This window comes from Gorilla gorilla, chromosome 9, assembly GCF_029281585.2.
Source record: "Gorilla gorilla gorilla isolate KB3781 chromosome 9, NHGRI_mGorGor1-v2.1_pri, whole genome shotgun sequence".
Taxonomy (NCBI): Eukaryota; Metazoa; Chordata; class Mammalia; order Primates; family Hominidae; genus Gorilla; species Gorilla gorilla.
Genome location: NC_073233.2, coordinates 119,065,053 through 119,130,941, shown reverse-complemented (window position 1 = coordinate 119,130,941; position 65,889 = coordinate 119,065,053). Strand labels below are relative to the sequence as shown.

Sequence of the window (65,889 nt, the reverse complement as noted above, 5' to 3'; positions counted from 1 at the left end):
CTACGAGCAAAGGAACACGGGCTGCTTGTAGAGGCTGGAAAGAGCAAGGACACAGTCTCTCCTGGAGCCTCCAGAGGGAACACAGCCCAGCTGACACCTTGATTTTAGCCCAGTGAGACCCAAGCTGGGCTCTAACCTACAAAACCGTAAGATACACATTCGTGTTGTAAATGTAAAAGCCTTTAAGTCTGTGGTAATTCGTTACGGCAGCAATTGAAAACTCTACATCATGTTATCAACTTTAAGGACCTTTGCCAATCTAAAAGTAATAAATGCTCTCAGTGTAGTTTCACTTTGCATTTTTCCTATTAGGAGTGAGTTCAAACATCTTTTCATACATTTATATCCTCTCCTGTGATCTCTTTACTTTTATACTGGGTTGACTGGTTTCTGTCTTATCAAATTCTAGGAGTATGTTATAAATTAAGGCTCTGTAATAGGAGTTGCAAATAACTCCCCCTAGTTTGCCATTTATCTTTTGATGTTGCTTATGTCTAATATTTGTAGTTTTTTATTTTGTACAGAAGTTTTTATTTTTACTTAGCTGAATATATCAGTCTTTTTTCCAGGGCTTCTATTTATGGGGTCGAAGTAAGTAAAGTCTTTTTCATGCCAGGTTTATAAAGGAATTCTCCTTTGTTTTCCTTTAGTATTTTTATTATTATTCTAAAAAATATTTAACTCTTACATCCAATTGGAACCCAGAAAACAAAACTATTTTTTGAATACTTTATGTTTCTCACACTGATTGAGATGTCGCTTATATCATAATCCAAATTCACACATATATTTCAGTGTATGTCTTGACTTTGTCTTCTGTTCCATTAGTCTATTTATGGACCAAAATGACATCACTGAACCACTGAGATTTAGTATTTTAATATTTGGTAGGGCTAGTCACTCCTCTTCATTATTCTCTCCCAGAGTTTTCCTAGCTATTCCAATAATTTATTTAATTATTCATATGAACTTTAGAATTAAACTGTCTAGTCAAAAAAAAAAAAAGGAAGGAAAAAGAAGGATAGAGAAGAGAAATAAAGAGAAAACAACTCTTCTGGTATATTTATTAATTGGGTACATGTTATATTTGCAAATTAGTGATTTTTAATATGTTCCAGTATTATTTTGTATCTTTTCATAGTTTTAAAATTTTATTTATATGTTTTACACATCTTATCAATTATAGTGATTTTGCCTATTTTGTTTATATTAAAAATTGAGTCTTTTCTTCTATTATACTCTCGCTCATTGTTTGTGTATATGAAAGTGGTTGATTTCTGTATATTAGTTTGTCACTCCTTTATGGTATGGAATATCTTATTGTTTCTAGTAGTTTTACAGTAATTTATGTTGTGTTTTCAAAATATACATTATACCATCTGAGGATATTATTGGTGATTATATAGCCATAGAAAATTATGCTTTTAATCTGGATTTTCAGATTCATTTGTGTAGAGTTGAACAAAGTAGCCTATTATGATTCTTTTAATTTCTTATTTATGTGTTGGGGTGTCTCACTTATTTCTCCTTCCTTCCTTCCTTTTTTTTTTTGGATGGAGTCTCACTCTGTCTCTCTCAGGCTGGAGTGCAGTGGCGTGATCTCTGCTCACTGCACCCTCTGCCTCCTGGGTTCAAGCGATTCTCCTATCTCAGCCTCCTGAGTAGCTGGGATTACAGGTGTACGCCACCACACCTGGCTAATTTTGTATTTTTAGTAGAGATGGGGTTTCACCAAGTTGGCCAGGCTGGTCTCAAACTCCTGACCTCAGGTGATCCACTTGCCTTGGCCTCCCAAAGTGCTGGGATTATAGGCATGAGCCACTGTGCCTGGCCACTTATTTCTTCTTATGTATGTTGTGCTTTCTTTTTAAAACTAGATTAGCTAATAGTTCATTTTTTTAAATACAGCTTTTGTATTTATTAGTGTTATTTTCTAATTCATTAATCTGTGCTTTATTAATCCTTCACTTCTACTTCCTTTTGGTTTATTTTGTTGCTCCTTTCCTAAATTTCCATATTTGTTTCCTAACTTCCCTAAACCACTGTTTAATTTGTTCGTTTTTATCCCTCTCAGCGTACCAAACTACCATCCTAAAAGTTGTAACTTACAAACCACTTATCAAATTCAATATTTTTTCCTCCATCTGCCTCATCAGTTCTGTTTGTTTCTGATATAGTTGGACCTTGTTGAGAATTCTTTTTATCTCCCAGGACACTGCACACTCCTGGTTTTTTAGCTTTGCAGATATGTCTTCTTCCTTCTTCTTTCCCTGAAGCTTCTTCCCCTACAATTAAGGCGTGTGAGTTTTCTAATGTTCCGCCAGCCCCTTGCTCTATGTTCTCTTTCTTGGCGACCTCTTTCCTCTTCATGTCTCTTTCCCTACAGACTACTTTTAAATCCATATCTTATACAAGAAACAACTTTACCTTCTCAGCTTCAGATATACATTTTGAGCTGCTTCTAGAAAGCTGTATCTGAGTCTGCTAGGAATTTAAACTTAATGTTTGGAACTGAACTCTTCACCCTCCCACCCTCACCCAACCTCAGATCACGCTCTGACTTCCATATCTCAGTTAGTAGCATCACCATTTTTTGAGTGTATAAACCTTGAAAACTCTGAGTTATGCTTTATTTCCCCCTTTCATTTCCAGCATTCCACAGCTGTGGGTCTTGCCTTCATCGTGGGTTTCTCTTCAGGCCCCTTCTCTGAACCTACGACCTGAATCCAGTCTGTGCTGTGTCCTCCTTGACTTCCGGTAGTTTTCTGTTAGTTTTCCCGTGCTCAACATCTCCATTTTAGTCCATCTCAATTAATGTTAGAGCTCTGATCATTTCCTCCCCAACTAGAAATCTCAGATGACTGCCCCTGGCCCACCAGTGAAGAACTGGTTCCTCACCTGTCATCCAAGTCCTCCACAATGAGGCTCTAACTTCCCTCAAAGCTGTATTCTCCTTATGCCTTATTCTGTTATCCTCATTTCTTCCTCAATTTTTTTGGTAAAATTATTATTTATTTATTAGATTTCCAACTTTTATTTTAAATTCTGGGGTACACATGCAGGGTGTGCAGGTTTGTTAGATGGGTAAACGTATGCCATGGTGGTTTGCTGCACAGCTCGTCCCATCACCTAGGTATCGAGCCCAGCATCCATTAGCTATTATTTATGATGCTCTCCCTCCTCCCACTCCCTCCGACAGGCCCCAGTGTGTGTTGTTCCCACCATGTGTCCATGCCTTCTCATCATTCTGCTCCCACTTATAAGTGAGAACATGTGGTATTTGGTTTTCTGTTCCTGCTTTAGTTTGTTGAAGATAATGGCTTCCAGCTCCATCCATGTTCCTGCAAAGGACATGATCTTGTTCATTTTTATGGCTGCATAGTATTCCATGGTGTATATGTACCACATTTTCTTTTTTTGTGTGTGCAGTTTTTTGAATACCTTCATTGAGGTATAGTTGACATACAATTAATTGCACACTTAAAGTGTACAATTTGCTAAGTTTTGACATATACCCATGAAAGCATCAGTATAATAAAGATAACAACCATATCTGTGTGCAGTGGCTCACGCCTGTAATCCAAGAAACTCAAGAGGCAGAGGCAGGAGCATTGTTTAAGGCCATGAGTTTGAGATCAGCCTAGGCAACATAGTGAGACCCCATTTCTACAAAAAATAAAAACCAATTAGCCAGATATGGTGGCATGTGCCTGTAGTCCCAGCTACTTGGGAGGCTGAGGCAGGAGGATTCCCTGAGCCTAGGAGTTTGCTGCAGTGAACCATGATTGCACCACTGCACACCAGACTAGGTGATAGAGTGAGATCCTGACTCAAAGAAAAAATGAAGGCCAGGCACAGTGGCTCATGCCTGCAATCCCAGCACCTTGGAAGGCCAAGGTGGGCGGACCATGAGGCCAAGAGATCGAGACCATCCTGGTCAACACGGTGAAACCAATGTACCACATTTTCTTTATCCAATTTATCATTGATGGACATTTAGGAGCATTTCTATATATATTTTAATCCTCAAACTTTGGTTCATACTGTTTTCTCCACTGGTAACATTTTCTTCTGTTCTTTACTAAAATTTTATTTATCCTTCAAATCTTATCTTATACACATGTCCTCTGTGAAGACTTTCCTGTTGTCCCTGAACTGAAGGTGGTTCCTTCCTCATTTGATCCCTGCAGATCTCTCTATTGTATTTGTTTTTCTTCTCTGAACTATACTTATTCCTTTACTTGCTTTGTGTTCCCATTAGATCTTGAGTTCTGAGAAGGCTGAACTACCTATCTCCTGTAAAATGTGACCCAGAACCTTTTAAATAGTAAGTGCTCAAATATTTACTGAACATAGGAAAATTCTCTAAAAAGTGGTGAGGAAATAAAATGGAAGAGTCACTGAATGACTGAGTCCAGAAAAATAGCTTGATATTTTTCTGAACTGTAACATGAGAGATAAATAAACTTTATTTTGAAGACACTGTAACTCAAGGCCTGTTACAGCAGTTTAGCCTTTCAAGCAAATACAATTGGAAACACGACTATGTTAAGTATGTTATGACATAAATACATCACTAATATAGACATAGGAAGGCTCATTCATTCATTGATCCCTGGGGATGATCAGTTCTGTATGATAAATAAATAAAGACCCAAGGGAGATCCCTTTAGCCTACATAAGTTTAGGGAGCTCTTCAATGGCCTGAGCTTTTGCAATAAGGAGAAACAGCAGTCTGGCAGCTGTGGCAGGAATCTGAGATCAAGTGGAGAGGCTCCTGACACGACTCTGACCAGCAAAACCATCTGACCGCTAGTGAGACTGAGCCCTGAGCTCAGCTTAGAACAAAAGGTGAAGTCACACTTCACTCAAGGATAGAGTCAACATTAAAAAGTGAAAATAAAGGTGAGTCAAAATAGAAAAGAGAGAACGGGGCAGGGGAGCCTGAAACTTTAGGGAGCTGAGTTACAGAGGCTAAAGGAAAGGTGAAGGAGTGAGTTGCAGTGTCAGTCCTGATATGCCCGAAGGGCAAGTCCTTGATGGTCAAATAGAAGAAATGCCATCCTCTGCCTTGGTCTGAATACTGAGGGGTTGCTGGGGCTGGGGTGCCTGGAGAGCAGATGTAACAAAGCCCAGGGGCAGAGAGAAACATCTAGAGTATCATTCTTAGAAAACATAACAGAATATCGATGCCTGCAGGGTCAAGGGTTCCATCACACCTTGCACGCTGCTAACCTGAACAGACTTGGGACCAAATCTGTACAGACTGACCATCATTCAACCTGGCATAAATTGACACTAAACTTGGCCACTTCCTGAATCTGATTTTGTCTGTTTTCCACCTCTCCTGTCTGATCCTTTGAATGCTTGAAATTTCCCCATCTCCCCAGGTTTCTAGAGGTGGAGTGAGGGAGCCCAATCAGCTGCCTAGTTTCCTGAGGTTGGACCCTGGCACAAACCCTTCTTATCAACCATCCTGAATTGACTTCACCAGTTGACAGCCTCATCTGCACCTGACATCAATGTATGATCATTGCTCAGAGTTTTAGAAGCTGTATTTAAACCTCTTCCCTCAGACTGAATCTCCTATCTGCCCTCCTTTCCCTAACTCTCCTTATTCACATGCCTAATCTAGACTACAGTTCTTTTGGGGGTCTTGAAATCCATTGACCTGACCTACTAACCTCCCTCACATAAAAGTTCTTGACCCTGGCCGGGCGCGGTGGCTCACGCCTGTAATCTCAGCACTTTGAAAGGCTGAGGTGGGCGGATCACCTGAGGTCGGGAGTTCGAGACCCCTGGCCAACATGGCGAAACCCCGTCTCTACTAAAAATACAAACATTGGTCAGATGTGGTGGCACGCGCCTATAGTCCCAGCTACTCGGGAAGCTGAGGCAGGAGAATCGCTTGAACCCGGGAGGCGGAGGTTGCAGTGAGCCCAGATAGGGCCATTGCACTCCACCCTCGGCAACAAGAGCGAAACTCCGTCTCAAAACAAAACAAACAAAAACAAAAAAACCCGAACAACAACATAATAGTTCTTGACCAGGCTGGCATAAAAAGGACATCTTTTAATGATGCGTAGCTGTAGGCTAGAGGGGAATGCAGAAAGGAGGCTTTGAGCATGAGTAGTTTTTGCTTTCGATTCCCTTTTCCTGCCTTGGGCGATCACGATTTCTCCCCTTGCCTCCTTTCACCAGGGACATTCATTTGGAAGTATTTTCAGTTTAAGCCACTAGGTGGTGCCTCAACCCTATCCGCAGCTCGCCAAAAGGGCTTGCCCCGGCAGCTGGGCAAGAGCGAGGATTTTTTTGGGAACTGCAGTGACCTGGAAGGAATGTACTCTTTTCTTCCTGAAAATCGCGGACATCAACCTGAAATGCTCCTTCCATGACTGGTTGCAGAGAAGGAATCCATTTCCCGACCTTCCCTGCCTATCCCTCCAATTCTTTCCCCTACCCTTTGCTGTGGATCACTACATAGCATGTACTAATTGGCACATAGAGGAGGTGCCTCTTTCTCTGAGTGGTCTGGGCATGCAGAACTCTCTAGTTTACCACAGGTGGGAAAGCCATGTGGTTAAGGGCACAGGCTCTGAATCTATAGGGCCAGGTTTGAATCCCGGCTCCACTTACAAATGATGTAAACATGGGCGAGTCACATAGCTTCTCTGTGCCTCAGTTTCCTCATCTGAGAAATGGGGAGAAAGACATTGGCCTGTCTCAGGATTGTTCCATTGTCGTGATGTAGCTGTTATTTATTAGCCCTAGATTTATTTGATCCAGTTAGACACTAGATGAAACCAAGCAAACTTTCGTCCTTGGTAGGCTCCATTTGCCATCTTGCTGGCCCTCACGATAAAATACGAGTCCACATCTTTTCTAGTCTTCTAAGAAGGATCCTTGGTATGCCTCCTCCTTCCAGGACTGAGAGAACGCTACTTCTCCTTCTGACCACAAAACTGACACAAGATTGGTAATCTGCTCCCCTGGCCTTGAATTTCTTTCTGTGGGAGGCAGAACCCCTACACTGTAACTCCAGCGTTCTAACTCAAAGTTGGCTGCCCCGCCCCCTACATCCTGCCCACAATCAGCTTGCTCTTGGCACTCCCTTCCCTTGTAACCATTGTGCATCTAACTTGGCACTTTTGTTCTGGTTTACATTTCTGGGTACTCTGATATAAAACCTTGGAAATCAGTTTGGTATAAAAACATTTATTCAGTGATTCTTATAGCCAGGTACTGTGCCAATATGCTTTGTATCTGCTGGGCATTGTCACTGGAGTGCGTATCTTCCCTCCCAGCAGTCTAGGGGTGGGAACTGGCTCTCCTGTCTGTCTCCACATTGCAAACAGTAGGGACTGCAAAGTCATTGGTTCACTGGCCAACTATTGGATGCACAGAGCTGTGAAGGGAGAGAACAGAGTCAGCCCCCTGGATACAGTAGTCCTCTATTCTTTATTAAGTTTAAAATGAAATTCCCATCTTCTTAGGGGCTTACTCTGAAAATCACTAAGGGAGTAACCTCTACTCTATTGATAACAACTCTTGGCCTCTCCGACTTCTCTGAACTGTTTGTGCTTTATGTCCTTCCAATTTGTCCTCCAGTTAGTGGCTTCTTGACTGACTGTTGGGGGTAAGTGAGGACTGGATAATGGGGAAAATAAAATCTTCCATGAGCTGAGGATTTTTGAGATGATCCCCCTCAGGTGTCAGGGTCTTGAAGCCTTGGGAGCCGTTCCCTGCCACTAAACAGCTGTTTGATTTCCTCAGCTGGAGAACTAGCCCTTTCTTCCTGACCGGCTCACACAGGAGCTGAATCTTTTGGTTAGGAGAGGATTTCTGTGTCTACACACGAAAGATATACATAGTCTCACTCATCCCTGACAAACAGATTTGTGCCTTGGATTCTGCGGTGAAAATATTTTGTTTTTTTTTTTTCTTTTATTAAAGCTTGCACATTTTTTGTTGAAGGCTGCTGAAGAATGTTGAGTGGTCCTTCTCCTGATATCCCTAAATGGGCACTAGGGCCATAGCTGGAAACAAGAGGTGTGAACTGTCTTCCATTGTAAGGAGGCCCACCAAGCCCTGGAGGTCCCTGGAAGACACTCCCACCCAGACTGGTTAGGAGGTAATGAGTAGCTCCTTCTACCATTTACCATTAGCCACTTGTATCCCTCTCGCAAGTCTACATAAGAAAACTAGGAAGGGGGTGCTATGGTTTGAATCTGTGTGTTCCCCCCAAATTCATTATGATGGAACCTAAGACCCAATGTGATAGTATCAAGAGGTGGGGCCTCTCAGAGGTGATTAGGCCACGAGGGCTCCACTCTCGGAAATGAGATTAGTGCCCTCGTGAAAGGGTTCAAGGGAACTAACTCAGCCCTTTTTGCCCTTCTGCCTTATGCCATATGAGGACACACTGCCCCTTCTGCCATGTGAAGATGGAGTAAGAAGTCCCTCACCAGACACCAAATGCTGGTGCCTTGATTTTGGACTTCCCAGCCTCCAGAACTGTAAGAAATAAATTTCTTTGTAAATTACCTAGTCTAAGTCTAAGATAGTTTGTTACAGCAGCAGGAATAAACTAAGATGGGGGTGTGTGAAGAAGGAGGAATGGGGAAGAAAGCCATGAGTGTGAGGCATTTGTGTTGACAAATTATTTCTTCTCTTCCCCCTGAGGTGAAAGTTATATCCCCATCCTCTCACCCCCAGCAAGCCCAGTGAGGCGAGGCTCCAAGAAAATTACTTGTAGAAATTAGAGGTGCCTTGGAAAGGGAGGCTGACATCTTGGTCCCCAGTTGGATTACTTGCTGATCTGCTCTGGGCCCCACTAAGCAGGAGAAAGAGAACTGAGAGATGGCAGGGCAGGGTGGGGGTGTGACCAAGGCAAGTATGAACATGTCACCCATGGGCCTGGAGGTCACAGGGGAAGGTAGCTTGAGCCACTTAAGATAGCTTCTGGCTGGGTGCGGTGGCTCACACCTGTAATCCTAGCATTTTGGGAGGCCAAGGTGGGCGGATCTCAAAGTCAGGAGTTCGAGACTAGCCTGACCAGCATGGTGAAACCCCGTCTCTACTAAAAACACAAAAGATTAGCCAGGCATGGTGGCATGCACCTGTAGTCCCAGCTATTCAGGAGGATGAGGCAGGAGAATTGCTTGAGCCCAGCAGGTGGAGGCTGCAGTGAGCCGAGGTCATGCCACTGCACTCCAGCCTGGGCAACAGAGTGAGACTCCATCTCAAAAAAAAAAAAAAAAAAAAAAAAGAGCTTCCAGATAAGAAGGGGACTCTGGCAATGAGTTGTCATGGTGCTGTCACAAGTACCCCTAGAGGTGGAAGCTATGGGGAGCCGAGAGGTAGGACCAGAGACAAGTCTCCTGGGTCAGGGAAGTGTGCTATGCTGGGGCCTGGGAGCCCTGAGGAGAACTCTCACATGGGCTCCTTGAAAGAGCAGGGATTTGAACACCAAAACAATGAAGGTGTTTAGAGCTAGTCCATGCTTCCCTGAGAAGCAGAGTAACCTATGGGGAGAGGAACCATAGCAGTCAGTTATAACAGACACCTCCTTCCAGCCCTCTGCCTCCTTCTTGCTGACCAACTGAAGAAACCAGGCCTTGAAGAGTGGGTGGAGGAAGCACCTCCGAGCCTTTATGCCCAAGTCTTAGCTTAAACAAACCGTACTCATAGGAGGAGAGGACATGATGTGTTAATCAAGTTTGAGATTAAAGTTTTAATTGGAGTAGTTTTTTTCCCCCAAGTGACCAAAACAAAAATGACTTTATAATCACATATAATAAAAGGTCAGTAGGCAGAGCAGTTCTTGGACTGGTCAATTAATGTATTCAGTAATGTCACTGGGGAATAAGGTCCTTTCCAATTCCGTTGGCTGATTCTTACTCTTGCTACCTCAAGGTCCCCAGGTGGCAACCACAGTTCCAGCTGTCATATACAAACAACAACCTCCAAGTCATAACAAACCACTCCAAACTTAGTAGAGTAAAACAAACACCATCTTACTTTGCTCACAGATTCTGTGGTTCACAAATTTGGACAAGGCCCAGTGTGGATGTGGGCAGCCTACCTCTGCTTCACAATATCTGAGGCCTTGATTTCTCTTCCACACTGCTTTTTAAAAATGTAATTACATATTTTTAATCAACCAATAATAATTCTACATATTCATGAAGTACATATTGATGTTTCAATATACATAATGTGATCAGATCAAGGTAATCAGCATGTTCACCTTAAACATTTACTATTTGTTTGTGTTGGGAATATTGAATTTCCTCCTTCTAGCTCTTTGAAACTCTACTTTATTAACTATAGTTATCCTACAGTGGTGTAGAAAGCTAGAACTGATTCCTCCTATCTAGCTGTAATTCTGTATCGTTTAAAAAAATCTCTCCTATCTCTTCCTTCCTCCTACCCTTCCCAGCCTCTAGTATCCTCTGTTCTACTTTTTACTTCTAGGAGATAAGCTTTTTTCTGCTTTCACATGAGTGAGAACATGAGGTATTTAACTTTCTGTTTCTGGCTTACTTCACTTAACATAATGTCCTGTAATTCCATCCATGTTGCCCCAAATGACAGGATTTCATTGTCTTCTAATGCCGAATAATATTCTATGGTGTACATATATTACATTTTCTTTGTCCACACATCTGTTGTTGGACACCAAGCTTGGTTCCATATCTCGACTACTGTGAATAGGGCTGCAATAAGCATGGGGGTGCAGATGTCTCTCCAATATAATGATTTCTTTTCCTTTGGATAAATTCCCAGCAGTGCGATTGTGAGACCATATGGTAGTTCTATTTGTAGTTAGGAACCTCCATCCTGTTCTGCATAGTGGCTGTACTAGTTGGCATTCCCACCAACAGTATATAAAAATTCCCCTTTCTCTGCATCCTCATCAGCATTTGTTACTTTTCATCTTTTTGATAATAGCGATAACTGTGGTTTTGCTCTGCATTTTCCTGATGATTAGTGATGCTGAACATTTTTTTCATATATTTTCTAGCTATTTGTATATCTTCTTTTGAGAAATGTCTCTTCAGATCCATCTATTAATTGGATTTTTTTTTTTTTGCTAAGAAGATATTTCAGTTCTTCATAGATTCTGGAGATTAATCCCCTTTTGGATAAGGAATTTGCAAATATTTTCTCCCATTTTGTAGGTTGTCTTTTAACTGTATTGATTATTTCCTTTGCTGTGCAGAGCTTTTTAGTTTGCTATAATCCCATTTGTTTATTTTTGCTTTTGTTATCTTTGCTTTTGAGGTCTTATTCATAAAATCTTTTCTCAGATGAAAGTCTTGAAGCATTTCTGCTATGTTTTCTTCTAGTAATTTTATTGTTTCAGGTCTTACATTTAGGTCTTTGATCCATTTGGAGTTGATTTTTGTAAAGGGTGACATGTGGGGAGTCTAGTTTTATTCTTTTGGATATGGATATCCAGTTTTCCCAGCATCATTTATTGAAAAGACTATCTTCTCCCCAATGAGTGTTCTTGGCACCTTTGTCAAAAATCATTTGGCTTCAGATATGTGGATTACTTTCTGGGTTCTCTGTTCTGTTCTATCAGTCTATGTGCCTGTTTTTATGTCAGCACCATGCTGTTTTGGTTACTACAGCTTTGTAGTATGTTTTGATGTCTGGAAGTGTGATAACTCTGGCTTTGTTCTTTTTGCTCAGGGTTGCTTTGGCTATTTGGGGTTTTTGTGATTCCATATAAGTGTTAGGATTTTATTTCTATTTCTGTGAAAAACGTCATTGGTATTTTTATAGGGATTGCATTGAGTTTCTAGATTGCTTAGGGTAGTATTGTCATTTTAACAATATTAATTCTTCTGTCCCATGGGCATGGGATGTCTTTTTATTTGTTTGTACCCTCTTCAATTTCTTTCAGTAGTGTTTTGAAGTTTTCCTTGTAAAGGTCTTTTACCTCCTTGGTTAAATTTATTCCTAGGTATTATTTTTGTAGCTATTATAAATGGGATTGCCTTCTTGATTTCTTTTTCACCTAGTTAATTTGTTCATGTACAGAAGTGCTACTAATTTTTGTGTATCAATTTTGTATTCAGCAACTTTACTGAATTCGTTTAGCAGTTCTAAGAGTTCTTTGGTCAAATATTTAGGTTTTTCTGTCTATAAAATTATGTCACCTGCAAACAATGGCAATTTGACTTTCTCCTGTCTAATTTGGATGCTCTTTATTTGTTTCTCTTGCCTAATTGTTCTGACTAGAACTTCCAGTCCTACGTTGAATGAGTGGTGAGAGTGGTCATCCTTGTTCTAGTTTTTAGAGAAAAGGCTTTCAGCTTTTCCCCTTTCAGTAAGATGTTAGCTGTGGTGGACTGACTTTTAATAATAGAAAATAAAGGACAAAGTTTTGAAATCTGCCTAGGATGCAATTAAGGATGCAAAGGGCAGATTTGATTGAGCTTCAGTGAAGGAGTAATTAAATTAGAGAAAAATGAAACTGCTTTGTGTTCATACACCATTGAGTTGAGACAGAACAATACACTGGTTACAAGCCTTTGGAACATGATTTGTTCCAAAAGGGACACTTACATCCTTAAAAGAAAAGTTTATCGTATAAAAGTAATTATAACTGATAACTGTAATTCATATAAAAATATCCTATAAAAGTAATTATAACTGATAATTACTTTTACATGATAAACTTTTCTTTTAAGGATGTTAAGTGTCCCTTTGAACATGTTCAAATTGTGCCATTTTCTGTTTTCAAACCATTTTGCCTTCAAAGAACACAACGTGGGAGGTGAACAAGGAGAGTAAAGGCAAAAGTAATTATCAGTTATAATTATAATTATATTTTATCAGTTTTATATTTATATTTATAATTATAATTATAACTGATAATTACTTTGATCAGTAAGAAGTTGTAGAAGTTTCTGGATGAAAACATAGATTTTTCCTAATACCTTAATCAGGTGCTATCTTAATCAGGAGCAAATAATAAAAATCACTTGGTGTTGGGTCTTTATAGATTTTTATGCACTTTGAAATGAGTTAGAGATGAAGATGTAGGATTATTGATTGCCTTCTTAGAGTAAACTCAAAGTCTACCAAGAATCCACAAAATCATGTCTATTGAAACCTTCTCAGACCAGACGTAGGTATTGGAACATCTATGGAGCTATTCTAGAATTTATTTCCATCTTGACTGATTTGGTTTACATATTCGACCTAGAGGAGCTCCAATTCATTCTTTTGGATCTGATGAATTCCTATAGAGCTTTAGTACCTTTTCCTCTCCCAATCAGGAAAAATGTAACTAGCTGTTGTGGATTACCACCTTGTGGATGGCACCAGGCATGGTTTCCCTTGCCTGATGATTACTTTCCTTGCCTGGTCACTGGCCACCAACTGTGGTCTTAACTCTACCTAAGATTCCCTTTTCTACTGTCCCTGACCATGGTCTCAACATAGCCTCACATGAAATTCTCTTGTTTGGCCATGATCCTGCCTCTGTTTATTAATCTCTGTGTCTAGCTTGGTTAAACATGTTCAAATTGTGTCACTTTTTGTTTTCAAACCATTTTGCCTTTAAAGAACACAACATCGGAGGTGAACAAGGAGAGCAGTTTTTGCGAAGAGGAGAAGACACAGATTGGAAAGCATTTATGGTGCAGCTATAGGTCAAAGTGTGTCCTGAATTGGTGGGTTCTTGGTCTCACTGACTTCAAGAATGAAGCCGCGGACCCTCGCGGTGAGTGTTACAGCTCTTAAGGTGGCGCGTCTGAAGTTTGTTCCTTCTGATGTTCGGATGTGTTCAGAGTTTCTTCCTTCTGGTGGGTTCGTGGTCTGGCTGGCTCCAGGAGTGAAGCTGCAGACCTTGGTGGTGAGTGTTACAGCTCTTAAGGCAGCTCGTCTGGAGTTGTTCGTTCCTCCCAGTGGGCTCGTGGTCTCGCTGGCTTCAGGAGTGAAGCTGCAGACTTTCGCGGTGAGTGTTACAGCTCACAAAAGCAGCGTGGACCCAAAGAGTGAGCAGTAGCAAGATTTATTGCAAAGAGCGAAAGAACAAAGCTTCCACAGTGTGGAAGGAGACCCGAGCGGGTTGCCACTGCTGGCTCGGGCAGCCTGCTTTTATTCTCTTATCTGGCACCACCCACATCCTGCTGATTAGTAGAGCGGAGTGGTCTGTTTTGACAGGGCGCTGATTGGTGCGTTTACAATCCCTGAGCTAGACACAAAGGTTCTCCACGTCCCCACCGGATTAGCTAGATAGAGAGTGTCCACACAAAGGTTCTCCAAGGCCCCACCAGAGTAGCTAGATACAGAGTGTCGATTGGTGCATTCACAAACCCTGAGCTAGACACAGGGTGCTGATTGGTGTGTTTACAAACCTTGAGCTAGATACAGAGTGCCGATTGGTGTATATACAATCCCTGAGCTAGACATAAAGGTTCTCCAAGGCCCCACCAGACTCAGGAGCCCAGCTGGCTTCACCCAGTGGATCCCGCACCAGGGCTGCAGGTGGAGCTGCCTGCCAGTTCCGTGATATGCGCTCGCACTCCTCAGCCCTTGGGTGATCGATGGGACTGGGCGCCGTGGAGCAGGGGGCGGCGCTGGTCGGGGAGGCTCGGGCTGCACAGGAGCCCACGGAGCGGGGGGAGGCTCAGGCATGGCGGGCTGCAGTCCCCAGGCCTGCCCCGCGGGAAGGCAGCTAAGGCCCGGCGAGAAATCGAGTGCAGCGCCGGTGGGCTGGCACTGCTGAGGGACCCAGTACACCCTCCGCAGCCGCTGGCCCGGGTGCTAAGTCCCTCATTGCCCCGGGGCCGGCAGGGCCGGCCGGCTGCTCCGAGTACGGGGCCCGCCAAGCCCACGCCCACCCGGAACTCCAGATGGCCCGCAAGCGCCACGCGCAGCCCCGGTTGCCGATCGCGCCTCTCCCTCCACACCTCCCTGCAAGCTGAGGGAGCCGGCTCCGGCCTTGGCCAGCCCAGAAAGGGGCGCCCACAGTGCAGTGGTGGGCTGAAGGGCTCCTCAAGTGCCGCCAAAGTGGGAGCCCAGGCAGAGGAGGCGCCGAGACCGAGCGAGGGCTGTGAGGACTGCCAGCACGCTGTCACCTCTCAAAAGTATTCATCTGTGAGTTTTCCAAGTTTAGCATATCTTTCTTTCTCTGCTTTCATGGGTGCCCTGGGGGCTGTCTTCCCCTCCCCAAACTGTACGGAAGCAGAAACATACTTAAGAGCCCCTGGCCTAACAGGAGAAAAGAAAACTGATGCATGCCTATATTTAGCTAGAGTTTTCCATCCCCAAAGGCAGGTAAGCCTGGAGCTAGTGAATAGGGAAGAAAAAGAGGAGGTAGAGAAACAATGCAGATGGGAGTGTTCGCAATGAGGAGGGAAAAAACCTAGGCTTGGTGAGGACTGGGGATGGAGCAAGTGGTTGGTCCTTAGTACCCACCAATCCATCCATTTTCCAGGCACAGCCTGTTGTCCTACAGTGCTGGATCCCTGTAAGGCCCTACATAGAAGATGAGAAACTTGACACACTTGTGTAAGGAAGGAGCTATGAAAGCAAAACTGCATCGCTGGCCAAGGAAGAACGATTCAGAAGCGTTCAGAAACAAAAGATTTTTCTTTAAACCAGGGAAGCCATGGGTATACTCCCATTGTTACATATTTAGTGAACACAGCTGATTTTCTAGCTTGTGGGTGAAAATGATGCATTTCACCTGAATTTTAAGCTCTGTTGCTGCCAATTTTAGAGGCGCTTATCTTCCAATTGATAATATTATTTTTACAGATTCAGATAAATTATAAGGTAAAAAACAATATTTGACCTGGATGATGTATTATGATGTATATTTGGGTGTTCAGTTTGCTCTGGATGCAAGATTTGGCATTCCATTGATTTAATATTCAGGGTTGGCTAGTCTGAATCTGTGGCTGATGATAAACCAAGCCAGCTTTGCAGGTGGTTACTAGTGACTTAGCTGAAAACCCAGCAGTCCAAGTTCTGGCTCCAAAGTATGTGTTTCTAACCTCAGATTCATGCTTGATTGCTTTTGTAGAATTAAGTATAAAGAGATACATCATCAAATCAACTACCAGGATTTCTTGAGTCAATTTTAGGATAGAATTATGTTTCTATACCTGTGTGTTTGTGTGTGTGTATGTGTGTATGCACTGCAAAAATGTAGAAGATGTGACTATAACACTAGAGGAGGTTATAATCTAGTTAGGGAGGTAACATAAAAAGTTATAGGTTTATCTTTAGCATTGTCTAATGACTAAGCTATCTCACAAGTATTTCTTGGTCCCTGAATATGTGCTTATATACATACATAACAGGACATTAACTCAGGAAAGAACGAGATCATGTCTTTTGTGGGAAAATGAATGGAGCTGGAGGCCATCATCCTTAGCAAACTAATGCAGGAAGAGAAAACCAAATACTGCATGCTGTCACTTATAAGTGGGAGCTAAATGAGAACTTATGAATACAAAGAAGGGAAAAACTTGAGGGGTCTACTTGAGAGTGGAGGGTGGAAGGAGGGAGAGGAGAAGAAAAGATAACTATTGGGTACTGGGTTTAATACCCGGGTGATGAAATAACGTGTACAACAAACCTCATGACATGAGTTTACCTATGTAACAAACCTTCACCTGTACTCCTGAGCCTAAAGTAACAGTTAAAAAGCAATAACAATAAAAAAAGCCCAGGGCATTAAAGTTCAAGTTTCAACTAAGGTAATAGATATGGTTTGCCAAAATGAGATGTGGGAAAAAAAAAATACATGATTTTCTAAAGCAATGGTTATGAAGAGTTCCATGGCTGGGTGTGGCAGCTCATGCCTGTAATCCCAGCACTTTGGGAGACAAAGGTGAGAACCTGGGAGTTCAAGACCAGCCTGGGCAACATGGCAAAACCCAGCCTCTAGAAAAAATACAAAAATTTGCCGAGTGTGGTGGCATGCATCTGTAGTCCCAACTACTTGAGAGGCTGAGGTGGGAAGTTTGCTTGAGCCCGGGAGGCAGAGGTTGCAGTGAGCCAAAATAGCGCCACTGCACTCCAGCCCGGATGACAGAACATGACCCTGTCTCGAAAAAAAAAAAAAAAAAGAATGGTTCCACGATTCTTGGATCACCTAAATCAGATCAAGTGCAAAGTATGAGGATTAGATTTTGTGCACAGGATTTCACTAGAAAAAGCTGAGCTTTGACCCTAGAGTAAGAGAGAGAAAAAGAGAGAGAGAGTGTGTGTGTTAATGCACCTGCTTCCTCCCTCCCAGCCTAATTGGAGGGGAGGGGAGGGGGAGGAGAGGGGCTTCAGGTGATTAAAAGTGCACACTGTGTGTTCCTTGCAGGTAGAGAACACCTCAGATATCTAAGGCTGCTATGGCAGCAAAGAGAGAGTAGAGAGTCTGGTATTGTGTGTTTCTCTGGACTTTCAGCTGTTGGTGCTGATGGGGTAGAGTTGTTTATGTCCTGCCTTAGGGAACAGCCTGGCAGGACATAAACTGCCAAGAGCCAGAGCTGAGGGGATATGGAGAAAAATACCTACTTTTTGGGACCTTGGTCGGAGCCCCACAAGCAGCCTCCAAAGAGCCCATGGAAACACCTTCAGCTTTAAGCATGTTGGACCCAGAGAGCCTGATGCCAACTAACAGTCGTTTCCAGTTACCAGCCAAGCAGGAACTTCCAGTACTTTCGGCTCCCTTTCTACTTCGGCCTTCCTGGCCCAAAGCTGGTAGTGGGTGGGGAGGATACCAGCAGAGAAAGAGAGAAAGCGCTCACTAGATCCCTTTCCCTGATGTCATTACAGCCTTTAGTAAACATGGGGAAAGAAGCAAGTTCCGGCTGGGCGCGGTGGCTCACGCCTGTAATCGCAGCACTTTGGGAGGCTGAGGCGGGTGGATCACGAGGTCAGGAGATCAAGACCATCCTGTCTAACACGGTGAAACCCCGTCTCTACTAAAAATACAAAAAAATTAGCCAGGTGTGGTGGCGGGCGCCTGTAGTCCCAGCTACTCGGGAGGGTGAGGCAGGAGAATGGTGTGAACCCGGGAGGCGGAGCTTGCAGTGAGCCGAGATGGCACCACTGCACTCCAGCTGGGCGACAGAGCCAGACTCGTCTCAAAAAAAAAAAAAAAAAAAAAGAAGCAAGTTCATTTTTGAGGCAGTGGAGTATAGTGGGTGGGAACACAGATTCAGCAATCAGACGGGTTCATATCCCAGCTCTGGCAGCTGTGAGGAGGTAATTGTTTTCTCCATGATTTGGTTTCCTCCCCTATAAAGTGGGAGTAGTAATAGTATGCACATCATTAGGTTTGTAGTTTTCTAGGTACAATTTATTTTTTATAAGTTTTAGATTTACAGAAAAATTATGAAGATGGTACAGAGAATTCCCACATATCCCACACCAGTTTCCTTAACACTTGACTATACTTTGGTACATTTGTTACAGTTAATGAGCCCATATTGATAGATTATTATTAACTAAAATTTACACTTAATTCAGATTTCATTTGTATATACCAAAGGTTCATTTCTGGTTCTAGGATCCTACACAAGATACCATATTACCTTTAGCTGTCATGCTCCCTTAGGCTCTTCTTAGCTGTGATAGTTTTTTAGACTTTCCTTGTTTTTGATGACCTTAACGGTCTTGAGAAATACTGGTTGGGTATCTTGTAGAGTGTCTCTCGAGGGGGATTTTTCTGATGTTTTTCTCAGGATGAGACTGGGGTCATAGTTTTTTTGGGAGAAAGACCACAGAGGTAAAGTACCATTATCGTCACATCATATCAAGGGTATTTAAAATCAAGGGCGATTTATCTTTGTTAATATTAATCTTGATCACTTAGCTAAGGTATTATTCAGATTTCTCCACTGTGAAGCTAGTGTATCCTCCCTTTCCATACTGTACTCTTTGGAAGGAAGTCACTATGTGTAGCCCACCTTTAAGGAAGGGGGAGAGTACAGTACTTTTGGAAGGAAGTCACTATGTCCACCCTTGAGGGTGGAGTATCTACATAAATTATTTGGAATCCTTCCTAGAGATTTGCCTCTTCTCTGCCATTTACTTATTTATTCAATCATTTATATCAGTATGGATTAATGGATATTTATTTAATACTTTGGATTATAATCCAATACTACTTTATTTTCTTACTCAGATTGTTCCAGCTTTGACCACTGACAGTTCTTTCAGTGACTCCCACTTACTTGTTTGTTCTTGGTACCTCTGTTGAAAATGAGTTCACTGTAGGTGTGTGGATTTTTTTCTGGGTTCTCTATTCTGTTCCATTGGTCTATGTGTCTGTTTTATGGCAGTACTGTGCTGTTTTGTTTACTATAGCTCTGTAGTGTAATTTGAATTCAGGTAATGTGATTCTTCCAGTTTGATTCTTTTTGCTTAGGATAGCTTTGGCCAATCTGGGCCTTTTGTGGTTCCACATAAATTTTAGGATTTTTTTTCTATTTCTGTGAAGAACGTCATTGGTATTTTGATAGGGATTGCATTGAATCTGTAGATTGTTTTGCTAGGAGACTTTTTATTATGACTTTTATCTCATTACTTGTTATTAGTCTGTTCAGGTTTTGGATTTTCTCTGGGTTTAATCTTGATAGCATGTATGTATATACAAATTTGTCTATTTCTTCTAGCCTTTCCAATTTATTGGCATATAGTTGGTCATAGTAGCCACTAATAATCCTTTGAATGTCTGTGGTATATCTTGTAATGTCTCCTTTTTCATTTCTGATTTTATTTATTTGGATCTTCTCTCTCTTTTTCTTAGCTTAGCTTGGTGAAAGATTTGTCAATTTTGTTTAACTTTTCAAAAAAGCAATTTTTCTTTGTTTCATTGATATTTTGTATTGTTTTTTCTTTCATTTCAATTTCATTTATTTCTGCTCTGATCATTATTTTGTTTTTCTTCTACTAATTTGGGTTCGGTTTGCTCTTGCTTTTCTAATTCTTCAAGATGCGTTGTTAAATTGTTTATTTGAAGCTTTTCCTCTTTTTTGATGTAGGCACTTATAGCTATCAACCTCCCTCTGAGTCCTTTGATATGCCTCATAGATTTAGCTATGTTGTGTTTCTGTTATTATTTGTCTCAAGAAATTTTTAATTTTCTTATTAATTTATTCATTAACCTACCATTCAGGAGCATACTGTTTAATATCCAGGTATTTATATAAGAAGAGACAAAGACGGTCACTATATAATAATGAAGGGATCAATTCAGCAAGAGGATCTAACAATTTTAACTGTGCAACATGTGCACCCAGCACTGGGCCATCCAGATAGATAAAGGAAATATTATTAGAGCTAGAGAGAGATAGGTCCCCCTCTCTCTTGGTATAGTTTCCAAAATTCTTCTTGTTTTTAAATTCTAGCTTTATTCCATTGTGGTCAGAGAAGATGCTTGATATTATTTCAATTTTTTTGCATACTTTAATACTTGTTTTGTGACCTAATATGTGGTCTATCCTTGAGAATGATCCATATGCTGAGGAAAAGACTATGTATTCTGCAGTTCTTGGATGAAATATTCTGTAAATATCTATTAGATTCATTAGGTCTGTAGTGCAGATTAAGTCTGATGTTTCTTTGTTGATTTTCTGTCTGGAAGATCTGTCCAATGGTGAAGGTGGGGTGTTGAACTCTCTAGCTATTATTGTATTGGGGCCTATCTCTCCCTAGCTCTAATAATAATTCCTTTATCTATCTGGATGGCCCAGTGCTGGGTGCACATGTTGCACAATTAAAATTGTTAGATCCTCTTGCTGAATTGACCCTTTTATTATTATATAGTGACCTTCTTTGTCTCTTCTTAGAGTTTTTGTCTTGATATCTATTTTGTCTGATATGACTCTTGCTCTTTTTTGGTTTCCATTGGCGTGGGATATCTTTTCTTATCCCTTTATTTTCAGTCTGAGTGTCTTTATAGATGAAGTGTGTTTCTTGTAGGCAATAGGTCAGTGGGTCTTGTTTTTTCATTCATTCAGCCAGTCTATCTCTTTTGATTGGAGAGTTTAGTCCATTTACATTCCATGTTATTATTGATAAGTAAGAACTTGCTCCTGCCATCTTCTGGTTGTTTTGTGGTCTTCTCTTCCTTCGTTCTTTTATTCTTGTCTTTCTCTAGTAAAGATTATTTTCTCTTTTGTAATGATTTAGTTTCTTTTTGCGTTTTGTGTATCCATTTTATGTTTTTTGGTTTAAGGTTACCATGAGGCTTGCAAATACTATCTTATAACCCATTGTTTTAACCCGATAACAAATTAACACTATTTGCATAAACAAACAAGCAAAAAGAAAAGTAATAAAAAACTCAACTTAGTCTCCATGCTTTTTAACTTTTTGTTGTTTCTATTTATATCTTATTGTACTGACTATGTTTTGAAAAGTTGTTGTAGCTATTATTTTTGACTGGTTCATCATTTAGCCTTTCTACTTAGGGTAACAGTAGTTTACACACCACAGTTACAGTGTTATAATATTCTGTGTTTCTCTGTGTATTTACTATTAACGGTGAGTTTCGCACTTTCACGTGATTATTTATTGCCCATTAATGTCTTTTTCTTTCTGACTTAAGTACTCCCTTTAACATTTCTTGTAGGATGGCCCTGTTTTTGTCTGGGAAAGTCTTTATTTCTCCTTAATGTTTCAAGGATATTTTCACTGAATATACTACTCTAGGGTAAAAGTTTTTTTCCTTCAGCACTTTACATATATCATGCCACTCTCTTCTGGCCTGTGACGTTTTTACTAAAAAGTCTGCTGCCAGACATTTTGGAGCTCCTTTGTATGTTATTTGTTTCTTTTCTCTTGCTGCTTTTTGGATCATTTCTTTATCCTTGACCTTTGAGGATTTGATTATTAAATGCCTTGAGGTAGTCTTCTTTGGGTTAAATCTGCTTGGTGTTCTATAACCTTCCTGTACTTGGACATTAATATCTTTCTCTAGGTTTGGGAAATTTCCTGATATTATCCCCTTGAATTAACTTTTTTTTTTTTTTTTTTTTTGAGATGTAGTCTTGCTCTGTCACCCAGGCTGGAGTGCAGTGGTGTGATCTCAGCTCACTGCAATCTCTGCCTCTCAGGTTCAAGCAATTCTCCTGCCTCAGCCTCCCGATTAGCTGGGACTACAGGCGTGTGCCACCATGCCTGGCTAATTTTTTGTATTTTTAGTAGACGGGGTTTCATCGTGTTAGCCAGGATGGTCTCGATCTCCTGACCTCATGATCTGCCCTCCTTGGCCTCTCAAAGCACTGGGATTACAGGCATGAGCCACCGTACCTGGCCTGAATTAACTTTATACCCCTATGTCTTTCTCTACATTCTCTTTAAGGTCAATAACCCTTAGATATGCCCTTTTGAGGCTATTTTCTGTATCCTGTAGGCATGCTTTATTGTTTTTTATTCTTTTTTCTTTCGTCTTCTCTGACTGTATTTTCAAATAGCCTGTCTTCATGCTCACTAATTCTTTCTTCTGCTTGATCTATTCTGCTATTAAGGGAATCTGATGCATTCTTTGGTATGCCATTTTCAGCTCCAGAATGTCTGCTTGAATCTTTTAAATTGTTTCAGTCTCTTTGTACATTTATTTGATAGAATTCTGAATTACTTCTCTGTTTTATCTTGAATTTCTTTGAGTTTCCTCAACACTGCTATTTTGAATTCTCTGTCTGAAAAGCCACATATCTCTGGTTCTCCAGGATTTGTCCCTGGTGCCTTGTTTAGTTCATTTGGTGAGGTCATGTTTTCCTGGATGGTGTTGATGCTAGCAGATGTTCTTTGGTGTCTGGGCATTGAAGAGTTAGGTATTTATTGTAGTCTTCACTGTCTGGGCTTATTTGTAGTTGCCCTTCTTGGGAAGGCTTTCCAGATATTTGAAAGAACTTGAGTGTTGCGATCTAAGTTGTTTCTGCTTTAGGAGACACCCCAAGCCCAGTAACACTGTGGTTCTTGCAAAGTCGTAGAGGTACCACCTTGATGGTTTTGGACAAGATCCAGGAGAATTCTCTAGATTACCAGGCAGATACTCTTGTTCTCTCCCCTTACTTTCTCCCAAACATAGAGTCTCTCTGTTCTGAGCCACCTAAAGCTGGGGGTGGAGTGACACAAGCACCACTGTGGCCATCACCACCATTACTGTGCTGGGACCTGAAGCCAGCACAGTGCTGGGTCTTGCCCAAGGACTGCTATAACCACTCCCTGGCTACGGCCTATGTTTGCTCAAGGCGCTGGGACTCTACCATCAGCAAATGGCAAAGCTAACGAGGCCTATGTCCTTCCCTTCAGGGTGGCAAGGTCCCCCAGGCCCCAGATGGGTCCAGAAGTGCCATCTGGGAGTAAGGGACTAGAGTCAAGAACCTTAGACGTCTACCTGTTATTCCATTGTATTGTGGATGAGCTGGCACCCAAACCACAAGAAGCAGTCCTTCCCCCTTCCCTCTCCTTTCCAAAGACAGAGGAGACTCACCCCATAGCCATCACCACCCCTGGCCACAAGGAATACTGCCAGACTGCCATGGATATTTCCTTAAGGCTCAAGTTCTCTTGAGTCAGCTTGTAGTGAATGCTGCCTGACCTGGGGCTTACCATTTACGGCAGTGGACTCCCATCTGGCCCAGGCAGGTCCAGAAATGCCATCCAAGAGTCAAATCCTGAAATTGTAGACCCCAGGAGCCCACTTGGTGCTCTACCCCTGTGTGATGGTGCTGGTATCTGAAGCCAGCAAGTCTCAGAGGCTCACCAAGGCCCTTAATGTAGTACCTGGCTATCATGGCTGGTTATTCAGGGCCCAAAGGCTGTTTCGTTAGCAGGTGATGAATGCTGGCAGGTCTGGATTTTTTCCTTCAAGTCAGCAGGTTCCTTTCTGGCCCAGGGTGTGGTCTGGGAGCTAGGGCCTGAAAGGGGGTACCTCACTTGACTGGTGCCCTACCCTGCTGTGGCTGAGCTGGTATCCAAGATGCAAGACAAAGTCTCCCCAGTCTTCCCTCTCCTCTCTTCAAGCTATAGAGAGAGGTCTCTTTTGAAGCCATGAGCTCTATAGCCTGGGTTAGGGGAGGGGTGATGCCAGTGTTAGGGGAGATAGCTCTCTTGGCTGCCCCAGCTGGTATCTCAGTACGTTGTAGGCCCCCACCCCATCCACTGTCTCTGGGCCTAGTTTAGCCCTAGGACTCTAAGAATTGCAGTCCTTATGTCCTAAACTTCTGTTCAAGTTTACTTAGAGACTGAGAGCACTTTGGCCTTTGGTGGCAAAGTTTGTGGGCACTCAAGTTTGGACCACTGGAATTGGTAATTCCCCTCTGGCTAGGGCTGGTGTAAATGCTCCCTCTGTGGGTGGGCATCAGCTAAATTTGGTCTGGGTTTCCTTTCTGCTCTAAAAGGATAGCACTGAGTCCAATGCCCCACAGTTGCTGTGCTCTCCCTCCCCCAGTGCCAAGAGATACTCTCGGCACCACATGGCTGCCACTGCTGCTACATGGTAGTGTCAGAGATTCAGGATTGTTTTTTCTTTTCTTTTTTCTTTTTGAGACAGGTTCTTACTCTGACACCCAGGCTGGAGTGCAGTGGTGCAGTCCTGGCTCACTATAACCTCCGCCCCCTAGACTCAAGTGATCCTCCCTCCTCAGCCTCCTGAGTAGCTGGGACCACAGGCACACATTACCACCTGGGGCTATTTTTTAACTTTTATTTTTAGTAGAGATGGGGATTTTGCCATGTTGCCCAGGATGTTGAACTCCTGAGCTTAAATGATCCGCCCACCTTGGCCTCCCATAGTGCTGTGATTACAGGTGTGAGCCACCGCGCCAGGCTCAGTGTTGTTTTTTCTGTCTCTACAGTCCCTCTTTCAGTGCTATGAAGTTAAAACCAGGTACTATGAGTGCTCCCTGCTTTTCGGTTCTTATGAAGGTGTTTTCTTCTGTGCGGATAGTTGATAATTTGGTTTCCTAGGGGTGGGGGCTGGTGATCTGTGGAGCTTTCTCTGCCGCCATCTTGCTCCACCTCCACAAGTCGAGATTCTGATAGCTCAGTTCTTGTTGTCACTGAATACTATTCCATTGTATGAATGCTTCATGGTTGTTTTTTCATTCACCTATTGAAGGAGATCTTGATTGCTTCCAATTTTTGGCAATTATAAATAAAGCTGCTATAAACATTTGTGTTTAGGTTTTTGTGTGGACATAGTTTCAACTCAATTGGGTAAATACTTAGGAGTGCATAAAACTATATTTGGCTTGTAAAAAACTGTCAAATTCTCTTTTATTGTGGCTGTACCATTTTGCATTCCCAACAACAATGAATGAGAGTTCTCACTGTTCCCCCTTCTCACTAACAACTGGTATTGTGATTTTTAAAAAAAATTTAGCCATTCTGATAGGTATGTAGTGATATTTGAAATTCTCTAATGACAAATGATGTTGAGCATCTTTTTGTGTTCTATTTGCTGTTTGTGTATCTTCTTCAGTGAGTTATATGTTTAGATCTTTGGCCCATTATTTAAGTAGGTTGTTTTCTTATTGATGAATTTTAAGAGCTCTTTGTGTGTAAGTTCTTTATTAGGATGTATTTTGCAAAGATTTGTCTAGTCTTTGGCTGTCTTTTCATTCTCTAACAGTGTCTTTTGCAAAGTAGAAATTATGAATCTTAAGAAAGTACAACTTATGATCTATTTTTTTCTTTCATGGATTTTGCTTTTGATGAATCTAAAAACTCATTGCCAAACCCAAGGTCACCTAAATTTTCTCCTATGCTTTCTTCTAAAAGTTCAATAGTTTTATATTTTACATTTATGTTTGCGATCCCTTTTGAGTTAATTTTTGTAAAAGGTATAAGGTCTGAGCCTAGGTTGACTTTTTTGGATATGGGCATCTAATTGTTCCAGCACCATTTGTTGAAAAGACTATCCTTTTTTCATTGAATAGCCTTTATTTCTATTTCAAAGATCAGTTGTCTGTGTTTGTGTAAGTCTATTTTGGGGTCCTCTATTCTGATATAATCTGCTGCGATCCATGTTTCTATTCTTTCACCGATAGCATGCTGTCTTGATTATTGTAGCTTTTAAGGTTGTTTTTAAGGTTAGATACCCAATATAGTACCTTCCCTTAGTAAGGACCACATGAGTGTAAGGAATTATTAGTGGAGTGAAGATTGAAATGTTGATTAATATTTTGGCCTGTTTTTGAAATGAGACTGAATTTTGTTCTTAAGTGACCGTGGCAATTCTATTACCTTAAAGTGAATACAAAACTTATGAGACCTGCTAAGTTTTCATCTGGTGCAGGGGCAAAACTTAATTCATTGAATAGTTTTAAAGGGCATTGGGAGACAAAAATAAAGTTGAATTTTAATGAAATCCCACCCAATGGGCTTGTTAAACATATGTGCTACATATATAAATATGTTGGAACTCATATAACATTTAAACAGTTATTTCATGGATTTGGGTTAACATGAGTCAAATCATGTTCCTTCAAACATTATAATTACATCTTTCAAGCAAGCCCTTGATATGCATCATAAAACATAACAGTTAAATCATAGGGGTTAGTTCTATTTTCTTGTAGCAAATTTAGAAAGGAATTATATTTCCTCTTCTTAGTATTGTAGTGATATAACCCAGATAAAATGTAAGTAGTTCCAAATATTGTTTATGTCTTATTTTAAAAATATTATAAACTGTAGGTTGCCTTAATGATGTTACAGTCTGTTAATTACCAGCCATTTCTCAGTGTTTGTAGAATTTCCTACAGACTGTGTGTCTAACACTACATCAGTTATGCTTTGTGTTGTATAACAATTATTACTTAAGGAGTTTTCTATCTCTTATCTAATTTTATGTCTCAGATAAAATTATGATGTGCATCCTCCAATGCACTTTTGTTGCAGTTAGAGGATGTCATCATTGGAATTCTTGTGAGGTACTTGTGTAAACTCCACTGTTGCCTATAGCTTGTTTTGTCCTGTGGGAAAAATGTCAGACATTAAGAATTTACCAACAACATTGAAGTGGCTCATTAATAAGCATTCGCCTGGTAGACTGTTGATTATTTCATATCTTTTCCATTTAGAAAAAGAAAGATATTGTTGGAATTTGCCTAGTTGTGGAGGTAAACCTGTTTAGGTGAAGTGACTAGTTAACCTAGATCGGGGCAGCTAACTTTTTCTATAAGTATTTTAGTCTTCATGAGCCATACAATCTTTGTCTCAACCACTCAACCCTAATATTGTAGGATAAAAGCAATGTTAGATAATATGTAAACGATTGAAATGAGCTTTGAAAAAAACTTGTATTTGCACAAACTGCCAGCATTTGGCCTGCAGGCTGTTCTTTGCTGACAACTGGCTTACAGAGCATAACAATCTTTTTTAAACTTTTTGCTGGTTTGGAAATAAGTGGTATTAAATAAATGCTGGTAGGCCACTCATAAAATCCAGCATGGAGTGGTAATTGCAATGAGTGCTTTTGCTATCAGTCTGTCAGGAGTCTTTTAATAAAATTTCCCAAGTACTAGAATTTGATCTAAAAATTTTCAAGAATAAAAAAGCAGTGGTGTCTAATGCCATCTTATCCATCTAGAAGAGGAATCAAAAGAAGGGCAAATTCTATAATGGTACAGATGAGCCACTAGAATTGATTCACCTCTGAGTTGCAGACAGTGGTGCCAATCTCAGCAATGGCTTACTTGGAGCCTCTAGCAATTGGATTACTCTGTGACATTTCAGAGGAGCAAGAAATAGACATACATGCAGAGCTTAGGAAATGGTTATTGTACCCAAGTTTACACACTTCTCTCATAGGAAAGACTTGGGCCTGTCAGTCACAGTGTATGTATTATTACTTTAAAATAGATTTCCTAGTCCAGGATGGATTGGAAACAGCAAACTAGACAGGAGAAATAGAAAAGCTGTTGCTGCAAACTGACAGCATGAGACTAAAGAAGGACATGGACTTAAAAAGACACAACAATTAAACACCTGCAACTCTAAAGTCATTTACTGCTGGGACAAACAGTCCTTATGTACAGATTATAGCTATTGATTTTGGTGAAGGTAATTATGAAGTATGGGCTAGATCAATCTGAAACATCATGGAAATAAAGGGATATTGGCAAATATGTATTTGTGAATAGATGTTACTTAAGCTCAGTGAAATTGACTGAAGTAATAGCTTGGATATGAAAGAGTGCAATTTTCCCAAGAAACATCTATTGTTTAGCAGCCGAGAGTATGAAGGGAACTACTACTACATATATTTCCTGGAGACAAAGGTAAGGGTTCTTTGGAATGATGATACAAATGACATTAGCAGCCTAATTGATCTTGACCTAAGGTCAACACAAAAACTTTAATCATATTCTATCTATTGCTTAAAAAAGATAGAAAAATATCCAAGTGTGTAATAGCTTTCCAAAGATGATTCCAATCCAAGTGGCTATAATTATTTTAAAAAAAGATGTTTTGGCACTTAAAGGTGTAAAATTATTTGTAACACATCATTTCACAATGACATTGAATAAATAAAGCATTACTCTCCTTAAGTAAGGCCAGGTGTAGAAACAAATTACTTTTTTTGCTGAACATTTTAGGAATTTTTACTTGCATAAGATTATTTCCCTATAGTACAAAGTGTAATTGTAGTGGATATTTGACTATTATTTGGTAATTGTGATCAATATTAAAGATTTAAGAATAATTTATTCTTCACATGAATGATTTTAATGCAGATTTTAATTTTAGATGTTTAATACCAATAAAATTAATTGAATAACTGCCAAATTTCTTTTTCCTATGTATATGACATTTTTACTTCTAGGACATATTTGAAATTCTTACATTATCCAAGGTTTCCAACCTTGTTACCAAGGAGAATTGGCTGAACATTTTTTTCTTTTTAAAAAAACATTTACCTGTTACTCAGGTTCAGTTCTTTTGCCTTCTTTGTTTCCTGTTTCTTTCTCTCTTTTTTAATGTAGTAAATAAGATGTAATATTAAATAGATACAGAGGAAGCCCCATTTGTACCTGTTCCAAGCCCCACTACTCCCTTATTTACTCCAGAGATAACCGTTATCCAACTTCATGTTTTTATTGTTTTTAATTGTATTTAAATTGTATCTACTATTTTAGTGTATGAATAAGTCACAATTAATTCTCCATTCACCTGTTGATGGACATTTGGGTTGCTTTGCATGAATATACAATTCTGAAATCACCTTTGCAATGTTGGTTTCTTTGTACATGTGGTCAGGTATCTAGAAGCGACATTTCTGGCTATGTTTATCTTTAACCTGGCTTTTACTGCAAAATTGCTCTCTACTGTGGCTGTACCAAGGTACAGTTCCATCAGTGTGTGAGAATTGTTGTGCATCCACATCTTCAATAAACTTGACATTGTCAGGCTTATAATTTTAACAAGTTTGCAAATCTGATCAGCATTGGAGCTGATGAGGTTTTGTTTTAATTTGCATTTGCTTGATTACTAGTCACATTGAGCTTTTTGCCATATATTTTTGCTTCTCTCATGTGGTTGTTGAAGTCACAGAGAATGATAATGAGTTGGAACACTGAAAGTTTCTGTGGCTAGGGTCAAATTGTTCAAAAAAATGAGGGAAGTGATTACAGGTTGATTAGCTGTCAGCAGTGAGTAGAGAGAGAAGGTGGCAAGCACCTCTCAAGATCAAGAACATGTGAAGGCTGTTTGTGGCATGGGAGTGTCATGGGAGACCCAGAAGACCCCTACTAAAGTATGTGGGGCTGCTTCCAGGGGGCTGAGAGGGAAGAGGATCAGAGTGTGTCTACAAGAGAGAGCCAGGTTTTAACTTAAGGCACAAGAACAAGTAGATTACACAGAACAGTTTGTAAGTTGCAGATTGGGAAGTCCAAGGGCCCATTTGAAGGATTTGTGAGGGAAGGGAATAGATCAGAATTAGGTATATAGGGAGTAGTACAGAGAAGGTGTAGTGTGAGGCTGATGGGATTGGTCCTGACACCTCTCTGATGATGCCGTTGTAGGGGGATGATCCTCCCTTGAAGTATGACAGCTCCCAGGGAGAGGGATTAGGCTTATTGCTCTTACTCATTTTCGGGTCCTCAAAAATCTAATGTGGTATCTTCATCTGAGCCAATAGTTTTCTATGTTCCAGTCCTCTAGGAGGCCTGGCTGTCTGCAACAGCAGAGCCTAGAACCAGGAGCACTTGATAACCCCTGTTGTCAGAGTAGGGTACACACAAAACATTCAGAATTTAGGACTAAAATTCACTAAGGAACTCCTCTAAAAAGTATTTTAAAAATGTCTCTGTTTTGGCTGCATCACGCTGAGTCATGTTCTCTTTGGCTTAGGCATTATCAAATACTTCATAAGGAAATATTTTTATTATTTAAACATGGCATTCCATTGGGATTATATTCTATGCAAATATAAGTTCTGAGGGTGTTTACCTTCATGTACTGCTAAAAGTGTGTTTCCTTACTTTATGCACATGTATCTAAAATTAAACTGATATTTTTTGGAATATTTGTTACAGAAAGTACTCTTGATGCTTATATAAACCACCACATTTTATGCCTTTTACTAAAATTTGGTGTTCATGAAAGAACAAGTTTTGTTCTGTTGTGCAGCATGAAATATATAACAACAAAGGTGGTGGCTTCAAAAAATACTGAAATAATAAGTTATCTAAATTAATAGAGTTTCATAATTCTTTTGGAAATTATTGATGACTTCTCAAATTTACCAAAGAGTTGGTGATGAGCTAAGACAAAGGAATTAAGGCTGGAACTTATTTGATTCAGTGCCCCAAGTCTTATCAGATGACATAAAGGCACATCCTGCTCCTGGCTTTTGCCTATTGCCATGTGGCTTTGTGTCTTCATTGAGTCTTTGGTGAAGATAAGACATTTCTGGTAACTACGTCTATTTAAATACTTAAAGGTGTATTTAAGTATTTATTTGAATATTCAAAAATTTGGTTTAACAAGAAACTATTTTAAGTAGAAATTAGAGCACCGTCCATTCAAGTACAGGTCTTACTCTGGTTTATATTCAATTCTGCCTATTCATTTTCCTGTATTTTCACCATGCAGCTGGTTTTTCAGTTCATAGCATTTCCAAGAAATGAAATTTTCCACTGAAGTCAGCATGTACACAGTTCACATCACCTTCAAGTCAAGTCAGTTAGTATTCAAGCCCTGGTGAGTTAACCAGAGACAAGGTAGCATGTTTCCAAAAGACACCAACTTGCTAACATTGGTTCATTCAGCAAACACTCAGTGAATGCCTACTGTGTACCAGCACTGTAGAAATGCTGGGGATGCAGGAAACAAAACTCTCACGAATGCCTGGCTTCAAGTTTGTGTTCTGCACTGATATGTCTGAGCAGAGGACCTGCTCCCTGGTCTTCTCGTAGTGTCAGAGTGCTTCCAGTTGTCTTCATTAGTGACAAGCCTAAGACCAAGTAACGAGACATACCTTCCCTTTATTTTCCCAGAGAGCTTTTGTCTTTTAAGAGATCCGTAAAGAGGGCCAGACACGGTGGCTCACGCCTGTAATCCCAGCACTTTGGGAGGCTGAGGCTGGAGGATCACTTGAGGTCAGGAATTCGAGGCCAGCCTGGCCAACACGGCAAAACCTGTCTCTACTAAAAATAGAAAAATTAACTGATGTGGTGGCATGCGCCTGTAATCCCAGCTACTTGGGAGGCTGAGGCAGGAGAATCACTTGAATCCAGGAGGTGGAGTTTGCAGTGAGCTGAGATCGCGCCACTGCACTCCAGCCTGGGCAACAGAGCCAGACTCTGTCTCAAAATAAAAAAAGAGATCCCTAATGAGCTAAGCAAAGCCTAGTTGACAGTTTCCAATGTTGTGGTGAATATGCCTGATACAGAAGACAGACAGGCTTAATCATTAGCAACAATCTCTGCCTCCTCAAGACCTGCCTCACCTTATGAGAACTTGCCTGCTGCCATTTCTCTCTGCCAGATCCATGTCCCTCAATGGCCCACCTCAGTTTCCCAGTCCCTTCATCATGCGTCATCCAGGCATGTCACTCCTAATCTCTACTTCAACATGTGCCTCGAAGGAGTGTGGAACTTTAATAAAGGAGTACCCAACCCAGTTCCTGCCCTCTAAGACCTTAGAGTTTTGCTGAAGATTTAAGGTGTTTGAGATTTTATTATGAAGAAATGTGTCTGATTTAGAAAAATGTCAGCAATGATAACATTATTAAAATACATATATATGAACATAATACATATATAAATATATACATATTTTTTCTTCCAAGTGACTATATTTGGTTAGATCCATAAGCTCTAAATAATGCTTTAAAAATCAGTTGTGTTTTTCTTAGTCAGTTTGGGCTGCTGTAACAAATTACCATAGACCGAGTGGTTTAAACAGTTATGTTTTCACAGTTCTGGAGCCTGGGAAACCTAAGATCAAGGTGTCAGCATGATTGGGTTTTGGTGAGAGCCTGATTCCTGGTTTACAGATGACCATCTTCTGTTTGTGTCCTCACATGGGCAGAAAGAAGAGCAGAGAGAGAAAGCTTTGGTATATTTCCTTATAAGGCCACTAATTTCATGCATGAGGGATCCAACCTCATGATCTAATCACCTCCCAAAGTCCCCACCTACTAATACCATCACATTAGGAATTAGGATCTCAATGTATGAATTTTGGGAAGGAGGAACAAACATTCAATTCATAACAATATTGTGACTAGGAATACAATGTATTATAAAACCTAAGCAAATTACTAAATTTCTATATGTTTAACATACAAAACAGTGGATGGTATGAGGCAGGACATAATCAGGTAGCATAAAGAATACCATAGGGTTATGGTAAAGGTGACATTTGTGTGGGCTCCAGTATTGGGGAAAGACTCCACAGATGTTTTGAGACCTAAGTTTGGCCTTGAGTGAGGGGTAAGATTTGGAGTGTAGGAAAGAGAGTGGCAGGACTGTATTGAAGCTGAAAGTGTACACTGATGACCTGGTTTGTTCTGCCTTGCTCCATTTTGGTGAGAGAGAGAGGGATTCTTTTGCATTTTAATTTCTAACAAGGACCTTCAGGCCTGGTTTGGGTGTGGGAAGACTGGTGTTTACTTCCCCTGGCAAGTAAGCAGAACTGGGGAGCTCTGGGTTTTCTGCAGCAGAGGATCGGGTGAGAGGAAAGATGTCTTATGGAGAGGAGACACTGAGCACTAACAGACTGGCTGGTTATGGGGCATGGAAATCATTGGTTGGAGTGAGTTAGCTTCCTGTCAGCTCTTAAGAAATGATGACAGGCATTGTTTTACAGGTAGAGCCATGATTAGAAGAAGGTAAGGGAAATTCATTCCAAAAATGAAGAGGAAAAAAAACCCAGATCAAGAAGCATATTCCTTGTCTTAGGGCTAGGGTTGAGGAGCTGGTGGTTGTCAGTTTTTGTAATCTAGGGATTTGTGTTTTAGTATTCATATGGGGTTAGACAATGAGTGTTTGGCCTAAATGAGGAGGGAGGATTAGTTAGACCTGAGACACCTGAATAAAAGCAAGACCTTTGAAGGGCCATACTGTCAGTAAAAGGACGAATTAGGAAAATAGTCCATAGGTACAGAGAGGCAACAAGAGAGACTAGACTGCCTGTCATGAGTGGAAAAATTTCCTGAGAATTTTTAATGACAAGCCTGTGCTTCCTGTTGACTTGGGGTTTGAATTTGTGCCATCAGCTAAGAAATTAACATAAAAATTTGTCCTGAGCCAGTAATACCATGGCAACGGGAGGGTACCATGGAGGGGCAAGTGCTTAAAGTAGTTTGCACCGAATTCTCATAAATAAGACCATACTGAAGATGAACTCACAATCCAAATATAGGTAAAAGCATGTCAAATTCACAATTTCTTTTGTCTTAGAATTTTGACAGGTCCCCCAAGGCTGAGAACATCCTGTGTTATAGCGCCTATGAAGAACAGGTGAAACTTGTAAAGCTGAGGTTTGAAGTGCCCTCCGAGTATGCAAAGGGAGGCTTCGATGTTGATAAGTAGGAATTCTAGAGTGACAGAGTTGTAGATGAGCTAAGTGTTTCCTCCCCTTCAGTCAACCAAATGGGGCTGGGGATAGGGTTGAAATATGTAACCACTCGGAGCATTTTCTCATATCATCTGTAATTTGGGAGATATAGGAATGTCCTAATTTATGCCTGGTATCTGATTTATGCTTGGAAACATAGAATGTCAAGAGGCTGGTCAGATGCTCTGAGGCAGAGGGAAAATAGTAGTTACAATGGGAGAAGCTACATTTACACAGAATGGGGGTAAAGGTGAATGTTCTTGTGGGCCAGGTGTTGATCATGGGGTGGGGAGAATCTGAGAAAGGGTTTTGCCTCGAAGAATGGAGTCATTCCAGCAGGAAAATTTTGAATATAGAATCCAGACACCAAGGGTCTGTGGTTCTCTCGAGTGGCCCCTAGAGAAGGGTTGCTCAGAGCAGCAAAATACAGATGTAAGTTGTCAGAAGTGGAAACTCTGAGAAACCCAGAGGGCATTTCAGGAGAGAAAGAAAAGGCACATTCCACCATCTGCCACAGCTGGAAGGCACCGATGCCGTATCACCGTTGCGCCAGTCAAGTAGGCCTCCTTACCAAACCTTTGGACCCTAGGTTCACAGAACTGGGTGACTTACAATCTTTGGCCCGTGACAGAGACATCATTAGTCTGTGCATGGACTAGTTGTGTATTTATTTTTAATGATGTACTAGGAATCATGAAACCACGACTTTAAGCGAAAGCTAGGACCCTGGTAGCACTCTAAGTCTAAAGGTGTCTAAGTCTAAGTCATCCTCTGGCTCCCGCAACTGAAAGCAGTTAACATTCTGAATCCTGTGTTCAGCATTCCCTTGCTTTCTTTTTCTCTAGGAAAAGTTTATTGAGTTATAAGAAATGTACACGAAAGTGCACAAATCTTAAGTATATAGCTCAATAAAATTGAAGTTGTTCTCTAAAAACTCTAATAAACTAGATAAAATTCTGGCAAGGTTTATTCTGATGGCAAAGACAGAGCAAATAATAATAGGAATAAAAAGGGAACAAAGCTATAGATGCAGTGGGTATTTTCAAAAAGAACATCCATGAACAACTTTGTGACAACAAGTTTAAAATATGAAATAGACTATTATCTAGAAAAATAAAATTTAAAAAACGGACTTAGGAAGAAACAGAAAATCTGAATAGATCTAAAACTACCAGAAAAATTGAGGCTGGTCACAGTGGCTCATGTCTGTAATCCCAGCACTGTGGGAGGCTGAGGTGGGAGGAACACTTGAGGTCAGGAATTCGAGGCCAACCTGGCCAACATGGCGAAACCTTGTCTCTACTAAAAATAGAAAAATTAACTGGTAGGGTGGCATGTGCCTGTAATCCCAGCTACTTGGGAGGCTGAGGCAAGAGAATCATTTGAACCCAGGAGACAGAGTTTGCAGTGAGCTGAGATCGCGCCACTGCACTCCAGCCTGGGCAACAGAGCGAGGCTCTGTCTCAAACAAAAAGCAAAAAACAAAAAACAAAAAACAAAAAAAAAAACAAAAAAACAAAAACAAACACCACCAAAAAAACCTAAAAAAATTGAATCAGGAGGTAAGAATTTAATATCAGCTCCTCCAGACAAATAAACACAAACAAGAAGCTTATGATGTAGTCTGAATTTTTGTATCCCTCCAAAATTCTTATGTTGAAACCTAATTTCAAAGGTGATGTTGTTAAGAGGTGGGGCCTTTGGAGGTGATTAGGTCATGAAGGCTCCACTCTCATGAATGGGATTAGTGCCCTTATAAAAGTCATTGAGGGAGCCTATTTGCCTCTCCAACCCTTCCTCCATGTGAAGATACATCATCTTTGAAGCAGAGAGTGAGCCCTCACACTGAACCTGCCAGTGCCTTGATCTTGGACCTTCCAACCTCTAGAACGATCAGAAACCAATTTCTGTTGTTTATTAATTACACAGTTTAAGCCATTTTGTTACAGCAGCCTAAATGGACTAAGACAACCCACCAGACTCAGGGGATTTTACAGGTGACTGCTAGCAAACACAGAACATAGAATACTATTGTTATACACATTTTTTCTGTGATGCTGATTGTCCAAGTTGGAAATTACCTTGCTTTGTGGATAAGATTGAGCCGTTGCTGCGTGAACTTAGACATGGCCTACTTAATTAAGTTCTCAACCCTTCAAAAATAATATTGTGGGGTCTTAGAGATATGTAACGGAATTTTTGACTTCTTAAACATTTTCATAAACAAGTAGTTGAGCCACAGTTTTAGTTGGTAAAAATAAGTACTGGCTACTTCAGAGGAACATTTCTTTTTTCTTTTATTGTTTTTGGTTTGAAAAGAGCAAGTGTTCCAGATAAATGTGTCCTTTGTTAACCAACTTCACTAATCAATTCATACCACTGGTTTCAGAGCAAAATATTTACAAACTGCATAGAAATTACCAGAATCAGTCATGTGGCCTAATTGTGTCATATTAGCCCCCTTCCTTGGTAGTTACAGTGCTTCAAGAGACACAATTCAGTCTAACTTATATATAAGTCTACATTTTAATGAGCCCTGTTATAGCAGGATTCTACTGTGTTTTCTTCCGAATTTAGATCTTGCCTAATTAGTATTTCATTTTGTGGCATTTCCTTACTATCCGACTTCACAGCTGATTAATTCTGACCTGATTAATTAATTAGTGGTTGTGGATTGGTAACTTTGTTTATGGGTCATTGCTCTGACAGATATTTTTTAATGTCTTGTAAGAGCTAACATGCAAAGAGTTGCCTATTTTGGCTAAGATAGTCTTGGTACTATAATTATTCATTCAGTCAGTCATTCAGACGTCTGTTCATTCATCAGGCATTTATTTTTGTCTGCTGTGTATCAGGCACTGTTAGGTGCTGGAGACACAAAGCCTTGGCCTAGAATACCTTTCAGTCTAGAGGGAGATGTAAACATGCTCCTAGATTTATTACAGCAGACCAGGATAAACGCTATTGCAGAGATGAGAAGAAAGGGTCAGTGCTGTGCAGAGGAGGGAGGAATTAATTCTGCTTCACTGGGGAGGTGAGTTTTGAGCTATATTTTGAAGGATGATAAAGAAGGAGGGTTGAACAGTGGAACTAACAAATGCAAAAAAATGAATTTCTTAAATTATCTAGAAATTGGTTATAACTTCAGTATGGTAGGAGTAGAGTGTACAAAGAGGAGTTTTGGGAGATGAAGTTAGAAAGGTATTTTGAGGACCGTATTAGTTAAATATTGCTGTGTAACAAATTACCTCAAAACCTAGTGGCTTAAGAACAATGAATTATTTCACAGTTTTGGTGGGTCAGGAATTTGGGAGCAGCTTAGCAGAGGAATTTTGGTTTGGAGTCTCTCATGAGGTTGCAGTTAAGATACTAGCTGGGGCTGCAGTCACCTTAAGGTGTCAATGGGGCTGGAGGATCTGCTTCAAAGGTGGCTCACTCACATGCCTGGCAAGTTTATTGCTGTTTTGTTGGCAGAAGACCTCAGCTACTCATCTCATGGATCATTCCAGAAGGCTGCTCAGGAGTCCTCATAACAGGGCAGCTGGCTTCCTCCAAAGTGAGTGATCCTATGGCATGTAAGGCAGAAGTCTTGTCTTTTATGACTTGGCTTTGGAAGCCACACACTTTCATGTCTACACTATCCTATTGGTTATACAGGTCAGCCCTACAATATAGGAATACCAGGAGGCAAGAATCATTTGGGGGTCATTGTGGAAACCTGCTACCACAGGAGCATATTGTGAAGTGCCCTGTGTGTAAGGCTCAGGAGTTTGGATTTGCAAAAGCATTCATGAGGAAGCCAGTGGAGTTTGTTATTTAAAATAACATTTATGAAAGCAATATATGTGCAGTGTAGACAGTTTGAAAACTATACAAAAGTACAAAGAAAAAAAATACCCATAATCTTACCATGCGGAGAAGATCACCATTAACATTTTAATTTATTTTCTTTCAGTTTTCCCCCGCTTATAGGGCTTTTGTACTTTTTCACTTTGTACTACAATGCAAGCAGTTTTTAAGTAACTAAAAAAGCGTGGCTTTTTTTTGTTGTTGTTTTTATTTTTTTGAGACAGAGTCTTGCTCTGTCGCCCAGGCTGGAGTGCAGTGGTGCGAGATCAATCTCGGCTTACTGCAACCTATGCCTCCCAGGTTCAAGTGATTCTCCTGCCTCAGCCTCCCGAGTAGCTGGGACTACAAGAGCACACCACCATGCCCAGCGAATTTTTGTGTTTTTAGTAGAGATGGGGTTTCACCATGTTGGCCAAGATGGTCTTGAACTCCTGACCTCATGATCCACCCACCTTGGCCTCCCAAAGTGCTGAGATTACAGGCGTGAGCCACTGAGCCTGGCCCAACAATGACGCTTTTTAAACAGAGTAGTTTGAGCTAAACTGGGGTCTTGAGAAACTTGTGACAATGACTAGTGAAAAGTCTCAGAGATAATGGCAAGGAAATGGTAATAGAGTTAGCGATAAAAGTGTTGGAAGAAATTTCTGAGCTGCAATTAATAAAATTAGGTGACCAATGAGATGTTCAGAGTATGGAAGGGAGTTATTCAGGATAACCGTAATATTTCTGGAGCACCAACAAGATTTGTAGTTGGCAGTATGGGAACATGAAGGGCAGCTTGTGGCCTGTGTTTGAAATGTGTTGTTGAAGGTGCCTGCTGGACATAGGAGCACTCTACATGTGTCCCATAGTTAGAGAAGAAGGCAGTGAAGTGGAAGAAATGGAAGATACAAGAGAGGAAGAGATGATAAGTGAGGTGTTAGAGGAGGCACGAAGGAAGGGGATCCAGGGCACATGGTACAGGGCTAGCCTTGGAGAGCAGAAGGGAGAAAGCTCCAACATTACTGAGTATCTGCCATGTGCCAGGCACTGAGGATACATTTTTTAATTTAATTCTTATGAATAAATATACGGTGGTAAGGTGCTATTAGCCTCATGTAATTGGTGTGGAAATTAGGCTCAGAATGGTTAAATGTCTTCTTAGGATCACTCAGTGAGTAAGTAACAGACCTGTATTTCCAAAATTCTGATCCAGCTCTTCTTGGAGAGTATAATAAGGAGTCTAACTCCATTTGTGATTGTTGATAGTTTTTTTTTTTTTTTTGGACAGGGCCACACTGTGTCGCCCAGCCTGGAGTACAGTGGCACAATCACGGCTCACTGCAGCCTTGACTCCTCAAGCTCAAGTGATTCTCCTACTTCAGTCCCCTGAGTAGCTGGGACTATAGGTATGTGCCACCACACCTGGTTAATTAAAAAAAAAAAATTGTAGAGACAAGGTCTTGCCATGTTTCCTAGGCTGATCTCGAACTCCTGGGCTCAAGTGATCCTCCTGCCTTGGCCTCCCAAAATGCTGGGATTGTAGGCATGAGCCCCTGCACCTGGCCTGCTGACAGCTTTTAAGCCTGATCACCCTTTCATCCCATTCTGCTCCACATCTGGGCAAGCTGGTTAGAAAGTGTGGGTGCTGCCTTCTTTGGTGCTGATGGGAAGTTAAAACCACATAAGCCCCAGCCAGTTCAGGAGAGCCCTCACCCCACGCTCAGCCCCTAATCACAATAGAAGCCAAGCCTATCTCCTTTCTCTGCCCTCTCAAGCCAGTTTCAGACGTTGGAAGCTGGACCTGCTCTGCCCAGAAAGCCTCATTATGTGAGTAATCAATCTTTTCATACTCTTGGTGCATGCGTGTCAGCCTCATTCTCAATATTTAAACCAAATTTTGGGTAGAAGCTTCTTCTGTGGGGCAACCACAACAGTTGACCCTGTGAGCAGGCTGTCTAGGAGATGACCACTACCACCAGAGGTCTTCCTTCTCTTCTTGCAGAAGAGAGCCATGCCATTTCTTCCTCTGAGACACAAACTGAAGAGGGAAAGATGGACATAGTAATGCACACATTTAAAGATGTAATGGTGCAAGAGACAGGGTTGTTGGAGAGAAAGAGGAGAGTGGTGTTCTGCTGTGGTGGTGAGGCTTGTGTACTTGCTGGGGGAGAGGCCAAAGAGAATGCACTCAGAAGGAATTAGAAGACTGCTGGGTGACACTGTGGGTCACCCGCACAGTCATGGTGGCTCTAATTTGCATGAATTAAGTAGTTTTTTATCTAGCAGTGGACTGCATCTTGGGAAAAATCTGCATATAATTTTGGGATATTCATAAACCTGCTGAACTCCAACTAGGGGATCAAGAACTCAGGGTTAACAGTTTCTCTGACTGAGTGGTCTCAATGAAGATGGACAGGCTTGGTTGGAAGAAGATGATGGTGGAAGTAGGTGATTACAATTAAGGCATGGGGCTTTAAAGTTTGCAGACACAGGGGCCATCTCCAGGTATGGTCATTTCTTCTGAGTCACTTCTTTTTGGCTGCTCCCCCAGCAAGTGTATAAACCTCACCATCCTCCCAAAGCCCACCAGACCACCACACTCCTCTTTCCCTCCAATAACCCTGTCTCCTGCACTACTAACTCCTTATGTTTGTGTATTAATGTGCCCATCTTTCCCTCTGCAGCTCAGAGGAGGAAATATTGTGTCTCTCCCTTGCAGGAAGAGAAGGAAGTACCCAGCATCCCAGGAGTCAAGTGTTAGCTGACCCAATTATTCACATGTTGAAGACAGGCAATGGCAAAAATTGGAATGGAAAAAAATAAAAGAGACCCAAATCCTCTATGACAGCCAGGAGGTAATGATGGAGCAGTGGTGAGAACCACTGAATGCCACAGGCCTCAAAGGAAGAAAAAAGAGCTTTTGAATGAGGCAAACTGCTGCATGGATAAGAGGCAGTCTGGCCGCATGAGAAGGTTAATCCTTGAGCATCCTTCTCTTGGGATTTTCTCTGGGAAAATCCCAGTTTCACTTCCAGAAAGGTGTATTAGTTTCTTTGGGCTGCTATAACAAAGTACCACAAACTCAGTGGCTTAAAACAAGAGAAATGTGTTCTTTCCCAGTTCTGGAAACTGAAAGTTTGAGATTAAGTGTTGGCAGAGCCATGTTTGCTCTGAAGGCTCTAGGGAAGAACCCTTCCTTTTCATGTCCTGGCTTCTGGTGATGTCGGCAATCCTTGCATTCCTTGACTTGTAGCTATATTGCTCCAGTCTCTGCCTCCATTCTCTTCCCTGTGTCCCCTCTGTGTCTTCAAATCTCTCTCTCCTTGAAAGGACACTAGCCATTGGATTTAAGGCCGTCCTAGTTAAGAATGACCTCATCTCAACTTGATTACATCTGCAAAGGCCCTATTTCAAAATTCAGTTACATTCAAATAGACTGGGGTGAGGATGTCAAAATATCTTTTTGGGGGACACAATTCAACCTACAGCAGAAAGGAGTAGAAGCAACATCGTGTGATCAGGCTGAAGGAGAGATGAATTATTTATAATCGAGTGAGGACTTCATAGAATTAAACAGAAAGGATTAGACATGGGTTATCAAGAGATGACTGTCAAAAGGCAGGAAGCTTGGAAGAGATAGTTGTAGCACTGATGCTTATAAAGCAGAGATCTGAAAGTTGAAGGTCCCAGGGAAAAGCCAGATGATGTCAATGAGTGAAGCATCTGCATGGGGTGTGTAGTGAAATCTGAAAGCAGCCACTGCTCAGCTCCAGCTGGTTGCTGTCACAAGAGAATAGACCCCATGTTGTCAGATTTTTCAAAAATAAGCAGTACACTCAGATTATGTGGCATCTCCTGAATTTAAAATGATGACAGATAGTTACACATGTTGATGAAGTGTAGAGACTACAAACCCTGATGCTGGCTGGATTTGTACCATGGATGGTCAAGGATCACATAGCTAGGAGAGGCAGGGTATACAGGACAGGCAGGATATACAGGACAGGCAGGCAGGATAAAAATGGAATGCACAGCTCAGTGTTCTCATTGGCATGCCACTGCTCTCCCTGGTCATATGGAAAGCTGTTAGGATGCAGAGTCTAAGCCCTGGTGGTTTCTGCTGAGCAGGCTGCCAGAAACAGATGGTTTTCTTTTTGTTAGAGATAATCACGACTTCTCCCTCTAAAGAGCTTACTGTCCATTTGAGTGGAGAAAACTGCTGTACTTGAGATGGGAGATTTCTTGTGCAAATCACCTGTGTAGCCAGAGCTTCTCAGGTTGAGTAGGATTTAGGCATGCAAAGGAGGTGGCCTCACTCAGTGTCCTCCAAGAAGGGAAAACAGCATGGAGACAAGCAGGGAGATGGTGTGTGCAGGAAGAGTAAAGAGCCCACCTTGAATGTAGGATGTCAGGAGATCATGGGAAGGTCTCCCAGTGTTGTCTGTTCTTCTTCTCCCCCTCCAGGTTCACTCTCTCCCTTGCTCTGGGTCTCAGGATGCTGGCGTCTAGGGACTGAACCCACCAGGCTCCCTTGCCCTTTGACGTCTGCTTTAGTTAAGCTAATGGGAGGTACCAGCAAGAGATAAGAGGGCTGGAGGGAACTGATCAGGGTATTTATTTCCCAAGCACCCTTTTTGTTGGGCTGTGGGTTGGCAGCAGGGGTCACTGGGCAGCCCTTTTCTTCAGCTGTAGATCTTACTGGATTTCTATAAATGCTTGTTGTTCTTGCCTTGTCAGGCCCAGGGGTGGTGGCAGCTCCCTGCCATTTGCCAGCTGCTGGGTGCTTCACCATCCCTGAGTCACCTCAATCCCACGCTCTTCTTTGTGAATTGTCCCTTCATTAAACTCTCCTCAAGTATTCTGTTTGAGTGTGCCATGTATTTCCTGCTGAAGCGTTGAATTATGTGTACAGAATAAATATAAATGTAAACAAACAAACAGGTATACCTTGAAGATATTGCAGGTTTGGTTCCTGACCACTATAATAAAGTGAATGTTGCAATAAAGTGAGTCATGTTATTTTTTTGGTTTCCCAGTGCAGATTAAAGTTATATCTATACTATATTTTAGTCTATTAAGTGTGCAATAGCATTTTATTGTAAACAATGTACATACATTAATTTAAAATACTTTATTGCTAAAATATGCTACCTATCATCCAAGCCTTTAGTGAGTCATCATCTTTTTGCTGTTGGAGGGTCTTGCCTCTGTGTCGATAGCTACTGACTGATCAGAATGATGTTTGCTGAAGGTGGGAGTGATTGTGGCAATTTCTTAAAATAAGACAACAATGACATTTGCCATATCAATGGACTCTTCCTTTAAAAAAATTTCTCTATAGCATGCAATGCTGTTTGATAGCATTTTACCTACAGTAGAACTTACAAAATTTTTCAAAATTGGAGTCAGTCCTCTCAAACACTGTTGCTGCTTTATCAACTAAGCTTACGTAATATTCTAAATCCTTTGTTGTCATTTCAACAATGTTCACAGCATCTTCACCAAGATTAGATCCTATCTCAAGAAACCACTTTCTTCGCTTGTCCATAAGAAGCATCTGTTTATATTTCATCATGAAATTGCAGCAATCCAGTCACATCTTCAGGCTTCACTTCTAAGTCTAGCTCTCTTGGTAATTCTACCAAATGTCAAGTTACTTCCTCCACTAAAGTCTTGAATCTCTCATGTCATCCTTGAGGGTTGGAATCAACTTCTTCCAAACTCCTGTTAATGTTGATATTTTGACCACCTGCCATGAATCATTAATGTTCTTAATGGCATCTAGGATGGTAAATCCTTTCTTCTTAATTTCCTCAAAAACTCTAGAAGGTTTTCAATTTACTTTACCCAGATCCATCAGAGGAATCACTGTCTATGGCAGCTATAGCCTTTTGAAATGTATTTCCTAAATAATAAGATTGAAAGTTAAAATTACTCCTATTCACGGGCTACAGAATGAAAGTTCTCTTAGCAGGTATGAAAACAACATCAATCTCCTTGTACATCCCCATCAGAGCTCTTGGGTGACTAGGTGAATTGTCAAAGAGCAGTAATATTTTGAAAGGGCTACTTTTTTTTTTGAGCAGTAGGTCTCAAGAGCAGGCTTAAAATTTTCAGTAAACCATGCAGTAAACAGATGTGCTGTCGTATGTTTCATTATAGAGCACAGGCAGAGTAAATTTAGCATAATTCTTAAGCACCTTAGGATTTTCAGGATGGTCAATGAGAATTAGCTTCAACTTAAAATCACCAGCTGCATTAGCCCCTAACAAGAGAGTCAGCCTGTCCTTTGAAACTTTGAAGGCAGGCATTGATTTTTCCTCTCTGGTTATGAAAGTCCTAGATAGCATCTTTTTCCAGTATAAGGTTATTTTGCCTACATTATAAATCTGTTTTTTAGTGTAAACACCTTCATTAATGATCTTAGCTAGATCTTCTGGATAACTTGCTACATTAGCACTTGCTGCTTCACCTTGCACTTTTATGTTATGGAAATGGCTTCCTTCCTTAAATCTCATGAACCAGCCTCTTGTATGTTCAAACTTTTCCTCTGTGACTTCCTTGCCTTTCTCAGCCTTCATATAATTGATGAGAGTTAGGACCTTGCTCTGAGTTAGGCTTTGGCTTAAGAGAATGTTGTGGTTAGTTGGTCTTCTATCCAAACCACTAAATCTTCCACCATATCAATAATATAGCAGTTTCACCTTCTTATTTTATTTTATTTTATTTATTTTTTTGTTCACTGGAGTAGCACTTTTAATTTCCTCAAAAACTTTTCCTTTCCATTAACAACTTGGCTGGTGCCAGAGGCCTAGCTTTCGACAAGTCTTCCTCACTAAGCTTAATCACATGTAGCTTTTGATTTAAAGTGTGACTCTTCCTTTTGTGTGAACACTTAGAGGCCGTTGTAGGACTATTCACTGGCCCAATTTCAATGCTATTATATCTCAGGGAATAGGAAGGCCAGAGGAGAGGGAGAGACACGGGAGAATGATTGGTCTGGAGAGTGGTCCAAACATACAGATTTATTAAGTTTTCCATTTTGTATGGGTACAATTCATGGCATCGCAAAACAATTACACTAGTAACATCAAAGATCACTCATCACAGATCACCATAATAGATACAAGAATAATGAAACAGTTAGAAATATTGTGAGAGTTGCCAAAACATGGCACAGAGACAGGAAGTAAACACGTGCTGTTGGAAAAATTGCAGTGATAGATTTGCTCTACGTAGGGTTGACACGAACCTTCAATTTATAAAAAATGCAATATCTGGCTGGTGTGGTGGCACACGCCTGTAATCCCAGCAATTTGGGAGGCCGAGGTGGGCAGATCACCTGAGGTCAGGAGTTCGAGACCAGCCTGGTCAACATGGTGAAACCCTGTCTGTACTAAAAAAAAAAAAAAAGCAAAAATTTAGCCAGGCATGGTAGTGTGAACCTGCAGTCCTAGCTAATCAGGAGACTGAGACATGAGAATCGCTTGAACCCGGGAGGCAGAGGTTGCAGTGAGCCGAGATCAAGCCACTGCACTCCAGCTTGGGCAACAAGATCGAAACTCCATCTAAAAATAAATAAATAAATAAAGGCAATATCTGTGAAGTGCAAAACAGCACAGCAAAGCACAATAAAATGCATATCTAATATATGCAGGTATACATACATACGTAGGCATACCTACAGGCATATAGACAGTATGATTATATTAGGCATTGTAACAATCACGAACATCTTTGAGGAGCTTCCAAATAGTTTCTTTGGGAATCCTGAAAGGTGGGATTTTGGGATCCCTCCCATCTGATGCCAAAGAATCCCACCTGATTCTTTTTGCCGTCACCCTAAGTAATGGGAAAATCTCCCAGAATTCTGCCCCTTGGTCTGTGCCTTTGCTTTTCATGTCCCCGGCTGTGTGCCACAGGGGTCTTCTTGTGGTAGGTCACTCACACTCAGCCACTTAGAATGCAAAAACAAACTCTAGGAAGATACCAGGATAAAAGAATATAAAGGTACAAAGCATAATTTGGCAAAATTGACATCAGTGAATACAGCACTCACATCTCTAACCGTGTGTGCGATTTTACATCTGATTCACCTTTATTATGTTCACCAGTATGAAAACCAGGGCTATTTTCTGCCCCATTTTCATCTCCAAGGAATTAAAGTCTTTCCCTTAAATTTATCTCTGGTTCCAAATAAAATCTGTGGTTTCAACGGCCCTCTGAGCATTCACACCCCCTGCTTCCTGGAATTTCTTCCTGGTCAGAGAGTTTCTGTTCAATTAGGGCTATTACCTTGGTGCCCATACAGCAACCAGAGCCTTCTTGGTTCTCCCTGTGTTGCCCTCTAGCCCTCTAGTTCTTTCTCTCTGTCTCAGTCCTTTCTTCTTCTTCTTCTTTTTTTTTTTTTTATTTTTTTTTATTTTTTTGCTTTCTGACTTCATTTCCGCCAGAGCTCAAGATTTTCTCTTCAAATCACAATGTATTTTCTTCTCTTTTTCTTGCAGATTCTAAAAATGGTTTTCTTTTCTTTTTCAGCATAGACCTGCCTGGTCAGAACCAGCCTCCAAATCAGTGTGACTATGCCCAGCATATCCAGGAGTTATGGGGCATTTCTAAGTCTCATTCCTTCCTTAATTCAAAGAGAGGCATATAAATGAGAAGATCTGCAACCTAAATTGCATTTTCATGACTTTGACCTCAGTCAGCTTGGCTCTTCTTAAATTATAAAAGAAAACTGCAAGTTGTAAGTGGGAATTGTTTAAGTCTATAAGTAAGTGTGACATGACTTCCATAAAGTCAATTATCTTCCTTGGGCCTCAATTTCCCCATTCATGAAATGGAGAGAAATAGAGAAGTGTTTTTTAGCAATGTACATTCTTATCGAACAAGATCTTATATGTAAAATAGTTCTGTTTTTCAGTTCACATTTTTAACATTTACATATTGTAAAGTCAGTCACTGAAAATAATTCTGTTTTAATAAACAGACAAATTTAAATTGGGGGAGGTGGAAGTGGAGAATGAGTGATGGATGGAGGCTCAGAGAAGCCTCATTGCTAGCAAATTTAAATTGAGGACTGACAGAGCATCTAACACTTCTCACCAAATCCTGGAGTTCTGAGAACACAGCTTGCCAACCACTGGGCTGGCTGATTTCTGAGACCTTGCTACCTAGAGTGTGTTAGGCGCATGGCAGTAACTGCTTCACCTGGGGGCTTACTAGAAATGCAGAATCTCAGGCTCACCCCAGACCTACTGAATCAGAATCTGCACTTAAACAAAATCTTCAAGTGACTTGTTTGCTTCTTAGAATTTGAGAAGCACTGATTTAGAACACTGTGTCTCAAACTTGACTGCACGTTGGAATCACACAGAGCTTCTCAAACCTTAAGGCTTCTGATTCCTTTAGGACCTCATTGTTTTGAGGTCTGATCATTTGGTCCTGCCTCTTTTTTCCCCTAGAGGTTGACAGATGAAGTAGGCAGTAAAGGAAGTCAGTGTTTAGGAAATGTGCGAGTCACCTTTGTTATCTTATTATATACTACAAGAAAATCCCTAGCACATTAAAAACATTTTAGGACTGGGAGGCAGAAAAGATTATGAGGTATTTTTGATTTCTAAATGATGCATTTTCATATCCCCTGAATTTTGAATAGTAAGCCCCGTGAAAATAGTAAAGCAATAAATAAATTAATAAATAAAGTCACAACTTGATGTTCTAAGCACTTCTTGGAAAAGCAAAGAAAAAAAGACACTATGGTAACATTATAGAATGTATCAAAGTGAAGCATCCCCAATATAGAAATGTTTTCTGTGTTGAGGAGAGTAATCTTTGAGTGACCACATATTTTTCTAAAATATTTTATTTTAAATTTGCATTTATTTATTTAACTTTTATTTTAGAATCGGGATACATTGTTACGGAGGTATATTGCATAATGCTGAGGTTTGGAGTATGACAACCCATCACCCTGGCATTAAGCACAGTACCCAATAGGTAATTTTTCAGCCTGTTGCTTAGGATAATGGTCTCCAACTACCCCCATGTTGCTGCAAAAGACACAATTTTGTTCTTCTTTATGGCTGCATAGTGTTCCATGGTGTATGTGTACTACAGTTTTTAATCCAATTCACCACTGATGGACACCTGGGTTGATTCTGTGTTTTTGTTCTTGTGAAGAATGCCGTGATGAACATACAAGTGCATGTTCTTTTGGTAGAATGATTTATTTTCCTCTGGGTATATACCTAATAATGGGATGACTGGGTCACGTGGCAGTTCAACTCTTAGTTCTTTTTTTTTTTTTTTTTTTTTTTTTGAGACGGAGTCTCGCACTGCCGCCCAGGCTGGAGTGCAGTGGCGCCATCTCGGCTCACTGAAAGCTCCGCCTCGGGGGTTCACGCCATTCTCCTGCATTAGCCTCCTGAGTAGCTGGGACTGCAGGCGCCTGCCACCACGCCCAGCTAATTTTTTGTATTTTTAGTAGAGACGGGGTTTCACCGTGTTAGCCAGGATGGTCTCATCTCCTGACCTTGTGATCCGCCTGCCTTGGCCTCCCAAAGTGCTGGGAACTCTTAGTTCTTTGAGAAATCTCCAGACTGCTCTCGACAGTGGCTGGACTAATTTACATTCCCATCAAGAGTGTATGTGTTCCCTTTTCTCCACAACCTTTGGCAACATCGGTTATTTTTCTGACTTTTTTTAAAAAAGCCATTCTGACTAGTGTGAGATAGTATCTCATTGTGGTTTTGATGTGCATTTTCTCTGATTATTAGTGATGAACATTTGTTTCATGTTTTTTGGATGCTTGTATGCCTTCTTTTTACAAGTATCTGTTCATGTAATTTGCTCACTTTTTAATAAGGTTATTTGTTTTTTGCTTGTTGATTTGTTTAAGTTCCCTATAGATTCTAGATTATTAGACCTTTGTCAGATGCATAGTTTTTGAATATTTTCTCTCAATATGTAGGTTGTCCATTTATTTCCTTGATAGTTTATCTTGCTGTGCAGAAGCTCTTTAGTTTAATGACCCATTTTTGTTTTTTGTTGCAATTGCTTTTGGGGACAGAGCTATAAATTATTTGCCAAGGCTGATACTGAGAAGAGTATTTCCTGGGTTTTCTTCTACATTCTTTATAGTCTGAGGTCTTACATTTAAGTCTTTAATCCATCTAGAGTTAACTTTTATATATGGTGATAAGTAGGGGTCCAATTTCATTCCTCTGCATATGCATAGCCAGTTATCCCAGCACCATTTATTGAGTAGGACGACTTCTCTATATTGCCTGTTTTTCTCAGGTTTGTCAAAGATCAGGTGGTTGTAGGAGTGTGGTCTTATTTCTGGGTTCTCTATTCTATTTCATTGATCTTTGTATCTTAATTAAGCCTTTTGTACCAGTACCATGCTGTTTTGTTACTGTAGCCTTGTAGTATAGTTTGAAGTAGGGTAATGTGATGCCTCTGGCTTTGTTCTTTTTGCTTAGGATTGCTTTGTCTATTTGGGCTCTTTTTTGATTCCATATGAATTTTATGATAGTTTTTTTCTGCTTCTCTGAAAAGTGATGTTGGTAGTTTGATAGGAATATTGTTGAATCTATAAATTGCTTTGGGGAGTATGGCCGTTTTAACTACATTGATTCTTCCAATCCATTGATTGGAATCTGATCCATTGATTTTTCCATTTATTTGTGTTGTCTCTGGTTTCTTTCAGCAGTGTTTTGTAGTTCTCCTTGTAGAGGTCTTTAACCTCCTTGGTTAGATGTATTCCTAGGTATTTTATTTTGTGTGTTTGGCTATTGTAAGTGGAATTGTATTCATGGTTTGTAACGTTATTGGTGTACAGAAATGCTACTGATTGTTGTTCATTGATTTCATATCCTGAAACTTTACTGAAGTTGTTTATCAGTTCCAGGAGCCTTTTTGCAGAGTCTTTAGGGTTTTTTAGGTATAGAATCATATCGTCAGTGAAGAGAGATAGTTTGACTTATTTTCCTATTTTGATGGCTTTTATTTCTTTCTCTTGCCTGATTGCTTTGGCTAGGACTTCCAGGACTATGTAGAAGAATAGTGAGAGTGGGCATCCCTGTGTTGTCCAGCTTTTGCCTATTCAGTATGATGTTGGCTGTGGGTCTGTTATAGATGGCTCTTATTATTTTGAAGTGTGTTTCTTTGATGCCTCATTTGTTGAGGGTTTTCATCGCGAAGGGATGTTGTATTTTATCAAAGCCTTTTTCTGTAGAGTGACCACATCTTAGACTTTTTACTTTTATCTTTACTCTCCTTAGCTATTGTAACTCAAAGTACTTTATTTCAACAGAGCTACTTCCCCTAAAAGTAATGCTTCTGTGCTTGTGGTCTAGGTCACAATGGGGTGACGAGCTGGGATTTGTATGTTTTGTTGTGCCAATGAAAGTTGGCCTCTTCTAGTAAAGGCTGCTTTGTCAATGAGAAGAAGCATCTGTAATTATCAGTCTTTTTGATGTGGGAAAAATTCTACTCTTCTTTATTTATTTATAATTTCTGTTGTAAACTGTACTTCAGTACAGTTGTACCTCATGAATTTGATAACATTTAAAGCTCTCCCCCGAGTTCTTTCCGTTTATATAAATGGCATGTATATAAAAGCTCAACAGGAAGTATGATGACTATTTTAGCTATTTTTACCGAAGCTAGAAAAGTACTCCTAGTAGAATTACTGTTGGCAGGAAAAATGAACTTTTCTCTAGGGATATCACTAACATGTTTAATACATGCTCTTGGGTGTCTTCTGAGGCAGCACATAAGGTTCCACCTGAATAAAAGGAACTGGGGGTCTATCTGTCAGATTTGAGGATAGATGACAGCAGATTTTTCAATTTTAAATCTTTCCATATTAAATATCAAATGAGTGAATAAAATATAATTATTTAACTACAGAATGGAAGCTACCACATTTAATAGAAAGAGAAATATAGCAATTGGCCATACATTTTAAGGAAACTTTGTTGTGGTATTTGTGACATCAGATCTGTCTTTATTACAGTGCTCCAAACATACTGTCTTCGACAGTGGGGAGAGCTGATTACCACCTGGTTGGATTACAAAGTGACCATGATCCCAGGGAATAAACCAAGGCCAGAAGGTTAAAAAAAAATAAGTGAAACTAGACCCTCAAAAAAAAGTCCCAAACCCCACTGTTTATCAAATCAAATCAAATCAAAATAATAATAATGTTTTGGTAACACCACAGAATGTTTTTTGGTATGAATTTGGAAAGAATTCCCATTTTGTCAATGAACTTTCTACTGTTCATCCAACACCATTTATTTAGCCAACTACTAGAATGTACATTTTCTGTGTTTTTTCTTTTTAAGATTGTACCTAGTACCCAAACACTGGGCACTTTCTTTTATTGGGTACATGATATCCACAGAGGTGTCTGTGGTCTAAAGTGATGTATTTATATTTACTAAAAAGAATTAGCCTAACATCAGAGGGAAAACATGGGTCCCCTCTACTCCTCAGAGGCTGAATGCAGATCTCCTTGTCTCTGTAGGAAGAGTGGGTTATAAAGCCTGCCCAGGGAGCCTTGAGGTACTTCCAGGGTTGAAACAGCTGGAGGTGTTTGTCCATCAAAGGAAAGTGTAACCAAAACAGAAAGGAAGAGGCATTTTTCAAGAGGGGGATGACTCTGACTGAGAATGACTACTCATCTTCCGTTTAAACTTCTGCAAATTCCTGTTGAGGGGAAGACTTTTGAATAATAAAATAACTGATCTAAACCATCTGTCTTAAAAACACTCTGCTTGCCTGGAGAGACTAAATTATGCTTTATTAGGAAGGTTGAAAGAGTACCTTAAGCCAGCTTCGTGGCTAGTTACAAATCTATCTGAAAGATTTAGGATTTCCCAAGACACTCTACTTTTGGAGGAGTACCTAAAATAAACGCACTGTATAATATTAGGAATAGCATTTGTTTATTGAATGTTCACTATATGCAAGAAAGATATAGCACAAAGTGCTTTAATTGATGTTCTCTCTTTTATGCATTGTCCAATTCTTTATCTCTGACATTGAAATTTGAGCCAACAATTATCCTTCTTTCTACCACTCTGTTTATATTCACATATACTTTTCTTTTGGGCAAATCTTTAGCTTCTTGAATTAGGAACTATCACAAGAACAGCACCAGGCCGTGAGGGAAGCCCCCATGGCGCAAACACCTCCTGCCAGGCCTGCCTTCGACTTTAGGGATTACATCTCAACATGAGATTTGGAGAGGACATCCAAACTACATCATTCTGTTCCTGGGCCCAAAGATCTTATGTTCTTTCACATTGCAAAATACAATTGTTTCTTCTCAATCGTCCCCCGACGTCTTAACTCATTCTAGCATCACTCAAAAGTCCAAAGTCCCATGTCCAAAGTCTCACCTGGAGATGAGTTTCTTTCACCTATAAGTCTGTAAAATCAAAAGAAGTTATTTACTTCCAAGATACAATGGGCTTACAGCAATTGGGTAAATAATGCCCTTCCAAAAGGGAGAGATTGGCCAAAAGAAAGGGACTACAGACCCCACACAAGTCTGAAACCTAGCAGGGCAGTTATCAAATCTTAAAGCCCCAAAACAATCTCCTTTGACTGCATGTCCCACATCCAGGGCACACTGCTGCAAGGGGTGGGTTCCCATGGGCAGCTCTGCCCTTGTGGCTTTGCAGGGTACAGCCCTGTGGTTGCTCCCATGGGTTGAGTTTGAGTGTCTGTAGCTTTTGCAAGTGCAGGGTGCAAGCTGCCAGTGGATTTACCATTCTGGGGTCTGGATAGTCCCCTTCCCACAGCTCCATTAGGCAATGCCCTGGTAGGGGCTCTGTGTGGGGCCTCTAGCCCTACATTTCTCCTCTTCACTGCCCTAGTAGAGATTCTTTGTGGGGTCTTCACTCCTGCAGCAGGCTTCTGCCTGGGTATCCAGGCTTTCCAATACCTCTTCTGAAATCTAGGGAGAGGCTGCCAAGCTTCCTTCATGCTTGCATTCTGTGCACCTACGGGCTTAACACCACGTAGAAGTCACCAAGGCTTACAGCTTGCACTCTGCAGGGTGGCAGCCCAAGCTGTACCTGGAATCTTTTGAGCCAAGGCTGGAGCTGGAGCAGTAAGGATGTGTGGAAGAGCCTCCTTAGGTGACACAGCACTTTGGCATTCTGGGCCTGGCCCATGCAACCATTCTTTTCTCCTAGGCCTCTGGGCCTCTGATGGGAGGGGCTGCCTCAGAGATCTCTGAAATGCCTTCAAGGTCTTTTTCTCATTGTCTTGGCTATCAGCACTTGGCTTCCTTTTAGTCAGTCTAATAACTCTAGCAAATGGTTGCTTGCTACTCTGAAGCTCCCTTGAATTCCTCTCCTGGTAATGCTTTTTGTTTCTCTGCCACATGGCCAGGCTTCTAATTTTCCAAACTTTTACACTCTGCTTTTCCTTTAAATATAACTTCCAACTTTAAGTCACCACTTTATGCCTGCATCTCAATGTAGGCTGTTAAAATCAGCTAGGCCACATCTTGAATGCTTTGCTGCTTAGAAATTTCTTCCACCAAATACCTTAAGTTATCATTCTTAATTTCAAACTTCCACAGATCTCTAGGGCATTAACGGAATGCAGCCACGTTTTTTTGTTAAGACATAACAAAGGTGACATTTCCTCCAGTTTCCCCCAAAATCCTCATTTCCATCTGAGACTTCATCAGCCTGGATCTCACTGTCCATGTTATTAATACTATCAGGATTTTGGTCAAAACCATTTAACCAGTCTCTAAGAAATTCCAAAGTTTCCCTCATCTTTCTGTCTTCTTCTGAGCCCTCCAAACTCTTCCAACCTTGGCCTATTACCCATTTTCAAAGCTGCTTCCACATTTTTAGGTTTCTTTATAGCAATGCCACACTCCTTGGTACCAATTTTCTGTGTTAGGACATTCTTATGTTACTGTAAAGGAATACCTCAGGCTGGGTAAAGGAAACAGGTTTAATTGACTCTTGGTTCTGCAGACTGTACAAGCATGACACCAGCATCTGCTTGGCTTCTGGGGAGGACTTAGGGAGCTTCTAGACATGGAGGAAGGTGAAGTGGAAGCAGACACATTACATGGCAAGAGCAGGAGAGCAAGAGCAGGGGGGAGGTGCCACACACTTTTAAACAAATAGTTTTTTTTTTTTTTTTTTTTCAGAGATGGAGTCTTGCTCTGTCACCCAGGCTGGAGTGCAATGGTGCGATCTTGGTTCACTGCAACCTCTGCCTCCTGAGTTCAAGCAATTCTCCCGCCTCAGCCTCCCAAGTAGCTGGGATTACAGGCATGTGTCACCAGGCCCGGCTAATTTTTTGTATTTTTAGTAAGAGACAGGGTTTTACCATTTTAGCCAGGATGGTCTCGATCTTATGACTTCGTGATCCCCCCATCTCGACCTCCCAAAGTGCTGGGATTACAGGCGTGAGCCACTGCGCCAGGCCCAACAAATAGATCTTACGAGAACTCACTCACTGTCATGAGGATAGCACCAAGCTATGAGAGATCATCCCCTATGATACTAACACCTCCCACCAGATGCCACCTCCAACACTGGGGATTACAACTTAATATTAGATTTGGAGAGGACATCCAAACTATATCACAGTAATATTCGTGGTATTCTGAAACACAGTTCTCTAGCAAAATCACTTGATTTTTTTTATTTCACAGCCCTTAAAGAGAATCAAACAAGTTTATAAGGGACCACTAGAGGTCTTTGCATTAGTGATGTATCATTGTCACTCCATTAGGACTTACTTCCTAGTCTCCAGGATGAACACTGAGCCTCCCGTGTGGCCTGAACTATCACTGATTTCGATATTGTTTTAGCTGTTGTCTCCAGTCATTGCCACCAAGGTGGGGAGAATGCAGGAGCCATGTACACCAATTTCTTATTAGTATCTAGATTGTTAAGGTCTTTAGTTTGACTTGCTTATTGGTATATTCCAGTTCTACTTTTCGTCATTTTTATACATGCAACTGTGTTTCATATAAAAATGGGCACTTTTCATATTATGGCACCCCATTTTTTTCTCCCTCGAGTGAGTTCCTTGTCCATCTGGTATGCCATCCAGAATTTTTTTTTTTATGAAGTGGTCATTATTCCCCACTATTTAGGATTCTGGGCACTGAGGAACAGATGTCAACACCAATGCATTTTTTTTTTTTTTCTTTTTTGAGACAAGGTCTTGCTCTGTCACCCAGGCTGGAGTGCAGTGGTGTGATTGCAGCTCACTACAGCCTCAACCTCTCGGGCTCAAGCAATCCTCCTGAGAAGGTGGGCCAACCCGCACACACCACCACAGCTAGCTAATTTTCATATTTTTTTGTAGAGACAGAGTTTTGCCATGTTTCCCAGGCTGGAACACCAATGCATTTAATGACTGACCCTACCTCAAACTCACTGGATTCCTGAGACCTGGTTGACATCATCACAGGAGATATATGTGTGTGTATACACACACACACACACAGACTATATATATATATATGTATATATATATATGTATATAAAAAATATAGGCTTTTGTTCTGTGAAATGCCCTACATACACACTGCTCTGTGCGGGAAGCATGCGAGGGGAGAAGAAAAGACACACACACAATACCTTTAAGCGTAAACAACCTTTATCACATGTAAATGGCAATGCAGATGTAATAAGCAAATGATATAATAAGCAAATTGATATAATAAGCCAATTGCAATGGGAAGTGGAGAAGGGAAAAGATTTTATATATATATATATATATATACCCACCAGACTATGGAGGATTCACCACCAGACCAGGAAGCAACAGCCTGGGCTCCAGAGTCAGTCACTCATCCATGCACAGATGAGGAGAGGTCTCATGAAGCATTGGCACAGACTGGGACCCTAGGTCTTTTTGTAACAAGTTGTTTGGCATGAGGCCCAGTCATGAGGGCCCTTCGCGACTGGGCTCAAGGAACACAAAAAGGTCAACTTGTTTTTGCGATTGTCTATTGTTTTTCAATAACTAACATATAGGAATAGATTGAAATAGAGATTTCTCCAAAACAGCGCTGGATGAACGCCTAAAGGGGCTCACACAACCTCTTCCGGGACTTGGTGACCATTGTTTGTGTTCTCGTTCAATTGAGTTCAAATTTAATATTTAACTTTTCCTACACAAACACACACACACAATTGAAATATAACCCAAGGTAGTAGTTGTGGTTATGGTAAAATATAAATAGGACCTTCTGTGTATACCTTCTTAGCAAAAGAGAGGGTGTACTAGAGAAGGTTGAGTAATTTGAACAAGGACTTTAAAAGTGCGTGCTTATTCCTTGTAGAAGGAGACATGTTTTTTAGGCGAGAGAAAGATCTTTAGGATGGTGAAGATGTGAAGAAGTTCATGGGGGTGTGTGTGTGTGCGCGCACGCGTGTGGTGGGGGGTGGCAGTTAGGAATGGAGAAGATGGACCTCTTGAGAAAAAAGAGAGATATTCTGCAATTCTGGGGCCTATGAAAGGTGGGAGCCAGACTGTAAAATCTTAAAAGTGAGATAGCCCTGAGATGATGCCTCCCTAGAGGCTAACAGATCCTTATAGCTAAACTTAATACCAGAAAATCTTATGTTACACTCTGGGGTTACTGAGTCAGGGATTCACCAATAAGCAGAACAGTCTCAATCTGAAATTGAGGGGTGGATCTGGGGTTCAATAAAAAAAGAAACTGCTTTTCTTATAATTAAGGGACATGATTAATTCTAATAGGGCTTAATATTTTTGCATATTTATTCAGTATTAAGCATGGTTCTAAGAGTTTTATATCTATTCATTTAACCTTTACAAAATTATTATATGGGTACGCTAATTAACCTCTTTTTACCGATGAGAAAACTGAAGGCTAAAGTATATAGCACTATGTGGCAGAGCCAGGATTAGAACCCAGCACTCTGGCCCCAGAACCTGTTCTTTTAAGCATCTTGGACTAGAGGTGCAGGCAAGAATGAGACTGAGAAGGGTTTGGACCAGCGGAGCCTAAGAAGTAGGGAGGCTTTGTTATTGCTCACTTATTACCCACTGCACGCATGTACACACACTCACATGCATGTGCACACACTCACACAGGTACACACACTCATACACATGTACATACATTTACACAAACATATATACTTACGTATACACACTCTGATCCATATACACTCATGTCCATATACACACATTCACACACAGTACACGTGCACACACATACCTCCCATACAAGTAGAGATGGTAAAGAGAACACATAGGTTTGAAAAAAATCTCATTATTTCTAGTAACAGTTTGAAATGTTACCGGAACAAGCCAAAACAGGAACAATGTGTCATCACAATTGCCTTTATATTTTTTTTCTCATTTAAGGATAATGTGGTTTTTCTTAGCCTAAAGCTAAATTTAGATGAAGAATTCTGAAATGTGGTAATTTTTGCATAGCTATTTATAATGCACTTTTAAATAGATAATTAAAAGGTAACTTTAAAATATGAATCTAATGGAAGAATTTGGTAGATAATTTGGTCCAGTGATGTAGTTACATCAAAGAAAACTCAGAACCCTTTCAGCCTGAATGAGAGAATATTATTATTTTTACCTATTTCCCCCCGAGGCAATCAGGAACTCCATACCTTCTGCTATGCAGAAATTGGCATGATCTGGCTTCTGGTCTTGTTTGTGGCAGCCACATTTGTACAAGGATGACACTTAGGTACCTAACCTATCTAAACTCCTTTGGATAACACTTGTGTTAGAATTGTTTGGTGCCAAGTACCAGAAAGCCACTCCAGCAAACTTAAGATCTGAGAGGAGGTGGATATAGAAGTCCCTCATGGAACCAAGGGTAAAAAATGCTGCTGGGCTTCCTCTCCCCTCTCCCTCTTATGAGCTGTGTGGTCTCACATTTCTGCTCCTCTCTCTGTCTAATTATTGTCTATATTTTTCTCAAAATGGCCCTTTCTTCTTTGCATTTACTTGATCTGACTGTAGCTTTAAATCATTCTAGGTGCATGTTCACATTCTGACCAGCTCTCTGGATCTCCATTCAGAATTGTGGATCTGATGCTTGGGCTAGGTGTCCACTCTTGGTTCAGTTAGCTGTGGCTAAACAGATGGGTATAACTGCCCTGCTCACTGACTACTCGATAGGAATTCTTGATGCAGACTCTCTGAGAAAGGGCACGTGGGATGAGTAGAGCATGAGAGGGATTAATTCATGGAGAAAATGATTTGGGCACCTTATGTTAGGTTGTTCTTGCATTGCTATAAAGGAATACCTGAGACTGGGCAATTTATAAGAAAAGAGGTTTAATTGGCTCATGGTTCTGCAGGATGTACTGGAAGCATAGCACCAGTATCAGCTCCTGGGGAGGCCTCAGGAAGCTTACAGTCATGACAGAAGGCAAAGGGGCAGCAGACATCTCACATGGCAAGACAGACAGCAAGAGAGGGGGCGGGGAGGTGTCACACACTTTTAAACAGCCAGATCTCCAGAACTCAACTCGTTATCTCGAGGACAGTGCCAAGGGGATGGTGCTAAATCATTCATGAGAAATGTGCCCCATGAGCAAATCACCTCCCGCCAGGTCCCACCTCCAACACTGGGGATCACAATTTAACATGAGATTTAAAGGGGAAAACATCCAAACTATATCACACCTGTAATACAGCAGTGAACATTTTCCCTTGTATATATTGCTTGAATGCCCCCCAAATATTAAAAGCAGATTTGTGGCTGGGTGCGGTGGCTCACGCCTGTAATCCCAGCACTTTTGGAGGCTAAGACGGGCTGATCACAAGGTCAGGAGAGTGAGACCATCCTGGCCAACATGGTGAAACCCTATCTCTACTAAAAATACAAAAATTAGCTGGGTGTAGTGGTGTGTGCCTGTAGTCCCAGCTACTCAGGAGGCTGAGGCAGGAAAATTGCTTGAACCCGGGAGGCAGAGGTTGCAGTGAGCTGAGATCTTACCACTGCACCCCAGCCTGGGTGACAGAGCGAGACTCCATCTCAAAAAAAAAAAAAAAAAAAAAAAAAAAAGCAGGAGCAGGTTTTTGTGAATAGGGTTATACTAACATTAATACTCAAACACTGAGGCACAGGAAGTTTAAAACAGTAGTCTAAAGTGACCGTGTTATGTAGTATAGTCAGGATTAAAGCCTAGCACTCTGGCCCCAGAGCCTGTTATCTTAAGCATCTTGGACCAGGTGTGCAGGCAAGAATGAAAACAGGAAGAAGGGTTTGGTCCAGAGAAGGAGCCTATGAAGCAGGGAGGACTTGTGACCTGCTGTGGTTTGAATATACCCCCAGATTTCATGTGTTGGAAACTTAATCCCCAACACAACAATGTTGAGAGATGGGAGCTTTAAGAACTGATTAGGTCATTAGCCCTAATTAGCCCTTATGGATGGATTAATGTTATTATTGAGGAAGTGGGCTTGTTATTGCAAGAGTGGATTTGTTATAAAGGGAAATTCAGCCTTCTCTTGTTATCTCTTGTTTTTTTGCACTCTCTTCCCCTTTTGCTTTCCACCACAGGATGATGCAGCAAGAAGGCCCTCACCAGATTCAGGCCACTCACTCAACCTTGAACTTCCTAGCCTACAGACCTGTCAGAAATAAATTTCTTTTCTTTATAAATTACCACATATGTAATATTTTGTTACAGCAGCACAAAATGGACTAAGACACCACCTCTCACTTAGAATTTTCACATATACATACATATGTACATGCCCTTGTGTGTGCATGCACACACATACACCCACAGACACAATCTGAGCTTTTAATGATATTAAACACCTTCTCTCAAGTATTCTGGGCATCCCTTAAGGGTTCTTACTTGTGCCCATGGGTCCAGGTTACTCTTATTTTGTCCTCTGTCATGCCAATTAGTGCCCCTTCTCTGGTTCCAGCTTTCTGCATGGGCCTCTGTCCCCAGTTATGCCCAGATCCCTCCTGATTCATCCAGGCCACCACTGCCATCAGCCCCTCCATGGAATGGGGAAGGAAAATGCTTTTTCCTCTGTGTTGCACTTAATTGGGGCAGGATGAACTGCAGTGGATCACATGGTCATAAGGCATTGCAGGGTTTGGTGGAATAGCTCTTTCCATCGTTACATAGGCTCGTTTCTCTCCAGGGTCACACATGCCGCCCAGACAGCTAGATTTAACAAAGGCTTTAAGCATAGGTCACCACCTGAAACTCTCTCTTTGTGACCTGCCAGGACTTGTTGCTGATTTCCTCTGCTTGGTGAATTTTCTTTTCGGTTCCTTTCTTCACTGTGGTTTCCATTGCATCTTTGACTCCTACTGGATCATGAATATCTGAGATGTCCGAACCATAGTACTGGATATTGTTCAAGCTTTTATTCCAATGAAGCTCCTAGTTTCCATGTAAACTAGTGATCGCAAATTGATACTTGATGTGTGTGTGTGCGAGCATGTGTGTGTGCATGTGCGTGTGTATGTGCATGTGTGTGTATGCATATGTGTGTGTGTGTGAGAATGCTATTACTAGTGCCACAAGATGGACCTGTACATGTCAATTCAGGCTTCAGAAATATATAACTTGCCAGATAGTGTCTTGGAGATGAGTAGGACCTCTAGTTTCTTTATAGTTGGTGAGCAAATCTTTCACACACACCACAGTCTTTTACTGTCCCAAGATTCTTTAGGTCCAACATTCTTAACCTGGATTTGTGGACCCCAAGTGGGTCCATAAGTGAATACTATGGAGTCTGTGAGAAATTGCCTGCAAAATGTTATATGCACATGAACTTGTTAGGGGAGATGATCTATAACCTTAATTAGAGGCATAAAGCATCTGGATCCCCAAAAGTTTGAGAGCCAGACATTCAGACTGGCCTTGGCATGTGGGAAGCACTGGATGTGACCTAATCCAGAAAGGTGAAGGGAATAAGGAAACCAACACTCACTGAATGGCTGCTATGAGCCAATGTCCTGACCTGGGTTCTTTATGTGTTTTCTCATTTCATTTTAAAAACTATTTCGTGTAGCAGTTATGACTCCCATATTCCAAAGGAGAAATGGAAGCTGAGAGGGGTTGAAGGAAGGTCCACAAGGCCACACAGCTGCTAAGTCAGGCAAACATGATTTACACATCTAGGCTTTTGGCCTCTAAATAACTGTGCACTTTCTATGACATCATGCTGACCCCCGAGAAAAACAAGAAATACCAATTTCCATAGATTTCATAAGCACATTGGTAAATACTGCATTCTATTTTTTCTACAGCCCATACTATATACTAATAGCATGTATTAAATTATATTGCTCACAAAACAAAGTTTTGATCAGATATCCATGGTGTTGCTTTTTTAAAAACACACTTTTGCTATTGCTCATCATGCTTTCTGTCATAATGATATGGTTGTTATTAATAAATACAAGACACTATGTACCTGTAACTCCTTACTCTATCTTAAAGACACAAATAGGGCAGTGTAATGGTTATCAGGGGTTTCCTCTCTTTGGCTAATAGGTGGGGTGGTGCAGGAGGCTGAGAAAGTCTTACTCTGTTGGGGTAGGAGGCGGAGACGGGACTCGATTCCAGAGACGGGGCTCAGACACCAGACCAAATTGAGGACTAGTTAAAATGGACTGGGAGGAAGCAGCTTTCCATAATAAAAGCCCACCAGTGTGCCATGTCAGTTTACCATTGCCATGGCAACACTCAGGAATTACCACCTCTTTCCAAGGCAATGACCCAACAACCCAAAAGAAATTTCCCTAGAAATTTCTGCATAAACCACCCCTTAATCTACATGTAATTAAAAGTCGGTATAAATATGACTGCAAAACTGCCCTGAGCTGCTACCCTGAGCACACGGCCTGAGGTGTATCCCTGCTCTGCAGGAGCAGTCATGGAGCTGTAACACCACCGGAGCTGTAACACCACCGGAGCTGTAACACTGCCACTTCAATAGAGCTGCTTTTTTCCATCTCTTGCTCGCCCCTGAATTCTTTCCTGGGCAAAGCCAAGAGCCCTTGTGGGTTAAGCTCCAGTTTAGTTGTGTAATTATCTTTAAATTTTTTAAGATACAAATATTATATGACTTCCGATCTTTTTAAAATTTTCTTCAAACCGAATCTTGCTCTGTCATGTAGTCTGGAGTGCAGTGATGTGATTTCGACTCACTGCAACCTCCGCCTCCCAGGTTCAAGCAATTCTCATGTCTCAGCCTCCCGAGTAGCTGGGGTTACAGGCATGTGCCACCTTGCCCAGCTAATTTTTGTCTTTTTAGTAGAGACAGGATTTCACCATGTTGGCCAGGCTGGTCTCAAACTCCTGACATGAGGTGATCACCCACCTTGACCCCCCAAAGTACTGGGATTACAGGGTGTAAGCCACCACACCTCGCTTGATCTTTTGTTGGAAATAAATAGTGTATAAATTATCTCAGGGAAATTTAAATAATAAGCATACATTCTAATGCAGTCCTCAGTGTAGCTTTGTGCCCACTGTCTGTTTTCTAGAGCCCTCTTCAATACAGTGTAACCTACTCAACAATGTGTTAATAACATCTACTAAAAACACACTGGATTCCTGGGATGTCTTAACCATCTAATATCTACTGTTGAAAATTGTAACTCTTCCTTTTGGTTCTGTTAGTGCTCCACAGAATTCGTTATGACACAGATCATAAAATAAATCTTCACAGTTCATTAGTAGAGTCTAAAGCAATTCTGAACACATTTTACTTGCTTCACACCTGTTTGCTTAAATGTAAATATAGAAAATACCTTGTATTCCTGCTCTAGAATTTGTAGTGGGAATTCGTATTAAACAGTTCATAGAGTTGTGGAATCTGGATTTTTAAAAAAGAATAAAAAACTAATGAATTTGTATTTAGAGTTTAGAAAGTACAGAACTTATTTCAAACTAATATAGTTAGTTGTCTCTGTTTTTAAATGAAATTCCTCTCTGAGGCTGCTTTATTAATGAAACCGACTGCACTCCCTCACTACCAGGCTGGGGGTGGTGGGCTCCACGGGAGTGAGCATACTTGCTTCTTTAGGGAAGCACAGAATTGCTTGAGAAAACAAGTCAGCAGTGGTGAAGACTGGAGCTTGGAAACGTGGGGTCTAGGTATTGCTCTTGTCCTCAGCTTGGTTATGTAGAGTAGCTGTTCTCAGTTCCTGTAGCTCAGAAACAGTGTTTCCCAAACTTCCCTGATGGAAAGAACAACCTGAGGGGCTGGCAGACAGACAGTTCCCCAGACCACTGTGCTGGAGATTCAGATCCCAAGGGTATGGGTTGAGGCCTGCGGATTTGTATTACTGATGAGGACTCAAGTAATTATTTTCGTCAAGAGGTTTGGGAAGGTATTTCATTGAAACCCTTCCTCTTTCTTCCTTTTTAACCCCCATCCAATTCTTCCAAAATCACAACATGACCACAAGAATATTACAATCCGTGATACTCTTACTTTCCGAATGGTTTCCTGAGTTCCTGCCCCCACACCACCATTACTTTTACACGCCATCCTCAGCTTATTCTTCTGGAAACTCAGCTCTGAGCACTACTTTCCTCTTTAACAAACACCAAGGCTGCTCTGTGTCCTGTTATACTGTGTCCAGATTCATCAGCCTGGAATTTAAGGCCCTCTGTAAATTGGCCCAACCTGCCTTTTCAAATTCTTTCTTACCAAGTTCCTTTATACAGTGTAGGATTCAGCCAGGTTGTGGCCATTTGATTCCCCCTGTATACAATATCCTGCCTCTTTGCCTTGGCTTATACTTTTCTTTCTGCCTTGAATAGTTTTCTTCTCATCCATGCATATCCGTGTCTCGAATCTGTCTTTCAGGGGCCAGTTCAAAGTTCCCTCCTCTCTGAGGTGTGACCTCATTTGACCAGTCAGAGAATAAGAATCTATTGATGCCTGTTTGTCAGGCATGATGCTGAATCCTTTATATGGATGATCTCATTTGAATCTCAGAATAATCCTTTGAGAGGACTTTCTTTCCTCCGGAACTCGTCCCCACTGTACTTCTCATTCTTCTTGGATTCTATATTTGCGAATTCACCTACTCGCTAAATTTAGTTATAAACTCCAGATCAATATTTATGGCACGTTTGAGGTCATGTGTGGACACGCATAGAGTGGTGAAAAATCTGAGTTGCCTAAATGCTCATGTTCCCAGCTGAGGTCAAACAGGGCCACACTCTGCCTTTTTGTTTCTGCTCTCATGTTAAATAAAAGACCTTTTGGAAGTCTATTCAGTGCCATGTTTTTTGCATTTTGATGCTTTTTGTTAGTAATTTTGCTACTTAAAATGGTCCCCCATGCTGTCTAATGTTCCTAAGTACAAGAAGGCTGTGATATGCCTCGTGAGAAAATGCATGTGTTAAATAGGCTTCCTTCAGCCGTGAGTTATATGATGTTGGCCATGAATTCAATGTTGATGAATCAACAGTACAGTACATCCAGAAAAAGAAAGGAGATATTCGCTAATCTGGGCCACTGTGGAGGTTGCTAAAGTAACATCTATAGTGTGTGATGAGTCTATGGAAAAAGCAGAAAAGCAGCTAGAGATGATAACTGATTAAAAAACACATAGCAGACAGCAGGGTTGTGAGACTGAAAGCCAAAGAAATTTATGGTCACATTTCCCTGGATCAGGAGAATGTGACACTATTTTTGGCTAGCATTGGCTTGGCTGGTTCACACATTCCAAAAGGTGATATGGTGTGAAAGTTATTAAACTTGCAGATGAGGCAGATTCTACAGATCAGAAGGCTACAGAAGAATTGAAACCCCATCTCTACTAAAAATACAAAAAATAGCAGGTGTTGTGGCACACGCCTGTAATCCCAGCTACTTGGGAGGCTGAAGCCGGAGAATTGCTTGAATCTGGGAGGCAGAGGTTGCAGTGAGCCAAGATTGTGCCACCGCACTCCAGCCTGGGTGACAGAGCGAGATTCTGCCTCAGGAAAAAAAAAATTTAAAAATAGTTGCTAAATATCATTCAGGGAAAGAGTTATGTGGAAGAGCAGGTTTTCAATGCTGATGAGACTGGCTTGTTTTACGAGGAAGTTCTCAAACAAACCTATATAACGCAACTGGCAGAGGCTCCTAGGAACCTAATCTTGTATTTCTCCTAGGAGCAACTATTTAGTGCTTGCTAATTCAGTGTTCAGAGCAGTTTTATGGGCCATAACTCTTGTTGCTAACAATGAGAATTGACTGTACTTTGTTTTAAACCTCCTTTATAAAATTTATTATTTTCTACCTTGTATTATAGATATTATAATATGTGTCACCTCCCTCACAATAGTACTAATTTATAATCTCTTTCTGGGGAAGATTCTGTACTCATTCATTCAGCAACAGTTTTTGAGTGTTCCTTATGAGACTACCTCTCTACCAGAGGCAGAAGACATGAAGGTGAATGAGACCAAGTCCCTGCCTTTGGGTAGCTTATTGCCCCGTGGGAGGAGACAAACAAGTAACAGAGAGTTGTCACAATGATTCAGAGAGGCACAGGAGATTAGATATGATTCTTCAATGGATTAAACATAATTTATAGCCTACACATTGAATGGATGGATCTGCCATTGAAATATCTTCTGAATACTTCATCATGATCTGATCGTTTTTGCCGCTAAGTCACCCTTTTTCTATATCTATATTTAAATCTTTCTATCAGTTTATTTTTCTGAAGACCCATAATGATTAATGTGTGGTTTTGGTAAATATGGAACAGTTGGTTTACATATTTACTGCCATTGACATGCATTGATAAACTTCAACAGGAACATAACTCTTAGTAGTTCTGGTAAGAAGAGCATCATACAGAAGCTCTGCCCTGTGAAGTTGCCAGCACGTGAGATGAGAAGGCAGCGCTGAGCCTGGCACAGCAGGTATGTCCGTGGCTATGCTGCAATAGAACTGGCTGTCCGTGCGTCTTTCATGGCAAACCTTGGATGCTGAGTGCACATG

At 41.0% G+C, this 65,889-nt stretch overlaps 1 protein-coding gene across 1 annotated transcript; it reads left to right on the top strand.

The window, feature by feature from the left end:
• Positions 1–9,308: 9,308 nt before the first annotated feature.
• LOC134756508 (uncharacterized) lies at positions 9,309–42,887 on the top strand. The gene is made up of 5 exons (XM_063693711.1): positions 9,309–9,359; positions 14,458–15,120; positions 39,176–39,293; positions 39,663–39,714; positions 40,607–42,887. Exons 1-3 carry the CDS (start codon positions 9,309–9,311, stop codon positions 39,275–39,277), a joined length of 816 nt encoding a protein of 271 aa, XP_063549781.1. The 3' UTR covers positions 39,278–39,293; positions 39,663–39,714; positions 40,607–42,887.
• The last annotated feature ends 23,002 nt before the right edge of the window (positions 42,888–65,889 follow it).

Coding starts and splice junctions, on each gene's coding strand:
- LOC134756508 (XM_063693711.1), top strand. CDS start 9,309: ATGGTGCTGTCACAAGTACCCCTAGAGGTGGAAGCTATGGGGAGCCGA. Junction 9,360..14,457: donor AAGCTATGGGGAGCCGAGAG/GTAGGACCAGAG, acceptor AGGCCCCACCAG/ACTCAGGAGCCCAGCTGGCT. Junction 15,121..39,175: donor CCTCTCAAAAGTATTCATCT/GTGAGTTTTCCA, acceptor TTTTTTGGACAG/GGCCACACTGTGTCGCCCAG.